General features: G+C 43.3%; 1 protein-coding gene across 1 annotated transcript; it reads left to right on the top strand.

Annotated features, from left to right (window-relative positions):
* The first annotated feature begins 29,011 nt into the window (after window positions 1-29,011).
* LOC139383552 (serine/threonine-protein kinase VRK1-like) lies at window positions 29,012-54,733 on the top strand. Its single transcript, XM_071128130.1, has 13 exons — window positions 29,012-29,237; window positions 30,091-30,250; window positions 30,453-30,508; window positions 30,844-30,913; window positions 31,571-31,658; window positions 33,113-33,221; window positions 38,020-38,112; window positions 39,404-39,536; window positions 45,539-45,659; window positions 45,767-45,825; window positions 52,399-52,580; window positions 54,095-54,194; window positions 54,283-54,733. Exons 2-13 carry the CDS (start codon window positions 30,091-30,093, stop codon window positions 54,450-54,452), a joined length of 1,341 nt encoding a protein of 446 aa, XP_070984231.1. The 5' UTR covers window positions 29,012-29,237; the 3' UTR covers window positions 54,453-54,733.
* Window positions 54,734-72,089: the final 17,356 nt, after the last annotated feature.

The following is a 72,089-nucleotide window of genomic DNA, read 5'->3' as shown; positions in this document are numbered from 1 at the left end:
ATGAAGAGAGATGAAGAGAGATGAGGAGAGATGAAAAGAGATGAGGAGAGATGAAAAGAGATGAGGAGATGAAGAGAGACGAGGAGAGGAGAGATGAAGACAGATGGGGAGAGATGAAGAGAGATGAGGAAAGATGAAAAGAGATGAGGAGAGATGAAGAGAGATGAGGAGAGATGAAGAGAGATGAAGAGAGATGAGGAGAGATGAAAAGAGATGAGGAGAGATGAAGAGAGATGAGGAGAGATGAAGAGAGATGAGGAGAGATGAGGAGAGATGAGGAGAGATTAAAAGAGATGAGGAGAGATGAAGAGAGATGAGGGGAGATGAAGAGAGATGAGGAGAGATGAAAAGAGATGAGGAGATGAAGAGAGACGAGAAGAGGAGAGATGAAGACAGATGGGGAGAGATGAAGAGAGATGAGGAGAGATGGGGAGAGATGAAGGGAGATGAGATGAGGAGAGGTGAAGAGAGATGAGGATAGATTAGATGAAGAGAGATGAAGAGAAATTAGGAGAGTGTAGATGAGGAGAGATGAAGAGAGATGAGGAAAGGAGCGATGAAGAGAAATGAGGAGAGATGAGGAAAGGAGAGATGAAGAGAAATGAGGAGAGATGAGGAGAGATGAAGAGAGATGAGGAGAAATGAGGAGAGGGGAGATGAAGATAAATTATGAGAGGTGAGGAGAGGAGAGATGAAGAGAGATGAGGAGAGGAGAGATGAAGAGAGATGAGGAGAGATGAGATGAGTAGAGATAAAGAAAGATAAGGAGAGGAGAGATGAGGAGAAATGAGGAGAGGAGAGATGGAGAGAAATGGGGAGAGATGAAAAGAGATGAGAAGAGGAGAGATTAATACAAATGGGGAGAGATGAAGAGAGATGTAGAGATGAAGAGAAATGAGGAGAGGTGAGATGAAGAGAGATGAAGAGAAATTAGGAGAGGTGAGATGAAGAGAAATGAGGAGAGATGAAGAGAGATGAAAAGAGATGAGGAGAGGTGAAGAGAGATGAGGAGAGATGAAGAGAGATGAGGAGAGATGAAGAGAGGTGAAGAGAGATGAAGAGAGAAGAAAAGAGATGAAGAGAGATGAGGAGAGATGAGTAGAGATGAAGAGAGATGAGGAGAGATGAGGAGAGATGAGGAGAGATGAAGAGAGATGAGGAGAGATGAGGAGAGATGAAGAAAGATGAGGAGAGGTGAAGAGAGATGAGGAGAGGAGAGATGAAGACAGATGGGGAGAGATGAAGAGAGATGAAGAGAGATGAAAAGAGATGAAGAGAGTTGAGGAGAGATGAGGAGAGGCGAGATGAAGAGAGATGAGGAGCGATGAAGAGAGATGAAAAGAGATGAAGAGAGATGAAAAGAGATGAGGAGAGATGAAAAGAGATGAAGAGAGATGAGGAGAGATGAAAAGAGATGAGGAGAGATGAAGAGAGATGAGGAGAGATGAAGAGAGATGAGGAGAGATGAAGAGAGATGAGGAGATGAAGAGAGACTAGAAGAGGAGAGATGAAGACAGATGGGGAGAGATGAAGAGAGATGAGGAGAGATGAAGAGAGATGGGGAGAGATGAAGAGAGATGAGGAGAGATGAAGAGAGATGAGGTGGGATGAAGAGAGATGAAGAGAGATGAAGAGAGATGAGTAGTAATGAAGAGAGATGAAGAGAGATGAGGAGAGATGAAAAGAGATGAGGAGAGATGAGGAGAGATGAAGAGAGATGAGGAGAAATGAAAAGAGATGAGGAGAGATGAAAAGAGATGAGGAGATGAAGAGAGACGAGGAGAGGAGAGATGAAGACAGATGGGGAGAGATGAAGAGAGATGAGGAAAGATGAAAAGAGATGAGGAGAGATGAAGAGAGATGAGGAGAGTAGCCATTAAAATGACAACAAGACAGATCAAGTGTGAGACATCAAAGGGCCAGGAAAGATCTGAAACGGAGCAACGCACCCCCTGCAACATACATACAGAGCAGGGGGGAACAAAGACGTACGGCACAAAGACGTACGGCACACAGTACATGGTCAACAGAGACCCTCAGAAGACTACAACTGTGTAACCTTCTTCCGTTCAGTTCTGGCCTGCTCCTGGGTCCCTCCCTACACGGCCCACTCACAAACACATAGTCCTCACACATGACTACACGTCCAATGATTACACAACGCCACCCCCCCCCCCCCCCCCCCTTAAAAAAATTTTAAAAAATAAAAAGCATACGCTCAGAGGGGCTAATTAAGGCTTTAATATGCAAATGAGAGCGGCAGTAAATTACACAGCTGGCAAATATGTCTGTTTTTCTTTGAAAATACATCAGGAGTGCAGCGAGCTACGAGTGTGTTGTTGTGTTGTGGTGTTTGAGAGACTCCCACTCTGAGGTATTAGAGTACTACTAAATGTCTCAAGCCTAATGGTAGTGGTTACAGTTGGAGTTTAGTAGTAGGTGTCGTTGTGATTATAGCAATGTCAGAGTAGTCTTCTGATAGATGTAGTAGTTCAGTAGAGTGGAGTAGAGAGAGAAGAGTAGAGTAGAGTAGAGTAGAGTAGAGTAGAGTAGAGTTCAGTACAGTAGAGAAGAGAAGAGAAGAGAAGAGAAGAGAAGAGACGAGAAGAGAAGAGAAGAGAACAGTAGAGTAGAGAGTAGAGTAGAGTACAGTACAGTAGAGTGGAGTGGAGAAGAGAACAGTAGAGTAGAGAGTAGAGTACAGTACAGTAGAGTGGAGAAGAGAACAGTAGAGTAGAGAGTAGAGTACAGTACAGCACAGTAGAGTGGAGAAGAGAACAGTAGAGTAGAGAGTAGAGTACAGTACAGTACAGTAGAGAAGACCACAGTAGAGTAGAGAGCAGAGTACAGTACAGTACAGTACAGTAGAGAAGAGAAGAGTAGAGTAGAGAGTATAGTAGAGTACAGTACCGTACAGAAGAGAAGAGAACAGTAGAGTAGAGAATAGAGTAGAGTACAGTGCAGTAGAGTGGAGAAGAGAACAGTAGAGAGTAGAGTACAGTACAGTACAGTAGAGAAGAGAACAGTAGAGTAGAGAGTAGAGTACAATACAGTACAGTAGAGAAGAGAACAGTAGAGTAGAATAGAGTAGAGTACAGTACAGTACAGTACAGTACAGTACAGTACAGTAGAGAAGGGTAGAATAGAGTAGAGTATAGTAGTTTAGTGTAGAGTAGAGTACAATAGTGCAGACTAGTGTAGAGTAGAATAGAGAGTAGAGTAGAGAGTTGTATAAACTAGTGTAGAGTAGAGTATAGTAGAACTGAGTAGAGTAAAGTTGAGTAGAGCAGAGAATGGTAGAATAGAATAGCATATAGTAGAATATAGTATAGTAGAACAGAGTGGAGTAAAATAGATTACAGAAGGGTAGAATAGAGTATAGAGTAGAGTAGAGTATAGTAGAATAGAGTGGAGTAAAATATTACGATGTTGTAGTACATTGTCCCTGTTCAAATAAATGTAAAAAATGCAAATAAAAAGAGAGCCTGAACTGAGTTCAGTTCTCTCTCTATAAGAGCGCCATCTCAGAGGCATCATCTCTGTGGTTCTGGGCGGGATGGTCTGTGACTGCATCCCAAATGGCACCATATTCCCGATATAGTGCACTACTTTTGACTAGGGCCCATAGTCTGCTGTGGTCTCTGGAGCACTGGGCTGGCTCTGCCTATGATGATGCAGCCCATCACCCCTCTGAGCCTGAACCTGAGTGCTGACTACGTACATGGCCAGGCTTTCCCATCTCTGCCGTCACACAGCCAGCCACCGAGACTGACCAAGCCAAAGGAAAAGGCCCACCCCCCAAAAAAACACCTAACCCAATAACTGGCTCTTCCTCGCTCCTTTCTCTTTGACTGCACTCCTACTGCACCCCTGTGACACAGAGGGGCCCCAAAACAGCTCCCCAGAGACCCCCTCCACATCCTCCCTTTCTAAAACCACCATCCCTTCCCCACACCCTTGACCTCTACCGCTGCTCCTATGCACAAAGCAACAAAATATAGATGTTAGATCCAAATTTGACAACTTTCTCATTGCAGGAAAATAATCCTGCAGCAACAGGAAACACTCTGAATGTTGCTTTTCACAAGGCTGATGGTAAATAATGAATAATTAACGCCAAACAGGTCAATGATCAAATGGAGCAGAGTGGCAACAGACATGAAAAATCAGACACTTGTAAACAGAGACGCAAGGACCCAGATTTCCTCCAATCCCGCCCAGGCCCTGGCCAGCTACCTTTCTCCCTTTTACATATGCACATCCACAATTGCACTACACACACATAGCCACACACTAACTTCTGTCATTAACTAACGTTTCATAAGAATGTTCCGTGATGTGCAAGGAATGTTTCCAATAGATCATTTATTTACCTTTATTTAACTAGGCAAGTCAGTTAAGAAAAAAAATCTTATTTTCAATGACGGCCTAGGAACAGTGGGTTAACTGCCTGTTCAGGGGCAGAACGACATATTGTGTACCTTGTCAGCTCGGGGATTTGAACGTGCAACCTTTCGGTTACTAGTCCAATGCTCTAACCACTAGGCTACCCTGACACCCCATCATTCCCTTAATGTCAAATAGAACTTACCCAGAACGTGGTTACCATGTTCTCAGAACACACACACACACACACCCGCACCCGCACGCACGCACGCACACACACACACACACACACACACACACACACACACACACACACACACACACACACACACACACACACACACAAATCCCCATTGTCATTTATTTTTCTTTGCAACCTGGGAAATACTGAGGGACAGAGTGAGGAATACATACTTGATCCCCCCCGCTGTTTTCTGATGGAAAGATTTGCTTTTTAATCCAATCGTCACTCCTCCCACATGCCGCTGTGGACTCCGAACCTGACGATGGAACAGAGATAAAATACTCCTCATGACTTAAACATCCCGGACTGAAACCACAGTAACGCTAATCTCCACAATACAAACGTTAATCATAAGGCTCTGTGTGTCTGACGCTAGGCATGACATGCTTTTTCGTAAACAGGGCATGTTTTTTCTGTCCCCATTAAAATGTATTCAGTACCTGGCCTGGTATACAGTAGATACACATTCACCATATTCATAATAGAGTACTTAACATATGATCATTTCAAAAATAAACCGGCATATATATCTATGCCTTCTGTTGCCAGGGAAGAAATGTAAAACAATTTGGAATGAAACAAATAAACATAAAGGAGACAAATAAAACCACTGCAAACACCAAACTAATAACAAGTTCAGAGCCCCATCCACACGAATAGCCGTTAGAGTTAATTTTCAAGAAACCATTCCTTTCCTTGGAGATTTAAATTAGCGCTTTAATATGCAGTTAGCAGAGATAAAATCATGACAAACAGACAGCAAGTGCGGGTAATTATTTAGTGAACCCAGCAGGGAGCCTGTAGTACAGCAAGGTAGTGGCAGCATCATTCTCCTCAGGCCTTCACAGACACACAGAGAGGAGAAGAAGGTACAGCAAAGTTGTGGCAACATCATTCTCCTCAGGCCTTCACAGACACAGAGAGGAGAAGAAGGTACAGCAAAGTAGTGGCAACATCATTCTCCTCAGGCTTTCACAGACACACAGAGAGGAGAAGAAAGTACAGCAAAGTAGTGGCAGCATCATTCTCCTCAGGCCTTCACAGACACACAGAGAGGAGAAGAAGGTACAGCAAGGTAGTGGCAGCATCATTCTCCTCAGGCCTTCACAGACACACAGAGAGGAGAAGAAGGTACAGCAAAGTAGTGGCAACATCATTCTCCCCAGGCCTTCACAGACACAGAGGGAGGAAGAAAAGGCAACAATGACTTAACAATGTCATAATCTGACTTCTCATTGTGAACTTTAACATGACCGACAAACTGCTGTGGGTTAAAGTATTCATATTGAAGTTGACGAGCATTGTACCTTCACAGGTGATGTGTGAAAGGAGAGTGTACCTTCACAGGTGATGTGTGTGTGTGTTCTAGGCCTAAGTGCATGCACTAAGTGGTTTATTTGGGACACAACCTCTCTCCTCTACCTGAGTAGAACATCCAACAGAGGAATACAATTGTGGCATTCTAATAAAACCACAACTAGTGAGACAGGGACAAGAAATATGCACATTCAACTAACTATATTTTCAGATATTTTGCAGCAAAGTTGTTGTTCATGGTGATTATGAATCTGTTCCAGGATGTTTCATCTCTTCTTGTAAGCCGCTCTACAGAAGTTCTCTGTTCTGTTTTGTTATGTCTCTCCAGAGAAGCATTAGCACTGAAGCTTGATTACCAGCCGTATAAACCTGGGGGTGTCCGGGGGGCCATGGGGGGTAGGGGGGAGCGACAGAGCGAGGAGCGACATGCTAGAACACCTCCTTGCCACCCCCGTTCCACTCCTTTGGTCACACGACTGAGGAGGAAAGGAATGAACGCGGGGGCGAAAAGAGGCTCGTTACCAGCAGACCTGAGGATGAGCGTCTTCAGAGTTAATTTGTATCGCAGTGTCTACAAATACACTCAAGAGCCCCTTGCTGTGTCAGTACTAATGCCATAATGCCAGCTCAGAGATGTACAGAGGGGAGAGGGATACACAGAGGCACGACACGTCCGTTGGACAACTGAAACCATTCCCAGGGAGAGGAGAGAGGCTTGAAGGGGAACACAGGGGATAATAGCGACCAATTAAAGACTTGACTGGGTGTTTGAGGGTTTGAGTCAAGCATGGATGAGGCCTGTCGCATGTTAACCACTGTGGTGTTGGAGAAGAGAGCTTAAGGGAAAACACGATACAGGGCTTCAGTTAAAACCAAAAATGAAAAGACAGATTTTTACATTTCAGATGTCAAAACAATATGGTATAAAACAGAGTGAAAACCAAGAACTATCATTAAGAAGTATAAGCTGAAAATATGTTCCCTGTCATAAACAAATATTTTGCAATACACTCCAGTAAAAACTGCTAAACGACCAAAAAGGCCTCAAAGAGGGACTACAACCGGAGTACCTAGACCAATAAGAAAGTTACTGTTCTCAGAATATACTGTATACTGTAGGGATATGTGTCACTATACTCAAACTGATAGTGTGTGATCTGGGTTACATTACAAACCGATTCCATTCTGTGACACCAGTGTTTCTATGTCTGACCCCAAAAAAACACTCTCACTGTGTTCTATTCCTCTTTCAGCAGACAGTCCAGAGGACAGCACAGAGGACAGCCCAGAGGACAGCCCAGAGGACAGCCCAGAGGACAGCCCAGAGGACAGTCCAGAGGACAGCACAGAGGACAGTCCAGAGGACAAACCAGAGGACAGCCCAGAGGATAGTCCAGAGGACAGCCCAGAGGACAGTCCAGGGGACAGCCCAGAGGACAGCCCAGAGGACAGTCCAGAGGACAGCCCAGAGGACAGCCCAGAGGACAGCCAAGAGGACAGCCCAGAGGAGAAAAGGAAAAGAGAAATAGAACAAATTAGAAAGGTTAATAACAGCTTTTCCTGTGTCATATTTGACACGACCAGCCATTGGCCTAATTATCGTCATTACAGTTTTCCAGGACTTCTACTTCTCTTTCTTAATGGCAGGCTGCCTGATAATCCCTCCTAAACACATACCGATTGCTTAATCAAACTGTTGGTGGTGGCAGAACAGGGAGAGAGAGAGGATAACTTATTTTTGGCCTATGTGAGTTCTCACTGAATATGCCAGAGGGCCAGGTGAGTTCTCTCTGAATATGCCAGAGGGCCAAGGCTTTAATTTATACCCTTTTGATTTCCAAATCGCCACTCAAATTACAGAAAGGTGCAGTTTATGTTGTCAAAGGGACAGGATCAATTTGAGTCAGAGGCTGGGGCTGAGGCTGGGGCTGAGCTAAATGGTGATCCAGGATCAACACAAATTAAAAGACACTCCAGGGTCCTCACCAGAGCCTTGGCTAGATGAACCGGCCAGTCCTTGGTGAGTGATCTGTTTGTTGCTGAGGCCCAGGGTAGAGATGGTGCTGTTTTATCTAATCAGGACTCCTAGCTGCATAGAGACTTGCTCGCTGTTCAGATCGTTGTTGGACAGGTACAGCTCCCACAGCGCTCTGTTGCTCTTCAGAGCACCCGCTATGGACAGAGAAACCAAACAAATATGACTTTTTAAATAAAGTTTAGTTTGATTTGATGGTAAAGAATCATGCTCGTCTAGACAATAACCTACTTCAGATTAGAAACGTTTGAGAGTCAACCATAGTATTTATAGTATTTCTACAGAGTCAGCAATAGCTCAAAACCCTCATTCCACTAAAAATATTTAAAAGCATAACATTATTGCACAATATCTCTCAGTAAATTGTACAGTAAATCTCATGTGTGTGTGTGTTGACACATGGCTCAGCCTTGGCGGATCGATGCAGTGGATTTGATCAGGCCCTTTGGGCTGCATGTGGAATGCCAACATTGTCATCAGGCACAGTGGGAACCAAATGGAGGGATCGCTGAATTGATTCGGACCACTCCACCACGCGCGGCCAGCCGAGCGCCACAATCAGTGCCCTTCCGATCGAAGACAATGATCCACAGCTGGGCCTCCCGTTGTGAAGTAGGGAGGGGGACGGGGGGACAGGGGGGTGGGTAGAGGCTGCAGGGTACAAGGGGGTGGATGCACAGCCCCAAAATATCAAAAGGATGCAGAGAGGGTCTCTGTGGTGAGGAAGACGAGCACACTGTGGAGTTATTGCTTTGTCTTAATTCTGAAGTTAAAATGAGCAATGTTTTGTGTTCTTTGTGTGAGATATTTTGTGTGGGATGTTTTGTGTGGGATGTTTTGTGTGGGATGTTTTGTGTGGGATGTTTTGTGTGGAATGTTAAGAAGAATGATGTGTGTCTCACCCTCACACTACATCCAATAGAAAATGAACATACCTTTCTCTATCTGTGTTCTGTCCTCTACTGGGTGTGTATGTTCTGTCCTCTACTGGGTGTGTGTGTTCTGTCCTCAACTGGGTGTGTGTGTTCTGTCCTCTACTGGGTGTGTGTGTTCTGTCCTCTACTGGGTGTGTGTGTTCTGTCCTCTACTGGGTGTGTGTGTTCTGTCCTCTACTGGGTGTGTATGTTCTGTCCTCACCTGGGTGTGTGTGTTCTGTCCTCTACTGGGTGTGTATGTTCTATGCTCATCTGGGTGTGTGTGTGTTCTGTCCTCTACTAGGTGTGTATGTTCTGTCCTCTACTTGGTGTGTGTTCTGTCCGCTATGGGTGTGTATGTTCTGTCCTCTACTGGGTGTGTATGTTCTGTCCTCTACTGGGTGTGTGTGTTCTGTCCTCTACTGGGTGTGTGTGTTCTGTGCTCTACTGGGTGGGTGTGTTCTGTCCTCTACTGGATGTGTATGTTCTGTCCTCTACTGGGTGTGTGTGTTCTGTCCTCTACTGGGTGTGTGTGTACCTTGTGTATACATACGGTGGATGCATGTACATGGCCAAAAGTATTTGGACACCTGCTCGTTGAACATCTCATTCCAAAATCATGGGCATTAATATGGAGTTGGACCCCCTTTTGCTGCCATAACAGCCTCCACTCTTCTGGGAAGTCTTTCCACTAGATGTTGGAACATTTGCTGCAAAGATTTGCTTCCATTTAACTACAACATCATTAGTGAGGTCAGGCACTGATGTTGGGGCTCTGTGCAGGCCAGTCAAGTTCTTCCACACCGATCTTGACAAACCTCGCTTTGTGCACAGGGGCATTGTCATGCTGAAACAGGAAAGGGCCTTCCCCATCGTCTAGAATGATAAGACTTCCCTGAAGTGGAACTAAGGGGAATAGCCCGAACCATGAAAAATAGCCCCAGACCATTATTCCTCCTCCACCAAACTTTTGAGTTGGCATTACGCATTGGGGCAGGTAGCATTCTTTTGGCATCCGCCAAACCCAGATTCGTCCGTCGGGCTGCCAGATGATGAAGCGTGATTAATCACTCCAGAGAACATGTTTCCACTGTGTTTCCACTGAGTCCAATGGCGGCGAGCTTTACACCACTTCAACTGACGCTTGGCATTAAACATGATGATCTTGTTTCCATGCCTGAGTAGTGTGCGGCTGCTCGGGCATGGAAACCCAATTCATGAAGCTCCATACAAACAGTTATTGTGCTGACGTTGCTTCCAGAGGCAGTTTGTAACTCGATAGTGAGTGTTGCAACCATGGACAGACAATTTTTAAACGCTATGTGCTTCAGCAGTTGGAGGTCCTGTTCTGTGAGCTTGTGTGGCCTACCACTTTGCCGTTGTTGCTTCTAGACGCTTCCACTTCACAATAACAGCATTTACAGTTGCCCGGGGCAACCCATACATTTGAAATGGACACTACAGCAGGGCCTGGATACTGACTTGTTAGAAGGGTGGCATCCTATGACGGTGTCACATTGAAAGTCAATGAGTGCTTCAGTAAGGCCATTCTACTGCCAATGTTTGTCTATGGAGATTGCATGGCTGTGTGTTCAATTTTATAGACCTGTCAGCAACGGGTGTGGCTGAAATAGAAGAATCCATAAATTTGAAGGGGTGTCCACATACTTGTGTATATATAGTGTAAGTCTGTACCATGTGTGTGTGTGTTTGTGTTGTCTCCTCTCTGATCACTAGAGTCCACCGGCCCGGACCCCCACTGCTCGCCGAGGAGGAAAACCTTCCTTGGTCGTCACAGTTATGTTCTGCTGTAGTATCCAGAACCTGCTGTAGTATCCAGGCTCTGCTGTAGTATCCAGAACCTGCAGTAGTATCCAGAACCTGCTGTAGTATCAGAAACTGCTGTAGTATCAGAACCTGCTGTAGTATCCAGAACCTGCTGTAATACCCAGAACCTGTCAAAAGCCCTCCTCAGCAGCAGACTTTTTTTTTACCTTTATTTAACCAGGAAGGGCTCATTGAGATTAAAATCTCTTTTTCAAGAGCGCCCTGGCCAAGATAGGCAGCACCAAGTCATTACAAAAAATAATAGACAGACAACATGAAAAACTACAAGTAATCTAGTAAAAATCATTGCATTCACAAGAGTATAATAATTAATAAAAAACAGCTAATTAAAAACATTGACAGGTCAGGGAATCAGCCTCAAAATCCTTTATCAGTGATTTAAAAACACCAATCGGGACAAGTTCTTCCAGTTTAAAATAATTTTGTAAGGTGTTCCAAGACGATGGCGCAGAGTACATAAAAGCCCTTTTACCAAATTCAGTTCGGACATTTGGAACAGTTAGCAGGATAAAGTCCAGCAAACAAAGAGAGTACCCACCACATTTCTGAACAATAAAAATGCCCAAATAAAAAGGTAGTAAACCCAAAATGGCTTTGTAAATAAAAGTATACCAGTGACTGAGCCTACGAGTGACTAGAGAAGGCCAGCCAACCATGGTATACAAAGTGCAGTGGTGCGTAAGGGTTTTGCAGTTTAAAATAAATCTCAAAGTGCCATGGTAAAGAGTGTCAATTGATCTCATACACTGAGCGGAAGCATTCATATATAATATATCCCCATAGTCTAGTAAAGGCATAAATGTAGCTGATACTAGCCTCCTTCTGGCTTCAAAAGAAATACAGGCCTTATTCCTAAAATAAAATCCCAATTTCAGCTTCAATATTTTTGTAAGTTGTTGAATATTCAATTTAAAAGAGAGGCCGTCATCAATTAAAATTCCAAGATATTTATATGAGGTTACAACCTCAATCTGACAGGTAGTAATAGGTGAAAGGTTCAGAGGTCTATTTCTTCCATTAGAAAACACCATTAGTTTTAGTTTTGTCAGTATTGAGGATAAGCTTCAATTGACACAAGGTATGTTGAACAGTATAAAAAGCAGTTTGCATGTCCTGGAACGCTTTTGTAAGAGACGATGCACAATAGTAATTAATAGTATCATCAGCATAAAAATGAAGTTGTGCATTTTGGACATTTTTGTCTAAATCATTTATTAAATTGTGAATAAGAGAGGACCAAGTACAGAGCCTTGGGGCACACCATTCAAGACAGACAATTTAACAGACTTAAAGTGCCGTGCCTCCAAAACCATCACCATGGAGACAGAGGGTGTGACATTGGTGAAACGTTTTAAACTGGACTGAAGGCTTAATGGGCAAACTCTAAATGACAGTCATATTTAACTGAAGTAATGGTATAATACCCCTCGACATTACATATTTGAGAGAATCTTACTGGTAGCTCTTGCCCCTGACAAACATAATATATTATGAGTGCCTATAAGGAAAAGCCCAGTCTCTTTAGTGGAAGTCCAATGCTGAGTGCTGGGGAGCAGTGGTACAGAGACAGTGTCGCACCTCTGGTCAAAGACTTGTGCCTGGCTAAAGAACTGTTCTGAGGCCTGGTTACTGGTCTCATGCCTGTCTTTCAGTGTGTCCTGGGTAGAAGGGATGTGTCTCTGGCTCAGTGGCAGTGTGGATCTGTGTAGCAGTGTGTAAAGTGACAAGCTGAAGACAGTCACACTGTGAGGGTCAGAGGGCCAAAATCTGCTCCAACTCTCCTTGTCCTCCATCGTATGTTCCTCCTGGCCAATGGTCGAGATCGGACAATACCGAGCAAACACTCAAACACACACACACACACACACACACACACACACACACGCACACACAGAGTTACATGCAGTCACGCAGACATGAACACACACACGCATGAGCACACACACACACACGGGAGGTAGAACTGAGCCCTATCAGGCCATAATATGTGTGTGTGTGTGTGTGTGTGTGTGTGTGTGTGTGTGTGTGTGTGTGTGTGTGTGTGTGTGTGTGTGTGTGTGTGTGTGTGTGTGTGCGTGCGTGCGTGCGTGCGTGCGTGCGTGCGTGCGTGTGTGTGTGTGCGCGCGTGCACGACATACCGAGTGTGAAGAGGGTGAAGAGGGGTCTGCCGCTGAGAAAGGTGCTTTGGAGACACAGCACTCTAAGTCTGCTGCTGAGGAAGGCTTTTGACAGAGCCGGGATACTACAGCAGGTTCTGGATACTACAACAGAGCCTGGATACTACAGCAGAGCCTGGATACTACAACAGAGCCTGGATACTACAGCAGGTTCTGATACTACAGCAGAGCCGGGATACTACAGCAGAGCCTGGATACTACAACAGGTTCTGATACTACAGCAGGTTCTGGATACTACAGCAGGTTCTGATACTACAACAGGTTCTGATACTACAACAGGTTCTGATACTACAGCAGGTTCTGGATACTACAGCAGAGCCGGGATACTACAGCAGAGCCTGGATACTACAGCAGGTTCTGGATACTACAGCAGAGCCTGGATACTACAATAGGTTCTGGATACTACAGCAGAGCCTGGATACTACAGCAGAGCCGGGATACTACAGCAGAGCCTGGATACTACAGCAGGTTCTGGATACTACAGCAGAGCCTGGATACTACAATAGGTTCTGGATACTACAGCAGAGCCTGGATACTACAGCAGAGCCTGGATACTACAGCAGAGCCTGGATACTACAGCAGGTTCTGGATACTACAGCAGAGCCTGGATACTACAGCAGAGCCGGGATACTACAGCAGAGCCTGGATACTACAGCAGGTTCTGATACTACAGCAGGTTCTGGATACTACAGCAGAGCCGGGATACTACAGCAGAGCCTGGATACTACAACAGGTTCTGATACTACAGCAGGTTCTGGATACTACAATAGGTTCTGGATACTACAGCAGGTTCTGATACTACAGCAGAGCCTGGATACTACAGCAGGTTCTGATACTACAGCAGAGCCTGGATACTACAACAGGTTCTGATACTACAGCAGGTTCTGGATACTACAGCAGGTTCTGGATACTACAGCAGGTTCTGGATACTACAGCAGAGCCTGGATACTACAGCAGGTTCTGATACTACAGCAGGTTCTGATACTACAGCAGGTTCTGGATACTACAGCAGAGCCTGGATACTACAGCAGGTTCTGATACTACAGCAGGTTCTGATACTACAGCAGGTTCTGATACTACAGCAGGTTCTGGATACTACAGCAGGTTCTGGATACTACAGCAGGGCCTAGATTATACAGCAGGTTCTGATACTACAGCAGGTTCTGATACTACAGCAGGTTCTGGATACTACAGCAGGTTCTGGATACTACAGCAGGTTCTGGATACTACAGCAGGGCCTAGATTATACAGCAGGTTCTGATACTACAGCAGGTTCTGGATACTACAGCAGGTTTTGGATACTACAGCAGGTTCTAGATACTACAGCAGGTTCTGGATACTACAGCAGAGCCTGGATACTACAGCAGGTTCTGATACTACAGCAGAGCCTGGATACTACAGCAGGTTCTGATACTACAGCAGAGCCTGGATACTACAGCAGGTTCTGGCCTGGATACTACAGCAGGGCCTGGCCTGGATACTACAGCAGGGCCTGGATATTACAGCAGGGCCTGGCCTGGATACTACAGCAGGGCCTGGATACTACAGCAGGGCCTGGATGCTACAGCAGAGCCTGGCCTGGATACTACAGCAGAGCCTGGCCTGGATACTACAGCAGAGCCTGGCCTGGATACTACAGCAGGGCCTTGCCTGGATACTACAGCAGGGCCTGGATACTACAGCAGGGCCTGGCCTGGATACTACCACAGGGCCTGGCCTGGATACTACAGCAGGGCCTGGCCTGGATACTACAGCAGGGCCTGGCCTGGATACTACAGCAGGGCCTGGATTCTACAGCAGAGCCTGGCCTGGATACTACAGCATGGCCTGGCCTGGATACTACAGCAGAGCCTGGCCTGGATACTACAGCAGAGCCTGGCCTGGATACTACAGCAGGGCCTGGTCTGGATGCTACAGCAGAGCCTGGCCTGGATACTACAGCAGGGCCTGGAATCTACAGCAGAGCCTGGCCTGGATACTACAGCAGGGCCTGGATACTACAGCAGAGCCACGTTGCACACATCCAGCCTCACCAGACACACACTTTAGAGAGACGGACACACATCTCATCAGAGAGAGGGGTAGAGAAAGTGAGAGAAAGAAAGAGAGAGAGAGAGTTGGAGGGGGGAAGGAGAGAGAGATAGAGGGCGGAGGGGAGAGAAAGAGCAAGATATGGACAATTGATAGAGGAAGAGAAAGACAGATAAACTTTGAGGGGATGGAGAACAGAGATGCATGGAAGGACAGGGTATGACAGTGGCAGAGAGAGAGACAGAGCTAAGATGCTGCTATCGACTGGCCTTGGTCCTCACTTCTGATCAAACACTTCCAGAACCTGTCAGAAAAAGGAGAGATGGAAAGATGAGGAAGGGAGGGAGTGAGGAAGAGAGAAAGGCCTAGCTCACCTTCAAACACAAGAGGAGCAAGAGAGGAGAAATGCCAATAATGCAAAACAACACTGACGGACAGAAACAGAGAGGTGGAGACAGATGGAGGGAGAGATGGATGGATGGAGAGAGAGATGGAGGGAGGGAGAGGGGGATGGAAAGAGAGATGGAGGGAGAGAGGGGTATGTAGAGAGGGGGAGGGAAAGAGAGGGGATGGAAAGAGAGAAGAGGGTGAGAGAAGGGGATGGAGAGAGAGATGGAGGGAGAGAGAGATGGAGGGAGAGAGAGCGATGGAGGGAGAGGGGGTGGAAAGAGATGGAGGGAGAGAGAGATGAATGGAGAGAGAGAGGGGGGGATGAAATAGAGATGGAGGAGAGAGAGATGAGGAAGAGAGAGGGGGATGGAGAGAGATGGATGGAGAGAGAGAGAGATGGAGGGAGAGAGAGGGGGATGTAGAGAGGGGGAGGGAGAGAGATGGAGGGAGAGTGAGGGGGATGGAGAGATAGATGGAGGGCGAGAGAGGGGGATGGAGAGAGAGATGGAGAGAGATGGATGGATGAAGAGAGAGAGAAGGGGATGGAGAGAGATGGATGAGAGAGAGATGGATGGAGAGAGAGATTGATGGAGAGAGGGGGATGGAGACAGAGATGGATGAGAGATGGATGAGAGATGGATGGAGAGAGAGATGGATGAGAGAGAGATGGATGGAGAGAGAGATGGATGGATGAGAGAGATGGATGGAGAGAGAGACAGATGGATGAGAGAGAGATGGATGGAGAGAGAGACAGATGGATGGAGATAGAGATGGATTAGAGGGAGATGTATGGATGGATGGAGAGAGAGACGGATGAGAGAGAGAGACTGATGGAGAGAGAGATTGATGGAGAGAGGGGGGTGGAGAGAGAGATGGATGAGAGATGGATGGAGAGAGAGATGGATGAGAGAGAGATGGATGGAGAGAGAGATGGATGGATGAGAGAGAGATGGATGGAGAGAGAGACAGATGGATGGAGATAGAGATGGATTAGAGGGAGATGTATGGATGGATGGAGAGAGAGACGGATGAGAGAGAGAGTGGAGTGTGAAAGGAAAATAGGAAAACATTCCTGAGTGATGCAAGGAGAGTGACAGGTCTGGGGGCCATTGTTAGTCTCCTTTCCTTACTCCATCCCTCCCTCCGTCCGGTCTTCACATCAAAGGTGTCCAGATTTTTTCTTTGCTGCCTTCTCCATCTCTTGCTCTAAACCGAGGTGATTTGGATTGATCTTGTGTAATATTGCATAAGAGCTGACTTTTGGTCTCATCCTTGAAGTCCATTTCACCATGATGTAAAACCTCACTTCTCTTTCATCTAAGAACTACCACTAATTGAACAAACGTTGGAGTGAATTTACACTCTATCCAGATCTAGCACTCTGAAACTAAGGAAAGGTGAAGGTTGTGATCTGGGCTTATTTTGTCTATTAGACCCAGTCCGTCAGCTATCCCCTCTCCTCAACCTCAGCCCTGGTAGGTAGGTAAGATGCCTGGAAAGGTTTTCCCAGCCTACCATGCATCCTGCTTGGGCCCTGAGAGGTTCTCACCCAAAAGGACCAATCAGGCATGCATTGCAACAGGCAGACAGTCTGGGAGACAGACATAAATGACATCTGGGATCTGCAGGATCATTTCTCCTGGCTAAATAGAGGACCATAATAATGAAGTCTGAGGCATTATGGACTTTATGTTGACCTCAACGCTCACTGGTCTTACTCATTATGTCTAGAATACACTCCCTCTCTTCCTGAGACCAGCATATTGTATATTTGTTCACTCTCTTACCCCTGGCCTAAATCCACACAGATTATACTGAACCACATGTACCAGCTTTATGAAATGATAGAGGGGCTTCCAACCATGCTGGTGTTGTCAGTGATGTCAAGATGAGTTATAGATTCATAATACAAATTCTTATCCAGCAATGAGGATGTTCCCTGGAAGAAATGAGGATGTCCCCTGGAAGAAAGGAGGATGCTCCCTGGAAGAAATGAGGATGTCCCCTGGAAGAAATGAGGATGTCCCCTGGAAGAAATGAGGATGCTCCCTGGAAGAAATGAGGATGCTCCCTGGAAGAAATGAGGATGCTCCCTGGAAGAAATGAGGATGTTCCCTGGAAGAAATGAGGATGTCCCCTGGAAGAAAGGAGGATGCTCCCTGGAAGAAATGAGGATGTCCCCTGGAAGAAATGAGGATGTCCCCTGGAAGAAATGAGGATGCTCCCTGGAAGAAATGAGGATGCTCCCTGGAAGAAATGAGGATGTTCCCTGGAAGAAAGGAGGATGCTCCCTGGAAGAAAGGAGGATGCTCCCTGGAAGAAATGAGGATGTCCCCTGGAAGAAAGGAGGATGCTCCCTGGAAGAAAGGAGGATGCTCCCTGGAAGAAATGAGGATGTCCCCTGGAAGAAAGGAGGATGCTCCCTGGAAGAAAGGAGGATGCTCCCTGGAAGAAAGGAGGATGTCCCCTGGAAGAAAGGAGGATGCTCCCTAGAAGAAATTAGGATGTCCCCTGGAAGAAAGGAGGATGCTCCCTGGAAGAAATGAGGATGTTCCCTGGAAGAAATGAGGATGCTCCCTGGAAGAAAGGAGGATGCTCCCTGGAAGAAGTGAGGATGCTCCCTGGAAGAAAGGAGGATGCTCCCTGGAAGAAAGGAGGATGCTCCCTGGAAGAAAGGAGGATGTCCCCTGGAAGAAAGGAGGATGCTCCCTAGAAGAAATTAGGATGTTCCCTGTAAGAAAGAAAGAAGAGAGGGAGCAAGGTTTACATTCAACAGAAACATAATAATGGAGTTTCCAGTTCCTCTGATGAGAGGAAAATCCAATGCACAGGCGACTGCTGAATACAAAACCCAAATGGAAAGTAAAAACGAAAACATTTTTGCACATAAAACTATTTTTCCTGTAGCTCTGTAGGCGGAAGATTAATGAAATCAAAGCTCGGTGCTTTCAGTATGACTTCCAGAGCCTTGCAGGAGCTGTGGTCTAATTGCTCACCTAAGTAGAGAAAGCAATCAAACAGAAGATAATTGAGACTGTTTGCTAACAGTCAGATTGCCATGTTCACAGTTCCCATTCAGGAATCAATGTTATTTTGTGATTGGAAATGCAGGAAACTAGAGGCTAGAGCATACAAAACAACGTTCCCTTACCCCTACCCCCCTTTAGAAAAATTACATATTTTTATCCTTAAAATTTTTTAGTTTCTGAAATAAAGTTCTAAGTTCTGAGAGGAATAAAAAATATGATGTGACTGGTAGTTAGTGTGCACACAGTGTGATGTGACTGGTAGTTAGTGTGCACACAATGTGATGTGACTGGTAGTTAGTGTGCACACAGTGTGATGTGACTGGTAGTTAGTGTGCACACAGTGTGATGTGACTGGTAGTTAGTGTGCACACAGTGTGATGTGACTGGTAGTTAGTGTGCACACAGTGTGATGTGACTGGTAGTTAGTGTGCACACAATGTGATGTGACTGGTAGTTAGTGTGCACACAGTGTGATGTGACTGGTAGTTAGTGTGCACACAGTGTGATGTGACTGGTAGTTAGTGTGCACACAGTGTGATGTGACTGGTAGTTAGTGTGCACACAGTGTGATGTGACTGGTAGTTAGTGTGCACACAGTGTGATGTGACTGGTAGTTAGTGTGCACACAGTGTGATGTGACAACTAAGTTAAAAGACGAAGGACATTCTCAAAGGGTGTCTGATTATTCAAGATCAGATTACTTTTAAATCAAGTCTAGAGAAACATTTTGATGGCCACAGCATCAGTCTTTCTCTATTTGTTTTTACAATAATCACTAAACTGTACCACAGGAACAGGGGGAACCAAAGGAAGGGGGAGTTAAAATCTCTTCTATATTGGGGAAGATAACTAACGCAGGGTGTCATCACCCCAGTGTGATGTTATCATGTTATCGGTGTGTGACAACAAAGCGACGGGAGAGAGAGAGAGATGACCCTATGTTGGAATCACATAGCTTTCCTGTTTCATTCGTGGAAGGGGGCAGGGGTTCACCCCAAACAGAAGCTTCTCAGCATCAGAGCTGAACTCTCAATTTTAAATTCAGTTCTACTGCTGTTGTAGATTAATGTAATAGCAAACCAATGGCCACTTAGAAATTATATTGATCACTTACTGCAACGTGATGTCTGTAGGGATACAAACTCTAGTGTTGTAATATTCTAATATTCTATTATTGCACTGTTTTCACGTAGTTTACGAAAGTTCAATCAGTAAGCCTGAATAGCTCGTCACTTCTACATTTATCTAGTAAGCACAATATAATTCTCATCGCGTCCTATCTCACAGGCATAGCAGGTATTCATATGGTAGCGTTTATAATTATACCTCATTAGCATAGCGGTTATTTATAGGGTAGCGTTTATAATTCAACCTCATTAGAATAGCAGGTATTTATAGGGTTGTGTTTATAATTCTACCTCATTAGAATAGCAGATATGGTACTGTTAGCAAGCGTGCGGAACTTGAGCCTATGAGCATGGCACAGTAAGGTAATTCCACCACGCTTCCTGAATAACCTATTGGTTCATTCGTGTACTAATCACTTTCCAATCTTTCAACCAATTGGCGTAGATCTAGGGGAGTATTTATTTTTTTATTAGAATGTCTTTATTATTGTCTTTTAACAGAGGTTACATAGACAACCAAACAAAATGAACCACACACAGACTCAATAAAAGGAATAAGGATAAAGCAAAACATTATACAAAATGGAGGGAAAAATACATGTGTATATATAAACGTCGCAATTATAACATGGGGCATTTCTGGGAGGTGTTCTACATAGGACCACAATGGAGACCAGAATTACCTAAATGTATCAGATGTCTGGTGTAAACCAAAGGTAAGTTTCTCTAGGGGTAGAATAGCAGAAGCTTGAGAAAGCCCCATTCTCGTAGACGGTACATCAGGTGTGGATCAAAATAACAATATGCATTTTTGGCTAAGTATACAAGGGTACATCTCTCCATGGCTCTCTGCCTTGTTTATTCAAGGGTACATCTCTCCATGGCTCTCTGCCTTGTTTATACAAGGGTACATCTCTCCATGGCTCTCTGCCTTGTTTATACAAGGGTACATCTCTCCATGGCTCTCTGCCTTGTTTATTCAAGGGTACATCTCTCCATGGCTCTCTGCCTTGTTTATTCAAAGTTCTCAGCTCCAGCTTCCGTCACCACCACCATGACATGACAGCAACATGAGAGTATGAATTATGGATTTCACACAGTTTACTGTTGATGGCAACACCATGTCCTAATTAACCAGTGTATATTAATTAGTAACAGCTGGTCATCTGTTGAGGCGTTCATTTGCTAAGCCACTGTTCCACATATATCTAATTTGAATACATCAATCTCCAAAGGTGACAAAATTGCGTGGTTAGTCAAAACGGTGATCTTTTCTTCTCCTGACAACCAGAACAGAACATTCAAGGAATGAATGAACGAGAATCCCTTCTTCCATGCAAATAAAAAAAGCAATACCATTACATCTCAATCTCTCTCTCTCACACTTTCTCTCTCTGTCTGTGTTGGGGACTCTCGCTCTCTGTCTGTCTGTGTCGGGGAAGGAAGGAATGCAATCATGTCAACTGTTTCTCTCTCACATCAAGTGGAGCAACCAAACGCACGTCGTCTTCGTTTTGCCAAATCCCACTGTGGGAGGATGCCACCGGCTTATTTTACATACTGTCCGTTGTCTTTCATCCTTAAAAATGATTCATTGTTCAAAGGACATGCGAGTACAAAAGGACTTATCCTGTCTAGGACTTGAAGAACAGACAATAGACCCACAAAAATTATTTCAGTCAGAACATAAATTACACATTCTGTAAATACAAAATATCCTGGCGTGTAACTATTGAATTTCATTGGTAATTATCTGTGTACAGAGACACACCAAAACAAAACACATCATGACTGACGTGGGTGACTGACTCCCTTATGCTATGAAGAAATTACATGGAACACACACACACGCTCGCTCGCACGCACACACACACACACACACACACACACACACACACACACACACAGACACACACACACACACACACACACACACACACACACACACACACACACACACACACACACACTGTGTGTAGTCTAATAGGTTAGTGCATGGCATTAACATAATCAAAATTATAGCAGTATGAGTTGTGACATTGTTCTACTTTATAATATCTCTTCTGAGCACTTGGCAGAGTAACCTGGAAGGTAGGATTTTATTATATTGATTAGTATGAGACAAATACTACTCTACGGTGGTGGTTGATTAATATATCCAATCTGTTTGCGTATAGTATAGTACAGCGATGTGGCAACTCTCTGTACAAACAATTTGAGGCAGTGTAACCCCAACCCACCACACCGATTACACACACAAGCAGACAAGCGCACACACACACACCGATCCCCCCCCTCACACACCGATCCCTCCTCACACACACACACACACAAATCCAGTAGTTGCTGTTTTTCATCTTAATGAATTTCTGAACTTGTGAGCCTCCTTTCTTTTCCCAATGCTGTGCTGCTGAGATGGGCTGCGTAGCGTAGAGGGGAAAACGAAGGGACCGGCTGCCAAATCTTTTGATGTGTCAGGAGGGAGAGGGACAAAATGGAGGGATAAAATGAAAAGCTTTCCCTCTCTAGGCAGTGAGGGATATGGTTTATAAACTTGACTTCTACAGAAGTTATCTCTGGTGCATTTGCCAATCTTCACACCGTCTTGATCCAGGACTCCCAGTCCCAATCTCTGCCACTGTTCTGTCTCTCTGGGTGGCTTTGTATTCTTTTCCTTTTTTTGTATTAACTCTGAATGTTTTTTTTCCCCTTACTCATTTAATATATATATATATTTTGTGCACTTTTCTACAGTTAAAGCTCTTAATGGTTAAAATCACCCGCACATTTTCCTTTCAGCATCTATTTTGTAATAAATGATAAATGATTTAAAATAACACAACCTTTTATCTCACACCCTTTGAAGGCAGCAAATTAAAAATGTAAATTGGGAGCTAATTAATATGCAAATGTATTCATTCCCAGTTAACAATTAGCAATTAAACCTGCAGTGTCTAGAAAGAGCATAGAAAAGATGTGTAACTTAACTTATTATAAAAATTACGCACACAAAATTCTAATTGACTTCATAAATATTTCCCACTGTCTTTCTTTGTTTATGTGTAATGATTTTGAAATAATGATGCATTTTATCTGCGTAAAATACATTTTATCCCTAAATGCTAATGTTTATATTCACCCCTGCCTCTGAATGCTTCCGTGTGTGGACTGTGTGTGTGTCCAGAGTTGATACACATGAACATTTAAAAGTCTGCATGGGAAGTTATTTAGACTGGATGGTGTTTAGATATTAATACGTCTGTATGGTATCGCTGGGCAGACAGACAGTTATTGCATATCAGAGACACTGGTTTTCTGATGGATGTTGAGGTACAGGGCTCAGAGAGAGAGAGAGATGAGGAAAGGAGACGGAGGGGAGAGATACCTTTGCCTGATCTGTCGGAGATTATCAAGATGGCGCTGCTGCAACAGCAATATTACAACTACAATCACTAATAATACTGCTACTGCTGTTATTATACAAAAAAGGACCAACACCACATGCAAAACATTTTGTGTTACTCATACAATTTTATTCAACCTAAACCAACATGAACCATAGTAGGTCTGCTCTCAAAATAACATGTATATTAATTAAGAGGTAAATTAAATTAAGAGATCGTTTCACTTCTAAATGAAGGGTGTTTAGTGACCGTTTGTCTGCAGATTTACCAAATGACAATCTAGCCTGGCCTCCAACTAAGCTAAGGAAAGGAAGCCCACTTCTCTTCAGGCTCTCACACTCCTCTATTCAGATAGCTGTGGTTATGGCATTTCAAATGCCCCAGTAATCATCGCCTGTTATCGCTGTCTGTGTTGTAATGAGCGAGGAGACATATGTCCGATTCCCCTGCTGTTTTTTTATAAGCCTGCATTCAGTCCCAAACATTCAAATCTCTCTCCTCTCTCAGCTTGTATTTGCATCTGAAGCACTAACAGCCTAGGAAATAGTGCAGCACTTACTTAGTGACATTTCTCTCTCGTCCGCCTATTCCGTACGCCCAGGGAGACACAATAACAATCAGCATGCATTTAATTTAAAAAATGTGTTCCCTTTAGAATTCCAACGTGGCGAAAAAGAGAGAGAGACATCTCAGTGTGCTGTGAAAGGCAGCCGAGTATCATGATGTAACACTACCGTACCGTAGGTAGGTAGGCTACCGCTACAGCAGTGCAATATTAATGCTAATCAAAAGACAGAAAAACCAGCAGGGTTAGCATATAAAACACAAATATTTTCTTCTGTCTTTTCATTTCTTAGCAGGGATTTTTTCTTGGAGGGGATTTAGCCACACACACAAAAACGTTTCTGTGAATTTAATTGAACGAACCTTCTGAATTTAAGAACAGTAAAATGTCACGTTGGCAGCTTTGCACTGGGAGGGATAATTCACCCTTCAATAAATAGGGAAGTTGTCGAGGTAATTGATTTCTACTCAGTCCACTCAACTGAAAAATCTCCAAGAGGAATAACCAATATCTATCTATTCATTAAACTATTCAACAACAAGCAACTAATTCCTAGCTTAGGCTACTCCACCTGGTGCCTACAAGAATACCACCTCCTATTTAGGTCAATGTGATTAGAGTCTTACAGTATTTTGGAATCATAAAACATTTCTGAATTTCACCCTTGTCAGTGAGAGCTCCAAAATGAATGCAGAGCACTTAAATCAAATTGGAAGTGCTTTTGAAATGAATGAATTTAAAAAGTAAACAAATTGTCTAAAAAAACAACACATACTTAGTAGCACATACTTTAAATGACAATAGTCATTCAAATAACCCTCCAAAACATGCCAACTGTGCTTCATGTCAAAGTCAAGTGTCTCAGTTTGAATCTGAATGATTGCAGCAGTTTGAGAAGTTAAAGGTCCAATGCAGCCATTTTTATCTGAATATCAAATCATTTCTGGGTAACAAATTAAGTTCCTTACTGTGATTGTTTTCATTTTAAAATGGTCAAAAATAAACATAATAGCTTCTTAGCAAAGAGCAATTGCTCAAGCAAGAATTTGTCTTGGAATGTCTGGGAGTGGTCCGAGTGACGAGGGTAAAACTGAAAGCTAGTTGCTATTGGCCTAGAGGTTTGGAACTCTCTTATTGGTCTATTAACTAATTTACCACCTGGGGATGTCACCAAGCAGGCCAAAATTCCATCCCACCAAAGCTCTTAAACTAAAAGGACATTATCATAATTTTCACAATTTCACAGTATTATTCCAAATTCATAGTGGCGAAATACAGTATATACAAAATACAGGAAATCACATTTTTGACTGCACTGGGCCTTTAACCTCTCCCGTTTCCTATTTGGGCCTAATTATTTTGAAAGGACTTATCAGAATTATGTACCTAAGCACGGGATCTAACCCAGAAAATAAAGCTTCATGAAATTACAGACTTCAGAGGGAAATGAAATGAAGGAATAAGAGAATATGGCAACCCTGGGCCCTGAGCTGAAACTCATTACTGTTTACCTCTCTTATGAAGACATAACCAAAAGCAATGTTTTATCCACTTTAAACATTTCAAAGAAACAGCGAAAGCCTGTGGGTACAATAACAGCTTTAAATAGTCTTCAACGCCCATCCTCAGGGGATTACCCTGCCTGAAAATACTTAATTTAATAAATATGCTCTTTAACCTCACACTTTCATTTCGCATACTGTTATTATGAATTCATACTCTCTCTTTCTCCCTCTCTGCTAAATATTTATCCTGTTAGCTACTCCTTAACCATACATATTTTACTATTTTAGGAGGACCACCTACATTCGTTTTCGAATGCATTTTGGTTCATTAGTACCTCCAAGATAATACAGTGTGTGTGTGTGTGTGTGTGTGTGTGTGTGTTTATTGTAAGCACTGCTAAGTCTCTAATCTTCCACAAATAATTATCCTTGATCTAATCATACATTTATGCAGGAGAGAAACTGATGTTCTTAACATGGCTGGTCCCAGTAAAATAAGTTAGTGCATCAACTAAATTATACATGGCGGAATGTGTATAGTTTGTGTGTGTGTGCGTGTGTATGTACACACCCGCACTAGCCCATGTTTATTTGTTTTTGTTCACAGCTGTGTTATTATTTACGAAGTCACTAACTTAAATCCAATGTAGTAGTTAACCTGCTCTTAGCCTCTTGTTTGCACTAGAGATGCTGTTCTCATTTTCTTGTGCAGTAAGCCTGATGGAGGCTGATTAAACGAACTGATTAAAATTACCCTTGGAATTTTTATATGTGCAGTCTCACAGCGTGAGTCTCCGCTGCGGGTGTCTGCTATAAAGCTGAGGAACCACAGTATTTCTGCCTATCTGTAGTCAAATCTTGTTGGATTAAGGTAAAAAATGTCTCCTGTCACCACAAATAAGTATAGTCAGAGATGATTCATATCACTGGGTAGTGAACTGATATGAACTGATGAGATGTGTCTTTCTTCGTGAGCTGTGAGCCGTCTGATCAAACCTCCTCTCATCTACCGTAGTGCAACATGTACTGCATACCTGGGCAGAAAATAGTTCCATGTTGTACTTTATTTGAAAATAACAACTTTCCAAATACTTGAGGTAGTTAAATATAATTGATATAGAGTTTCAACTAAAAGGCAACTCTTTTCTTTGATATTCAAAAACAGGTCTCAGAAAAAACAAATCATATCTGAAGGTATTTTGAACACCTCTCAGAAAACCAAATCATATCTGAAGGTATTTGAAAACATAAAAATATGTATCTGATGGCGGCCAAATATCTGACAAAGAACCAAGAACCAAAACAGTTCATTTAATTTGTGTAAATATATTATCATAAGCACATGGTATGAATCTTAAAATATAGCCTATACCAGGTGTAGTCAACCCTACGAGGTCCAAAGCCTGCTGGTTTCCTATTCTACCTGATTATTAATTTCACACACTTGGTATTCCAGGTCTAAATCAGTCCCTGATTAGATGGGAACAATGAAAAAATGCAGTGGAACTGGCTTCAAGGTCCAGAGTTGAGTTTGAGGGGCCTATAGCCTAGAATGAAATACATGAGGCACATGGAAGCCCCTAAAAATTAAACTAGAACACTTTTGCAGCTTCAAAATGACAAAAAAATATATTTTCATAATGAGGTAACACAGTAACACTTCACATCAAGTTCATATACATGTCTAGTAACTTTGTGATTATTACAATAGCAACGTTGATACTTAGGACTTTGGAAATTGCTTTATAACTGCATAATAATGGAGTTATTACATAAGTGGAATAAGGAACAGTCACTATTCCCCGTGTACAGTAGTTAACTCTCAGCTCATTGCAATGCAATTAAAATGCAAATACCGAAGTATTATCAAACAACATGCTAATAAAATGTTGCTCAAAAAGTAATTCTAATTGTATTACACAGGAACAAGAACCATTTAATTTCAAGTGTTACTGAGAATGCTAATAGTAACAAAATATGTCTGTTAAGTGTCAAAGTGAAACTACATATACCAAACCTGCTTTCGGTGGGAAAATCATGTTAGTTTGTATTCTGAGTAAACTACTCCTTGATTGATGGTATCGTGCGTTTGAAACCATAACACCTACCCTCAGATGGTCAAAGAGATTCAAAGTTATTTTTGCTAAGAATCCAACTTGGTGTTTGCAATGTTTGCAAATGGTTTTGAATTACTCTGCAGTATTTTCAGATATCATAAAATGAAATGCAGCTTTCGACTTTTTCAGTGGCATGTTGAAAGCACAGGAGGGCTGTGGCACCTTAATTGGAGAGTACAGGCTCGTAGAACAAGTGGAATGGTATCAAATACATCAAACACATGGGTTCCATTTGGAATGCAGTCTGTACCCATCTGATTGACTGGCTGTGGGGAAGGGAGAAGATGGAAGTCATTCGGGAGTGGGGCAGGTAGCGAGGATAAGTGTCTGCCTTATAAATCAAACAATCAAGTGATCAAATTCATCACAGATGCCTTTCTTATGGAGTGAGTCTAACAGATGTAGCTAGGCCTATAGGACTTGCAGATGGGAACACTTGACTCACTGACTGTCTCAAACTTGATACAACTTTAGTGTGGCACAAATGATGTATTGCATATAAACAATGTATTTCACAGCATTCATCACAACAACAAAAAAACATAACATGACAATGGCCTCCATAGTCATTTCAATGGTTATGTAAACATACTGAAGGTCGGTCTATCCAGAGAACAACAGCTCCCTCTAAACCAATAACAACACTTATCTGGAATGTGATAAGAAAGGTGTGTGTGTGTGTGTGTGTGTGTGTGTGTGTGTGTGTGTGTGTGTGTGTGTGTGTGTGTGTGTGTGTGTGTGTGTGTGTGTGTGTGTGTCTGTGCCTCAGGGTGTGTCAATCCTGGCCATTAATTAAATGTCATCTACAGTAATTAATTAATTTACTTCAAAACATTTAGGTCACTAGGAGATACTGCTGTGATTCTGTGTTGGTTACAATGTTTATGCAAATCACTGATAAATAAATGAGGGAGGGGATAACAGGGAGGGAAAGCTAGAAGGGCAAGAATACAAATTAGGAGTCAGATGAATGAAAATAATGTAAAATGTCCAACTTTTCAATGAGCAGAGTGTGAAACTTTTCAGTGCTAGGCCTACCTGTCACCAGCCCTCCACAGAACAACAATATGCCCACAGGCCTATACAACAACTAGTCTAATAGGCTTGACAATTTGGGAACAATACCCTATGAGGGAGCCTATATTACTCCCTAAAAGTTCTCTCAAAAATGAATTCCTTCCTCAGAGTGATCAAGGGTGAGAAGACAAAGAGGACATCAGCTCTCCCATTGCTCAAGTCCTTTCGCTCAGCCAAGCCTCAAACTATCTCCTCATCCGGGAAGGAAACACACATGCTTTTCACCTTTATATTTCTTCAGGCACCGGGACGGAGACAGGGACGAAGTATCTCCTTCATTATTGCCGTCACTGTGTCAAGTGATCGTTCGTTCCGCTTCTCAACGTGCACCATGAATCTCCTGTTTGGGGAGGATATTTTGGGGGATAGAAGTGCACATTGAGTAGAGTCACCAGAGCACTCCGTGTTTTATCCGTTGGACATCTCAAGGGCCACACTTGTTTTACACAGGCATAACTCACATTTTTTTCAAACTCTCCCATAGTTTAGGTCCCAGTGCAACATCTCTGGAGGGAGGCTCAGGCTAGAAACAAGATAGGGCCACTCAGGGACTCATATCTTATTCATGAGCCATGTGTCTGGTGATGCAAGTGGACCCCAATGGTTTCCAAGGTTATCAAATTGCCAGCAACAGGTACAATGAGAATTAAGTTAAATGTGTATAAAATAGGCTACAAAATAACAGATGGGTTGGATCATTAATAATGGCAACTTCTTCTATAATAATCAAGTTCTTATATGTATCTTCCAACTGCCTGCATCCATAGACCTATCCGATTACATATCACAACATGTTTGTTTAAAAAAATCTTACTTTGAAATATTTGCATAGAGGTCTATCCTCCACCTCTCTCCTTCCTCAGCACAAGCAGCACATTCGATTTAGAACTCTCACAGCACCCCTGAAAATATGCAAATGACCCTGAAAATAGGCAAATGAGAAAAACATGTTTCTGACCAATAGGGTTAGGCAGTGTTGCAGTATGTGCGAATCTATTTCCGGTTGGCGTTAGTGCGGGAATTTTTGAGGCGCATCGAGGATAACTTGGAAATAACAACAAAGACAACGAGGTTTGCATTAGACGATAAAAACCTGTGAAATTCAATGTTTTTGTTTAGATGCATTGACATAATGTGTTTAAGAACAAGATTATCACGGAAACGCGGTGTTTTGCTTATCGTCCAAGGCTTCATCGGAATGAAGGCCATTTCTAGCATGCCATCAGCTAACACGTTAATGTTAGTTAGTAATGTTGTTAGCTAGCTAGTTAAGAGTATATCGTTGGAGGAATTGTTTAGCTATCAGTCCGCTGGCTTTTGCAATTGTCTGCAAATCATGGATGCACGCGTGTTACCTATTGGCATTAAGTTCGCTTAAATTAGCTAGCAACTAACAAGTAGTAGCCGTTAACTAGCTAGGTAACGTTAGCTAGCTAAATGTAGGAAATGCCTTAACGTTACTAGATTCGATGCAATTTACATTGTGCTGGACTAGCACAATGCAAAAACTATATTGGTTGCATCGAAGTTATGAAAATCTCTCTCGCCCCAATTTGTTGTAAAAGTCTAACTCTGGCTAGATTGGTGATTGTAAACTCTGTAGCTAGTTAGTTCGCCGAGCCAGCGTGAACCTGACAATCGAAACAGCTACCCACGGTAGTGGTTACCAGATCGATTTAAAAACTCACGTGATCCTATCATGTGATATGGTGTTTACACGTCATATTCAAACTTCACTGAGACGTTAAGAAACAGCTTTTGCAGATATATTGTTGACGGTCAAATAATGTCATTGCTATGATATATGATCTAGGAGTATGCAGTATACCGTATTGGCTGGTAGTCACAATATAGTTGTGTTGAATGAACTAAAATGTGGTAGCTGTATAGATTATATAGACGGTCATGTATACGATCCCTTCAGATGCCCCCAAAAGCCCAGGCAGCAGGGAAGGGCAGAGGACCAGCCAAGAGGAAGCTTGCTGAGGAGTTCCCCCTTGGAGAAGTACTGACTGATACCAGCAAGAAGTCCTGGAAACTGGGAGCCCCTATCGGACAGGGCGGCTTTGGACTACTCTATCTGGGTAAGAGAAGCATGGCTACATGGGTGATAAAACACATATTCTAGTCATTGATTGTTCATTCGTTTATTATTGATCAGAAATATTACGGCATGTCTTGCACATGTATATATAGCCCTTCACCTAATAGGCTAACTGATGTATGCTATTTCAATTTTATATATATATATATATATTTTTATTTTTATTTTATTTTTTATTACAGCCAATGATAATTCATCTAAAACAGTTGCAGCTGATGCCCCATATGTCATCAAAGTGGTAAGACAACTCTGGCTTCATAATACATGCCTTGTATATGATTGCACGATTGGCCTCTGTTCCATCTCATGCCTATACAAGAAAGACAAAGGAGACATTTAAAATCCTTAGTATGCTTGTACAGTTAATGACAATATACTAAACATGTTCAGTTCAATCTGATAGCCCTGCATGACTCCAGGCCTACCTATGCTGCATGTATAGTGTTTCCAGAGAATAACTGTTCTCCTTATAATGTAATCTAAACTATAATGGGATAATAATGGGATGAATAAAGCTTTACTGTTTGGTCAACTGTCCTCCACTGTCCTCTTTTTTTTGTTGTTAAAATCTAGGAGCCCAGTGACAACGGACCACTGTTCTCAGAGCTCAAGTTCTACATGCGAGCTGCCAAGCCAGATCTAAGTATGCATACCAGACACCACTCCCTCCCTCATGAACACACACACACACAGTCTCTCAACACTGGAACAAACAAATACGCATAAAGAAATGAGAAACTTTCTTAATTAAGGAAGTGTAGTTGTAGCTCTATTTAGTGGGGGCCTCTGTTTACAACACGGTGCCTTTGGTGGCTCCTGTGTTTGCCCGAAGGCCACAACTTTGCATTTTATATCATAATAATCCAAATGTCAATCTCCCCTGACAATTAACTGTTATATTGCTAAGGAATGAACACTCATATTTTATTCATTGGAATATGGCGTTGTCTGTTGGTAAATATTTGTCCCAGTAGGAGATTACTTTATGGCCGGCACTGGCTTTGCCCACACGGAATTACGCTGCTCTTATTACTTTGAACACCACTATCACCAAGTTTTATTAAGTGTGTTTTGAATCATTTCAATAATTTACCTTGTTTTTACTTTTAAATTGCAGTCATCTCAGTTTAACCCTTTAAAAGTGAACTGCCTTTTAGCGTGTTGTATCGTGAATGATGTTTAGGCAAGTATTTAGAATTTTTTTCATATCTAGTATTGTTTAAATAGTTGTGCTACTCATGATTCCATAAAGATTATTGTTTTATATTGATACAACTGTTGCCATTTTTTTGTATTTTAGTTCAGAGTTGGATGACGTCTCACAAGATGAAGTATTTGGGAGTTCCGAAGTACTGGGGGTCTGGACTACATGAGAAAGGAGGAAAAAGGTATTGGGTAGTTACAAATCTCATAGCCTCTCATGTATTATTTCTTATCATGGCTTTGACATGGTCATAGTCATGAGGTGAAGCCGATTGGCGTAGACCACCACAGCCATCAGAAAAATTTCATAACACATGGCCTCTCATGTATTGTTGCTTTTATACAACGGTTACCAGCATTAAAAAGCCAGATGAATTCCCAAATCATCAATTTTTGGAACTCCATCACTTTTTATCTCCACAAAAGACGTTGGTATCTGGTTGCTAAGCAACCCTTTTTTGTTTGTCCAGACGAAACCAGTTTATCAAAAGTTGCTGGCTTATGACCAAATTATCAAACAAAACGCATACTGCAATTGGCAATGTTTGTTGTCTAGTATATCATGGGCAGGATCTAAGGCAGAAGATACACAAACTTTCATGCAATTTTAGTGGCAGGTTACAAGTGATATAATCTGAAGCAATTTTGCTGTTACATGAAGCAACTAGAAACACAATTAAAATTGCATGCAACAGCCAATCAAATTGAAGCTGCTTTGTCATATTGTTTGAGGATTCTAAACTCACCCCATGTCATCTGCTGCTTTACATGTGGTCTTACAAATGATTTGTTTATCCAACCGTTTGGTTATTGTAACAACATGGATATAGACTGTCTGTAAAAATTTTGCCAGCTAGCCAAATCTCATTACAAAGCTAGCTAGCAACGAAATAACCAAGCCAGCGACGACTTAAGATAGCCAGCACAGCGAATGCTTCACTTTGAAAATTTAATTTCTTGACTGCCAAACAATGTCTATAACAATCTCCCGTTCTGCTGTCTTTCTTCAGCCTTGATCACTGGTTACACAGCACTGACAGCTGTATTATTGACATGACATCTGGGTCAGAATGGATTATGTGACAAAGTATTAGTTTCGATTGTGCGACTAGTGTCAAGCTACAGCCAAAGATGAAAAGTTACAACTGGATGCAACCAAGTTTCAGATGAGTTGCTTATTAGTTGGGGGGGGGGTTCACGAAGCAATCAAGAAACAACTCGGTTGCAAGCAACGAAAGTTTTGTAAAAGTTAATTTGTCTAACTCCAGCCTAACAATGTGAATTCCAAACCACCTGTTGTGTAATGCCTCTTTTAAATCTGGTTCTTCCAGTATCTTGACAGCAATCTGTTATGATATGTCAGCCATATAAATACCTGTGGACCAGTTTGGTATATTTGACACACCCATAAAGTTAAGCGGTTGTGCATGTCAAGCCACCGCCTTACTCCAGCTACAAGCAATTTTGATTGATTAACATAGACAGTATGTTATCGAGGTGTGTCAAATGGCACCCTATTCCCTTTATAGTGCACTACTGTTGACTGGATGCCATATGGCTCTGGTAAAAAGTTGTGCACTCTATAGGGAATAGGGTGTCATTTGGTATGCACGCTGAATCTCTGGTTCCTTCCTTCCAGGTACAGGTTCATGGTGATGGACCGGTTTGGGACGGACCTTCAGAAGAAGTTTGAGGAGACTGGAAGGAGGTTCCCCCGGAAACTGGTCCTGCAGCTCGGGCTGAGACTTGTGAGTTTTGTCGTCATATACAGTGCCTTGCGAAAGTATTCGGCCCCCTTGAACTTTGCGACCTTTTGCCACATTTCAGGCTTCAAACATAAAGAAATAAAACTGTATTTTTTTGTGAAGAATCAACAACAAGTGGGACACAATCATGAAGTGGAACGACATTTATTGGATATATCAAACTTTTTTAACAAATCAAAAACTGAAAAATTGGGCGTGCAAAATTATTCAGCCCCTTTACTTTCAGTGCAGCAAACTCTCTCCAGAAGTTCAGTGAGGATCTCTGAATGATCCAATGTTGACCTAAATGACTAATGATGATAAATACAATCCACCTGTGTGTAATCAAGTCTCCGTATAAATGCACCTGCACTGTGATAGTCTCAGAGGTCCGTTAAAAGCGCAGAGAGCATCATGAAGAACAAGGAACACACCAGGCAGGTCCGAGATACTGTTGTGAAGATGTTTAAAGCCGGATTTGGATACAAAAAGATTTCCCAAGCTTTAAACATCTCAAGGAGCACTGTGCAAGCGATAATATTGAAATGGAAGGAGTATCAGACCACTGCAAATCTACCAAGACCTGGCCGTCCCTCTAAACTTTCAGCTCATACAAGGAGAAGACTGATCAGAGATGCAGCCAAGAGGCCCATGATCACTCTGGATGAATTGCAGAGATCTACAGCTGAGGTGGGAGACTCTGTCCATAGGACAACAATCAGTCGTATATTGCACAAATCTGGCCTTTATGGAAGAGTGGCAAGAAGAAAGCCATTTCTTAAAGATATCCATAAAAAGTGTTGTTTAAAGTTTGCCACAAGCCACCTGGGAGACACACCAAACATGTGGAAGAAGGTGCTCTGGTCAGATGAAACCAAAATTGAACTTTTTGGCAACAATGCAAAACGTTATGTTTGGCGTAAAAGCAACACAGCTGAACATACCATCCCCACTGTCAAACATGGTGGTGGCAGCATCATGGTTTGGGCCTGCTTTTCTTCAGCAGGGACAGGGAAGATGGTTAAAATTGATGGGAAGATGGATGGAGCCAAATACAGGACCATTCTGGAAGAAAACCTGATGGAGTCTGCAAAAGACCTGAGACTGGGACGGAGATTTGTCTTCCAACAAGACAATGATCCAAAACATAAAGCAAAATCTACAATGGAATGGTTCAATAATAAACATATCCAGGTGTTAGAATGGCCAAGTCAAAGTCCAGACCTGAATCCAATCGAGAATCTGTGGAATGAACTGAAAACTGCTGTTCACAAATGCTCTCCATTCTAACCTCACTGAGCTCGCGCTGTTTTGCAAGGAGGAATGGGAAAAAATGTCAGTCTCTCGATGTGCAAAACTGATAGAGACATACCCCAAGCGACTTACAGCTGTAATCGCAGCAAAAGGTGGCGCTACAAAGTATTAACTTAAGGGGGCTGAATAATTTTGCACGCCCAATTTTTCAGTTTTTGATTTGTTAAAAACGTTTGAAATATCCAATAAATGTCGTTCCACTTCATGATTGTGTCCCACTTGTTGTTGATTCTTCACAAAAAAAATACAGTTTTATATCTTTGTTTGAAGCCTGAAATGTGGCAAAAGGTCGCAAAGTTCAAGGGGGCCGAATAATTTCGCAAGGCACTGTAACTGCCAATAGTAGAGCCAAGAAAAACAACTAACTAAAGCGTGGATATGTTTTATTCACTTTATGAAACATCTTGGCTGTTTATTTAATTTACTATCTTTACATTTGTTATTTATCCAGAGTGGATTAGTTCAATCATCTGAAGATAGCTAGGTGGGACTAGGGCGGTTACGGTGACCGTATTACCGCCACACCAGCAGTTATGAGTCATGTCAGCAGTCAAATTCCACGTGACCTTTTAGTCACTGTAATTGGGCTTCTCCAAGCTCTTATGCTGCTGCTGGTCATTAGTAGCCTACCAAACTTGATAACTGTCTGGTACTCAGCACTCTATTGTCCCTCTAATCACTCTGACATCGATGCAAATGTATAATGATCAATTCTAAATCAAAGTAAATTGAACTCTTATGATTTAGTATATGTAAAGAAAAGATTAAATCAAGAACAGTGTGATGACAATATTAGCCGATCACTTTTTTTGCGCCTTTTTCAAATCATAGTCGCACACCTCATGTAGCCTAGCCCATATGCCTATTTGTTTTGATTAGGTTTTTTGTATCACAACTAAAGTGGCCGCATAACTTCTTAAAATGAAGAACATTAATCGGCATACAACAGGCGTAAAGCCCAACTGGCAAACATACGCAGTGTGTGACTTTCAGGTTTGGGGAAGATCATGTTTACCATAAAAATGCACCTTAATAATAACAGCATTACAAGCCTAATTGCATTTGTGGTCACTTTTGATAATGGTGTTTTCCGCTAATGGAATATTTGCACTACTGCCGTGTGCGCATCGCTGGCTTATATTGTGAAGAAATAGACTAATAGTTTATCAACATTTTAAGCTAAACATTCTCACTTGCGTCATTCTCATTGCTTAAACTGTTTTTTTTATGCTAGTGGTTGTATTAATTTGGGATCTATTGCATCCCACAACAGTCCCTGAGTATGGAATATTTATTTCTCGTACAGAATAGAATTTGTCAACTTTTGTACTATGGGGATAGTATATTTACATAGGCTATTGCTTTTGCTGTTCGTTAGGCCTACTCATCTTGTTGGCTGAGGAAAAGTAAATGTGGACAGTTCTTCCAATATCTTCAATATGCGCCTCGCAATTGGATAAGGACGCATGCGGTTGCGTCCTTGATGTGTCTGTCTTCACTTGTAGCCTGTGAGAAAGACCCGATCACATGACTGAGAGCAATGTTAGTGGAGAGGTGCTTCGGCACGCAGCCGGGAGAAGGGAATACTAATTATTATTTTCAGCCTAAGGTCACAACAACCACTGGCCGCAAAAGGCATTGCTTTTTTAGTGGGCATTACGGTCACATAAAGGGGGATGTAGCTGGGAAATTCGAGGCATTTTCAAGTGCTTGTCAAATTGGGAATGAGAGACTGATGAAGAATGTACAACCTGTGCCACAAAACAAGGCAGAGCTCAAACCTTTCATGCAACATTTTTCAAATCATCAATTATATTATTCATCAATTATATTAATTTGGTGACGGGTCGAAAAGCATTAAACATTTAAGGCAATTTAGCTAGCTAGCTTGCAGTTGCTAGCTAATTTGTCCTATTTAGCTAGCTTGCTGTTGCTAGCTAATTTGTCCTGGGATATAAACTTTGTTGTTATTTTACCTGAAATGCACAAGGTCCTCTACTCCGACAATTAAACCACACACAAAACGGTCAACCAAATAATTTCTAGTCATCTATCCTTCTTTCAGGCTTTTTCTTCTTTGGACTTTTTTTGGCGATTAGCATCTAACTTTCTTAAAGGTGTATTACCACGACCGACCGACCTCAGTTCATCTTTCATTCACCGACGTGGGTATAACCAATGAGGAGATGGCACGTGGTATCTGCTTCTATAAACCAATGAGGAGATGGGAGAGGCAGGATTTGCACCACGTTCAGCGTCAGAAATAGAACTGACTTCTATTTTAGCACTTGGCAACGCAGACGCTCGTTGGCGCGTGTGAGCAGTGTGGGTGCAATGATTTATTTAGCAACGGAAGTGGTGTGGTCAGCATGTTAGAGTGTATTAAAAATCCAAACATATAGCCCAACATTTGTATCACAACTAAAGTTACATAAATAACTCTAAATTAAGCATTAACAGGAGTACCTGTTTTTTTCTCATCTGCTCAACACAGAATAGCCGGATGTGTGATCTCCCTTAAATCGTCAGCTATGTTCAATTTTATTCTTCATAATATAAAATAACGTCACGGAATTCTAAGCAAATCTCATCTGCTAAATGAACTAGTGTAGCCCACAGCCATATGGCATAGCCACATCAGGGCCTAACACAAGGACAACTCAAAGTATACTATTCTGTTTTTTTTTAAATGGACTACATTTTCTTCATATCCTGTTTCTTTAGACCTGTCTAAAATAAATAATGGATTTATTGTAATGGTGTAGGCTATAATACATGGATTTATTAGACTTTTTAATGTAAATGTAGATGGCTTGTAGGCTACTGATGTGGAATCCTGGAGATGCTACATTTGTTTACATTAATTACCAGTCAATTAACGTGAGACCAGCAGTTATTTGCTTGACAATCACCGGCTGACGACCTTTCATGACCGATACAGCCCTCGGTGGGACAACCACAAAGCTCAGTCATAGTAAGTACATTTTTCCTTAATAAAGTAGCTATCTGCAAAGTCAGTGCTAGTAAGGTGGAAAAGTCAAGTGTTAGCTCACGAAAGGCAATATGCATCTCCAGACGGGATATGAAAAGTGCCTGGATTAGGACCTGCGCCACTTCCGGTGTGAGGAAAGATCGTACTCTACAGGTGTTGTAGAGCATGAACCTGCAAGAGCTTGTCACTGCTTTGATGTGTGCAGAGAACGACCGGGGGGCTGTCCATGTTCACGCCAAGTTTATTTGCACTCTGGGAGGGGGACACTTTGGAGTTGTCAACCATGATGGAGAGGTCTTGGAGCGTGCAGGCCTTCCCCGGGAGGAAGAGAGCAGCTCCCCCTTGTTGAGCTTGAGGTGGTGGGCCGACATCCAAGCTGATATATCTGCCAGGCATGCAGATATCTTTCGTGTTCAAAATGTTGTTTGCCTATGTATTATTATCTCTGTAAATAACGTTTGATATTTGCCTCTTCTTCTCCCCCCACTTGTGTAGCTTGACATTCTGGAGTACATCCATGAGCATGAGTATGTCCACGCTGACATCAAAGCCTCCAACCTCCTCCTCAGCCACAACAACCCCAATCAGGTCAGTGGCTGTCTTTTCCAAAGATATTGGCCTTGAGCTGTTGTATTATCTAGGGTCCTACCTGTCTGTCATTCACACTAGTCCAGCACTTACACACCCGATTCAGCTGATTCTTAAGCCAGAGCTTGGTAAGTTTATTTGAGTCTGTTGAGTTACAACCCCAGGAATGGATTGAGAAACACATATGTAGTGGAGCTTTTTGTCCTGATATGGCTAGCATCAATGCTATGCTAATCCTGTTCGATCTTACCATGTCAGGGCTGTATAGCTTGCTAGCAATGTGCCTTGTGTGTAGCAGTGGAGGTTGCTGAGGGGAGGACGGCTCATAATAATGGCCAGAATGGAGTGAATGGAATAGTATCAAACACAGGGCTTTCATATGTTTGATACAATTCCATTCACTCCATTTCAGCCATCACATTACACTCCAGCCATTATTATGAGCCATCCTCCCCTCAGCAGCCTCCACTGGTGTGTAGTGACTAGCAACGTTACCGTACCTGTAGACTTCCAGTCAATGCTAATTAGCATTGGCTCACAAAACTACCGCTAAGTTCCTTTATACTGCATGCAGAGACATGCCAGAATCTAGCTGTAGCCCTCTAAAATGGAGAGGCCTATTTCTCAGTCTGGGTAGGATTTAAAATGGTTGTCTCTACCTCTTGAAGTGAAGTAATGCCTTTGACCTGATATGTAAATTGAACAAACATTGGATATATTTATTTATTTGATTATGCTGCTGCCACTGGTTCATTGGATTCAATTCGACATTAGAGACATAAAAGAGGGGAGGAGGGGTTCTTTATTCTTCTCTAAACAGGGGAGAGATTAGATGGTGGCTAAGAGCTCTTTCAAGCAAACAAGGTGGGGGCAGGGGCAAATATGTAATTTAGAGATTAATAATGTTTCCGTGGTGTGTTATTAAAGTGCTATTTTTAAATTACAATTTAGAAAGCAACCCCTTGGGAGTCTCAGGGTTAGCTCTCTTTCTGCCTGCTCCCTGCCTGCAGTTATTGGAAACATTTGTTTGACTTTCTGGGAGCTGAGGATTTGAGCAGGCAGGGAGGGAGCTATAGTTTACTGTAACTATGCTTTGTAATGTACACGTTATTGTTATAGTCCAGGCGATATGTGGAAACGCATGTTTTCGTAAATGCATGAAACTTAGTACACATGTACAGTGTTATTAGTAGTAATTTAGTTACAAGCCACATCATGTTAAGTATACTCACTCATTTGGTTGGCTGTGTGTGCATGCATGAATTTATCTGTTTTGTTTGCAAACCTCTAGGTTTACTTAGTAGATTATGGACTGGCCTATAGGTACGCTCCAGAAGGAGTGCTGAAGGAGTACAAGGAAGACCCTAAGAGGTGCCATGACGGGACCATCGAGTTTACCTCCATCGACGCACACAAAGGAGTCTGTAAGTACAGCACACCTCACTGAGCCAAGCCAGGGATAGGTACGTTCAGTTGGGAGTAAATGGAAGAAATCATTGTTTTTCAAAATAAAAAGGTAACCTGATTAGGGTGTTCACCCACGGTGCTCAGAATGACAGAAATCACATTTACATAATGGTAAATGTTCTTAACAGAGCATGGAAGTCGAGGATGCAATGATGCGTATCCTTACAATGATGCAACGATGCGTGTCCTTACAATGATGCAACGATGTGTATCCTTACAATGATGCAACGACGTGTGTCCTTACAATGATGCAACGATGTGTGTCCTTACAATGATGCAACGATGCGTGTCCTTACAATGATGCAACGATGCGTGTCCTTACAATGATGCAACGATGTGTGTCCTTACAATGATGCAACGATGTGTATCCTTACAATGATGCAACGACGTGTGTCCTTACAATGATGCAACGATGTGTGTCCTTACAATGATGCAACGATGCGTGTCCTTACAATGATGCAACGATGCGTGTCCTTACAATGATGCTACGATGTGTGTCCTTACAATGATGCTACGATGTGTGTCCTTACAATGATGCTACGATGTGTTTCCTTACAATGATGCAACGATGCGTGTCCTTACAATGATGCTACGATGTGTGTCCTTACAATGATGCTACGATGTGTGTCCTTACAATGATGCTACGATGCGTGTCCTTACAATGATGCAACGATGCGTGTCCTTATAATGATGCAACGATGTGTGTCCTTACAATGATGCTACGATGCGTGTCCTTACAATGATGCAACGATGTGTTTCCTTATAATGACGTGCGTATAGTGTAGAGGCCTGGGCTATATTATATGTGTTTCTTCTTTCTTTGCACGGGGAAAACACATGTCATACAATTCTACTACACTTGATATGATTGTAGACATTAGTACAATCCTTTTTTAATAGGACCATTTACAGGGTAGCCTACTCTGCTGACACTGACAAACAGATCAATAACAACCATGTGATCCATATAATAGACCTACGAGAACGGGAGACATCTAAATTCTGATAAATAATGAATATGGGCAGTGCACACTCACCGGGGATGTGGCTGGTGCTGTCCGCTGGAGCCAATAAGATAGGCTATAGCCTGCTGTGGTTCGTTAAGTTGAGAATTTTTAAAGACAGTCTTTTCATTGTCTTCTCTTTACAGCATTAGCCATTTGCTTTCCAAACTTGTCCTGTGATTTAAAAAAATATATATATATATATATATATATCTGGCTGTACATCTAATTTTCACTAACAGTTCAACAACAATCATCTATTTGGTACCTGCTTCCCAAATTGTGTGTGCTGCCTTTCCTTCTGACCGTAGGCAATGCCATTTAAAAAACTCCACAACTTATTTTTTAAGACTAGGGGAAGCTAATGATCCTAGTGGCCAAATCATGCTTTAGTACACTATTCTGAATGTTATTTATTTATGCATAGACAGGAGTAGGATAATTTGGCTATATCATTTTGGCAATTTCATTCAATTTACTTAGGGAAAGCTTCCCCAGCTTTATGGACGCTCAGCCAATGAGCCTATGTCTTATCTACTATCCCCCATAGTAGAACATTTTACCTATTCTATTAGTCAGCTTGTTGAGAGATAAATAGCCCAAACAGACTCTGGGACAGTTGTGGGATGATAAATCCCAAATTCAAACAACCAGTAGGCCTAGGCTACATAAAAAATGTATATATACAGTTGAAGTCAGAGGTTTACATACACTTAGATTGGAGTCATTAAAACTTGTTTTTCAACCACTCCACAAATGTCTTGTTAACAAACTATAGTTTTGGCAAGTCGGTTAGGACATCTACTTTGTGCATCACACAAGTAATTTTTCCAACAGTTGTTTACAGACAAATTATTTCACTTATAATTCACTGTATCACAATTCCAGTGGGTCAGAAGTTTACATACACAAAGTTGACTGTGCCTTTAAACAGCTTGGGAAATTCCAGAAAATGATGTCATGGCTTTAGAAACTTCTGATAGGCTAATTGACATAATTTGAGTCAATTGGAGGTGTACCTGTGGATGTATTTTATTTTATTTCCATTTTTTTCATTTTACCTTTTTTAACCAGGTAGGCTAGTTGAGAACAAGTTCTCATTTTCAACTGCGACCTGGCCAAGATAAAGCGTAACAATTCGAGACATACAACAACACAGAGTTACACATGGATTAAATAAAACATGCAGTCAATAATACAGTAGAAAAAAAGAAAACAAAGTCTATATACAGTGAGTGCAAATTAGGTAAGATGAGGGAGTTAAGGCAATAAATAGGCCATGGTGGCGAAGTAATTACAATATAGATACTGGGGTGCAAAGGAGCAAGATAAATAAATAAATATAGTATGGGGATGAGGTAGATAGATGGGCTGTTTGCAGATGGGCTATGTACAGGTGCAGTGATCTGTGAGCTGCTCTGACAGCTGGTGCTTAAAGGGTCAGGTGGTGCTTAGTGGGAGATATGAGATATGGGAGATATGAGTCTCCAGCTTCAGTGATTTTTGCAGTTTGTTCCAGTCAAGAGCGTACAGGTCGCAACGAGAGCGCACAGGTCGCAGTGGTGGGTAGTGTATGGGGCTTTGATAGACTGCATCCAATTTGTTGAGAAGTGTTGGAGGCTATTTTATAGATGACATCGTCGAGGATCGGTAGGATGGTCAGTTTTACAATGGTATTATTTTTTACATTTATTTTACCTTTATTTAGCTAGGCAAGTCAGTTAAGAACAAATTCTTATTTTCAATGACGGCCTAGGAACAGTGGGCAGAACGACAGATTTGTACCTTGTCATCTCGGGGGTTTGAACTTGCAACCTTCCGGTTACTAGTCCAACGCTCTAACCACTAGGCTACCCTGTTGCCCCATGAAGAATGCTTTGTTGTGATATAAAAAGCCAATTCTAGATTTAATTTTGGATTGGAGATGCTTAATGTGAGTCTGGAAGGAGAGTTTACAGTCTAATCAGGCACTTAGGTATTTGTAGTTTTCCACGTATTCTAAGTCAGTGGTTCAGAGTAGTGATGCTGGACGGGTGGGCAGGTGCGGGCAGTGATCAGTTGAATAGCATGCATTTAGTTTTACTTGCGTTTAAGAGAAGTTGGAGGCCACGGAAGGAGAGTTGTATGGCATTGAAGCTCGTCTGGAGGTTAGTTAACAGTGTCAAAAGAGGGGCCAGAAGTATACAGAATGGTGTCGTCTGCGTAGAGGTGGATCAGAGAATCACCAGCAGCAAGAACGACATCATTGATGTAAACAGAGAAGAGAGTCGGCCCGAGAATTGAACCCTGTGGCACCCCCATAGAGACGGCCAGAGGTCCGGACAACAGGCCCTCCGATTTGACACACTGAACTCTACTAGAGAAGTAGTTGGTAAAGCAGGTGAGGCAATCATTTGAGAAACCAAAGCTGTCGAGTCTGCCAATAAGAATGTGGTGATTGACAGAGTCAAAATTCTTGGCCAGGTCGATGAATATGGCTGCACCATAATGTCTCTTATCGCCGGTTATGATGTTGTTTAGGACCTTAAGCGTGGCTGAGGTACACCAGCTCTGAAACCGGATTGCATAGCGGAGAAGGTACGATGGGATTCGAAATGGTCGGTAATCTGTTTGTAACTTGGCTTTCGAAGACCTTAGAAAGACAGGGTAGGATAGATCTAGGTCTGTTGCAGTTTGGGTCTAGAGTGTCACCCCCTTTGAAGAGGGGGATGACCGCGGCAGCTTTCCACTCTTTGGGAATCTCAGACGATATGAAAGAGATATTGAACAGGCTAGTAATAGGGGTTGCAACAATTTCAGCAAATAATTTTAGAAAGAGAGAGTCCAGATTGTCTAGCCTGGCTGATTTGTAGGGGTCCAGTTTTTTGGGAGCAATTTCCAAACTCCTGAAGGTTCCACGTTCATCTGCACAAACAATAGTACGCAGGTATAAACACCATGGAACCATGCAGCTGTCATACCGCTCAGGAAGGTGACGTGTTCTGTCTCCTAGAGATGAACGTACTTTGGTGCGAAAAGTGCAAATCAATCCCAGAACAACAGCAAAGGACCGTGTGAAGATCCTGGACGAAACATGTATAAATCGGTATCTATATCCACAGTAAAACGAGTCCTATATCGACACAACCTGAAAGGCCGCTCAGCAAGGAAGAAGCCACTGCTCCAAAACTGCCATTAAAAAAAGCCAGACTACGGTTTGCAACAGCACATGGGGACAAAGGTTGTGCTTTTTGGAGAAATGTCCTCTGGTCTAATGAAACAAAAATAGAACTGTTTGGCCATAATGTCCATTGTTATGTTTGGAGGAAAAGGGGGAGGCTGGCAACCCGAAGAACACCCTCCTAACCGTGATGCACTGGGGTGGCAGCATAATGTTGTGGGGGTGCTTTGCTGCAGGAGGGACTGGTTGACTTCACAAAATAGATGGCATCATGAAGTAGGAATAATATACGGAAATGCCTGACCTAGATCCTAATGAAAATCTTGGGGCAGAACTGAAAAAACGTGTGCGAGCAAGGAGGCCTACAAACCTGACTCAGTTACACCAGTTCTGTATGGAGGAATGGGCCAAAATTCACCCAACTTATTGTGGGAAGCTTGTGGAAGGGTACCTGAATAATTTGACCCAAGTTAAACAATTTAAAGGCAATACACTCAATTAGTATTTGATAGCATGTAAACTTCTGACCCACTGGGAATGTGATGAAAGAAATTAAAGCTGAAATAAATCATTCTCTCCACTATTATTCTGACATTTTACATTCTTAAAATACAGTGGTGATCCTAACTGACTTAAGACAGGGAATTTTGACTAGGATTAAATGTCAGGAATTGTGAAAAACTTCCGACTTCAACTGTATATGTAAAAGCAATGAATCAATACATAACGTTTAGCTTAAAGTGTTGATAAACTATTTCTTAACATTAGGCTATTAGCACAGCAATGCGCACAAGGTAGTAGGCTACGTGCAAATGTTCATTTGGCTATCGGACAATGAAAAAGTTGAAAACCAAAAGAACATGAGAGAAATATGCTACTGATTTCAATGGTGTATGGAGGTCTTTCTAAAATAGTTGCCTCCATGGATATGGTTGGATTTTGCCTCGGCTACTTTGAAGCAAGACAAACATGCCTCATAATATGTGGTAAAACATTCGGGTTTCAAACAATTAAGTAACTATGTGTTTTCAAAATGCATACTGCCTCCAGCTCTTTGGAAAGTGGTGTGTGACGTACTAATGAAGCCTGCCTTCCTTTGCCTATGCATTTGAATGGCAAATGGGAAGCATGCTTCAATTACCAGTTGAGAAATGCAATTCTAAAAACTAATATTTGTATCTAGAATTGTTGTGCAAAGATTGGGCTTATAAAAGCTCTGTCTGATAGATTTCCCGCTCAAAGGCTCTCTGTCTGTATGCTGTGCGTGTGAGGATAAATACGATTCATAAAGAATATACACACACCAATGTAATTCCACAAAACTGTGCAAATTAACCCATACACTGATAAGCATGACCAGTCAAATGTATTTACATCAATGAATAGGCTAAAAAGTATTATTTTCGCAATGGGATTTTTTTTGTTCTCCTGGACAATTGGCCAGCGACGATTTTATTTATTTATCAGCAAATAAAATTACAGCCAAAAGCCAGCTATTATCAGCTAACAGATATCCTGCCACCAATGTATCAGTAGGACCTCTAAAGGTATCTGTTGATCAGTTCAGTTGTGAAAATAATGGTATGAAAAAGGAAAATATAAGAACAGAACTCACCGTGGCAACGAACTGTTAAAAGCAGCGGGTAGCCATCTTACTGCCTCTGACCACACCATTTGCTGTCATTTTACATGTTAAACGATTCTACATGTTTAATGGACACTGTTGGTCGACACCCAGCAGGTGAGCGCTGCTTTAAACCCTTCAGACTGACCTAGTGGAGTTGTATGTCTGCAGCTCCCTGTAGAAGGAGTGATCTGGAGATCCTGGGGTACTGTATGGTCCAGTGGCTCTGCAGTAAACTGCCCTGGGAAGACAAGCTGCAGGACCCCCTCTATGTCAGAGACGTAAAACTACAGTAAGATGTCACAAACACACACCTGTGTACATACACACACACACACACACACACACACACACACAGGTTGGTAAGTTGAGATCCTAACTTGTTTTTGTTGTTCACAGATGCAGGGATAACGTGTCAGAGTTCATGTCCAAGTGTTTCTCCTCACAAGACAAGCCAGGTGAGAGAGAGACAAATGCTACATTTCTTAGAACTAAGTTTTCTACTTTGTATGTTGAGCACACATCTGTTGGTCTTCGTGTGGATGAGGATGTCAATATTGTAGTTGAAATTAGTTTGACTTATCAAACTTTAACATGAGTAGCTGTTAGGCCAGTGGCGTTATAGTTACACCATTATCACTAGCTGCTGCTTCACGAACAGGGGCCCTGTTGATCTCCTCATATTGCGTGCTAATTCATTAGCTCCACTGCTAATTCTCTGACCGCAACAAAACTTCCCACTTTAACTTTCTTGTGAATTACAGTGTGATGAGTGCATTCGTGTGAAGCATAGGTTGGAGGCAATACCAAGGAGGGCAAGAGTGTTGGCTGAAGTTTGCCTTTTGGGGTGACATCACTTCAGATATGTTGTAGACATACAGTACAAGTCAAAAGTTTGGACACCTACTCCTTCCAGGCTTTTCCCTTTGTTTGTACTATTCTGCATTGTAGAATAATAGTGAAGGCATCAAAACTATGAAATAACACATGAAATCATGTAGTAACCAAATAAATGATATGGTAATATTTTTGAGATTCTTCAAAGTAGCCACTTTTTGCCTTGATGACAGCTTTGCACACTCTTTGCATTCTCTAAACCAGCTTCATGATGTAGTCACCTGGTGTGCATTTCAATTAATTGCCTTGTTAATTTGTGGAGTTTCTTCTTAATGCGTTTGAGCCAATCAGTTGTGTTGTGACAAGGTAGGGATGGTACACAGAAGATAGCCCTATTTGGTAAAATACCAAGTCCATATTATGGCAAGAACAGCTCAAATGAGCAAAGAGAAACGACAGTCCATCATTACTTTAAGACATGAAGGTCAGTCAATCCGGAAAATGTCAAAAACCTTGAAAGTTGCAGTCACAAATAACGCTATGATGAAGCGCTATGATGAAACTGGCTCTCGTGAGGACCGCCACGGGAAAGGAATGCCCAGAGTTACCTCTGCTGCAGAGGATGAGTTAATTAGACTAAACTGCACCTCAGATTGCAGCCCAAATAAATGTTTCATGGAGTTCAAGTAATCGACACATCTCAACATCAACTATTCAGAGGAGACTATGTGAATCAGGCCTTCACGGTCAAATTACTGCAAAGAAACCACTACTAAAGGATACCAATAAGAAGAAGAGACTTGCTTTGTCCAAGAAACACAATCAATGCACATTAGACCGGTGGAAATCTCTCCTTTGGTCTGAAGAGTCCAAATGTGAGATTTTTGGTTCGAACCACCATGTCTTTGTGAGATGTACAGTTGTGGCCAAAAGTTTTGAGAATGACACAAATGTTAATTTTCACAAAGTTTGCTGCCTCAGTTTGTATGATGGCAATTTGCATATACTCCAGAATGTTATGAAGAGTGATCAGATGAGTTGCAATTAATTGCAAAGTCCCTCTTTGCCGTGTAAATGAACTGAATCCCCCAAAAAACATTTCCACTGCATTTCAGCCCTACCGCAAAAGGACCAGCTGCCATCATGTCAGTGATTCTCTCGTTAACACAGGTGTGATTGTTGACGAGGACAAGGCTGGAGATCACTCTGTCATGCTGATTGAGTTCGAATAACAGACTGGAAGCTTCAAAAGGAGGGTGGTGCTTGGAATCATTGGTCTTCCTCTGTCAATCATGGTTGCCTGCAAGGAAACACATTTGCCGTCATAATTGCTTTGCACAAAAAGGGCTTCACAGGCAAGGATATTGCTGCCAGTAAGATTGCACCTAAATCAACCACTTATCGGATCATTAAGAACTTCAAGGAGAGCGGTTAATTGTTGTGACGAAGGCTTCAGGGCGCCCAAGAAAGTCCAGCAAGTGCCAGGACCGTCTCCTAAAGTTGATTCAGCTGCGGGATCGGGGCACCACCAAAACAGAGCTTGCTCAGGAATGGCAGCAGGCAGGTGTGAGTGCATCTGCACGCACAGTAAGGCAAAGACTTTAGGAGGATGGCCTGATGTCAAGAAGGGCAGCAAAGAAGCCACTTCTCTCCAGGAAAAACATCAGGGACAGACTGATATTCTGCAAAAGGTACAGGGATTGGACTGCTGATGGACTGGGGTAAAGTAATTTCTCTGATTAATCCCCTTTCCGATTGTTTGGGGCATCCGGATAAAAGCTTGTCCAGAGAAGACAAGGTGAGCGCTACAATCAGTCCTGTGTCATGCCAACAGTAAAGCATGCTGAGACCATTCATGTGTGGGGTTGCTTCTCAGCCAAGGGAGTGGGCTCACTCACAATTTTGCCTAAGAACTCAGCCATGAATAAAGAATGGTACCAACACATCCTCCGAGAGCAACTTCTGCCAACCATCCAGGAACAGTTTGGTGACGAACAATTCCTTTTCCAGCATGATGGAGCACCTTGCCATAACACAAAAGTGATAACTAAGTGGCTCTGGGAACAAAACATCAATATTTTGGGTCCGTAGCCAGGAAACTCCCCAGACCTTAATCCCATTGAGAACTTGTGGTCAATCCTCAAGAGGTGGGTGGACAAACATCAACCCACAAATTCTGACAAACTCCAAGCATTGATTATGCAAGAATGGGCTGCCATCAGTCAGAATGTGGCCCAGAAGTTAATTTACAGCATGCCAGGTGGGATTGCAGAGGTCTTGAAAAAGAAGGGTCAACACTGCAATTATTGACTCTTTGCATCAACTTCATGTAATTGTCAATAAAAGCCTTTGACACTTGTGAAATGCTTGTAATTCTACTTCAGTATTCCACAATAACATCTGACAAAAATATATAAAGACACTGAATCAGCAACTTTGTGAAAATTAATATTTGTGTCATTCTCAAAACTTTTGGCAACGACTGTAGAGTAAGTGAACGGATGATTTCCGCATGTGTGGTTCCCACCGTGAAGCATGGAGGAGGGGGTGTGGGTGTGCTTTGCTGGTGACACTGTCTGTGATTTATTTAGAATTCAAGGCACACTTATTAACCATCATGGCTACCACAGCGTTCTGCAGCGATAAGCCATCCTTCTGGTTTGCGCTGATGGATTCTGGGTTCTAACTCCTAATTTTGGGATTGGGTTAATTATCAGGTATCCTATTGAAATATTGAGTGCTTAGGTTTAGAGGGTCTACACCAGAAGTTAATGTTCATCTGTAGGAGGAAGGTGGGTGCTATTTAAGCTTGGAATGTGCTGTGTGCAGGGAACACGATCACATGTGGCAGCACTAAGGGGAGAGAGCTGTGGATTAGCGATGAACGGGGTCCAGGTCAGGTCACTTTAAGGGAGAAGGAACATTTTATTGCCCGCGTCACTTAATTTCCTGCCTTGCAACAGAGATGTAGTGTTTGGGGAGAAGGAGATTCCACCCCAAATTTGGGTACATATACCACCGCTATTGTAAACATGTTTTTGTCGGTTCAGCTGTTCGATCTTTTGGGAAGAATACACTTTGTTTGAGCTTTCGAGTTCTTACTCTGATAATTAGAATCTAACAGCGCTTAGAGGGACTGTCCTGTTGAAAAACAAATTATAATGACGCAAAACACACCTCCAGGCTGTGTCAGGGCTATTTGACCAAGGAGAGTGATGGAGTGCTGCATGACCCGGCCTCCACAATCACCCGACCTCATCCCAATTGAGATGATGTGGGATGAGTTAGACTGCAGAGTGAACGAAAAGCAGCCAACAAGTGCACATCATATGTGGGAACTCCTTCAAGATTGTTGGAAAAGCATTCCAGGTGAAGCCTGGTTGAGAGAATGCCAAGAGTGTTTAAAGCTGCCATCATTGCAAAGGGTGGCTACTTAGAGGAATCTAAAATGTAAAATATATTTGTATTTGTTTAACACTTTTTTGGTTATTACATGATTCCATATATGTTATTTCATATTTTTGATGTCTTCACTATGATTCTACAATGTAGAAAATAAAAACCCTTGAATGAGTAGGTGTGTCCAAACGTTTGACTGGTTTATGAACTCTTAGTTTTTTGTTGTTAAAAGATTTGTGGGTGATTCATATGGTATTTAGGCCTGCAGATTTGACTTCACTCAACATAACATTAACTTTACATTATGGACTAGGGGGCGTTCAATCTGAAGGAGGAAAAAACTTGACTTTTAACAACGTTTAACAAGCCATTTAATTCAAGGCCTGAACCCAGGGCCTTCCTCTCCTATCCTCCCCATCTCGACCTACGCTCATTCTCTTCTGTCTCCTCCTCTTCACTGATCCTTCTGTGGCAGCACCCGCTCTGGCCGCCGTGTGACAGAAGGAGAGATTTCTCTGCGGGCTGTTGTGTTGTGGTACAGCCGCACACAACACATCTCACCAGCCCAGAGATGGAGGTGATGGGAGTCGAGCCGCCGTGGTTCTGTTGTGTCCATCATCACTAATTATGTTTGTTGTGACTAGGGTTGCACGTTTTAGGGAATATTCAGAGGTGGAAACTTTCCCGTCAGAATTAATGGGAATATATGGGAATTAACGGAAATATATTCAAATGAATATTAATACCATTTAAATGTAATGTTTTTTGCATTGGATATATTTATCATATGGAGACAAAACATAAACCTTTTACCTGATCATACGTAGACATAATTGCAAATTATTCAAACCTTCCAATATAATAAAAAACTATTATTTAGTTACAAATTGAACTTTTTAATTAAATGAGTTGACTCTTAACATGATGATTTCACTGAACAACAAAAGAAAGGGAATATTGAATGATCCTCAATGACCCATCGCATCTCCCAAAAACTTTTTCAACATACAACGTAAAATGATAGTCTAGAAACTATAAAGCTTTGGTTGTCTTCCTCAGGCTTCCATGTCTTCTCCCTGGACCTCCTCAAAGTCCACCTCTTGAATATCAGTCTCTGAGGTCTCATTTTCACTGTCACTTTCCAACCTTGTTGAGGATGGCTCGTTGTCAGGCTCAAAAAGGTTCAAATATGCCTGGATGGACACCAATTTTTCAACCCTTGTATTGGTCAGCCTTTTGCTTGCTTTGGTGTGTGTCTTCCCAAACAAGGACCAGTTGCGCTCTGAGGCAGCTGATGTTGGTGGGATTTGGAGGATGATAGAGGCAACAAGAGAAAGAGCCTCAGATCCACCAAGTCCCTTCCACCAGGTGGCTGATGAGATTTGTTGGCACGACTGCCATATTGCATCTCCATTCCAAAGCCCTTGCTTGGAAGTATACTTCGCCAGACTGCCAATAACCTTTCTCTCACTCAGGCTAAGGTGGCGAGACACGTTAGTGATGACACCATAGGCCTTGTTGATCTCTGCACCAGACAGGATGCTTTTGCCTGCATACTTGGGGTCCAACATGTACGCTGCGGTGTGTATGGGCTTCAGGCAGAAGTCTTCATGCTTTTTGATTTATTTCAGAACTGCAGTTTCCTCTGCTTGGAGCAACCGTGGGCAGGGCAGTACGGATTTCTTCTCTTACATCAGTCTGAACATCAGACAGGATGGCATTGTCTCCCTCAATCCTTGCAATTGCTACTACTGCTATAGGTTTCAGGCTGCTTACCACTCTCCCAAAATACATCATCCAGTAGGATCCTCTTGATGGGGCTTGTCCATATTGGCAGGCTGTGATATGGCCATTTCTTGGAGAGACACCTTCCCCTCCAGGAGACTGTCAAACATGATGACAACACCACCCCAACGGGTGTTGCTGGGCAGCTTCAATGTGGTGCTCTTATTCTTCTCACTTTGCTTGGTGAGGTAGATTGCTGCTATAACTTGATGACCCTTCACATGCCTAACCATTTCATTGGCTCTCTTGTAGACTGTATCCATTGTTTTCAGTGCCATGATATCCTCGAGGAGCAGATTCAATGCATGAGCAGCACAGCCAATGTGTGTGATGTGAGGGTAGGACTCCTCCACTTTAGACCAATCAGTCTTCATGTTCGCAGCATTGTCGGTCACCAGTGCAAGTACCTTCTGTGGTCCAAGGTCATTGATGACTACCTTCAGCTCACCTGCAATATAGCGACTGGTGTGTCTGTTGTTTCTTGTGTCTGTGAAAAATGATTGAGGGGTGGATATCAGCTAGATAACAAACATTCTAATCCGTGTTGTAGTTTATGGTCAGTGAGGGTGGGAATCTTCAAGTTGAATTGATTTAGTTTCTCTGTTTTTTTTGTATTGGATGTTTGTGTTTTTATCACAATGTTGTTGGAGTAGATGGGGGAACAGGTTGAAATGCATAGGGATGCTCATTGCCTCATACTACTACTATATTGAACAGGAGAATCTCAACCACTCTTCAGCTAGCTAGCTACCTTTTTAATTGTGAATAGGGCTAAATTGAAAATTACGCTTAAATTTTAAAACACTTAAAAAATATATATAAATAAAGAAAAATGTTACTTACTTTTTACTCTTTTTTTAAACTTCTATTTATGTGTCATGACCACTGAGGAGAGTGTCAGGTAAAGTGTTCCCTTTTTTGGGTAAGCACCACGGCTCATATACAACTTGCTGGGACTCATTTTAAAATATAAATCCACTCTTTTATTTGATTTCTTTGTCATATTTTAGATGAACTTCAGAAGTTCATGGAGGAGGTGAAGACCCTAAGCTACACAGACAAACCGGCCTATCAGAAGCTACGGTCCATTCTGGAGGCGGGGCTTAAGTCAATCGGCACCAAAGATGACGACAAGCTGGAGTTCTCCTCAGTGGTCAGCAGCAACGGAGCTGGGCCATCGTCCTCTGCCAAGGTCAGTGCACAGACACACGTTGCACGCAAAGACAGACATACACACACATATACAAATGTGTTGCTGTGAGATCATAGTAGCCTTGGCGTTTAAAACCTGGCACGCTCCAGACCTTTTTGAAGCCCGGCCTTTCAAACGGAGCCCATTTCAACCACCTCTAATGTGTTTACCTGTTGAAAGCCATTTCATTTGAAATGTAAAAATGCCCAAGCACGATCCGAGACTAATTGGGCAGGGTCGTGTGAATGACTGCCAAGTGCATTGATTTTCAAATACAATTAAGGTGTGATGCTTTTAAAAGATATGCCTTGACCGCGGCTTATTGACGTTTTTACCCCCAAAACACAGTCACACACACTGGTCAAAGCGTTGTCTATGGCACGCTGGCTAACACACAGGGGTTTTCTCCAACAGCAAAAGCCTTTTTCCTTTCCTCTCTCAATTTCCTCCCCTCTCCTGTCCTCTCTTCTCCATCTTACCTATCTCTTTCCTCCTCTCCCCTTCCAGTTTCTCTTCTCGTTGTCCTCCCTTTTCTCCCCTCTTCCCTCTCTCCTCCTCCTTATCCTCTTTACTGTCCTCCTCACCGACAGGTCTAAGTACCTGTGTTTATCCCTCAGTAATGTATCACAAATTTGATGACACGGTAACCTTGGAGTTGGTGCTGCCTGGCAATCAGTGGGCCACTCTCACGGCAGAGGGAGGGGTCTCCCCTTCCCCTTCCTTCCCCCTCCTCACGCTAACCACAATACGTTTGCATAAGGACGGTGCCACCGGAGAGCTGGCTTGTGCCAGTTGAGGGTTACCTGCCCACTGCCGTTATTGTATGTGATTATCTAGCCAATCTGTTCAGCTCAGCAGGGTCTGCTGATAATCATAAGGTAGCAATTGGCAAAATGAAAGGCAAGACGAGAGAGGGGAAAAAAGGAGGGAGGGGCGCGCGTTCATTATACAGTTTAAGAGAGAATGAGGAAAAGGAGGGATGGCAGAAGGAAGAAGAGATGGAAGAGTTGATTGCTGTCGGTAAGTGCATCTTTCTCATCAACGTGTTCTGGGCTGGTATGATTTCATGGACACAATTATTTGCTAGTTTTAGTCTTGAATGTGTAGAACAGGGAGAAAAAGTTAAGTCATAGTTGATGAAAATTGTACCAAAGGGCTCACCTCAAATCTCAACTTTGACACTGAAGACAGTTCCAGATGACTTAAACAATTACCCCAGAAACAAAATTAGCCCTGTCCATTGTTGTTATTTAGATGGGTCAAGGAAGCAGAATTCATTGTGTACTTTGAGTGGATTATTCCTGTCGAAGGTTTTCTTCCTCTGTGAGAGTCATAATTGCATTTGCTCAGATGTCACACAGACGTTCACAAGGCTCCGGGCAGACATAAGCGTTCGGTCGTCGTGTGCCAAAGCAGAGTTCCTAATTTCATGTTTGATTTCTGCCCCCTCCAAGGTTGCTGCAGGCGGACTGTGAGATTTGACCACATTTCTCTCTTTTTTTCTCTCCTCACAGAAGACTTCCAAAAGAAAGAAAGTGGTAGATTATAGAGAGGAGTCTGATGATGAGGTCGATGGCTCTCCCGCCAAGAAAAGAAAATCTCCAAAGAAGAAGGGTAAGAATCTTCTTTTCCTCCTCTCCTACGCTCCTGTCCTCTTCTCAGGTTAAACCACACAGAATACGTTTTGATCTTCTCCCGACAGGGGTGAAGGAAAGTAAAACTGCCAGCCCTAAAAAGAAAGCTGCCACGCCTAAAAATACTGCTGCCAGACCCAAGAAGGCACTGGTGGAGATGGGTACTCAGACCACACCTGGCCTGAAGAGAGGCAGAGGTAGACCCAAGAAAAAGGCAGAACCAGTAGATTCAGAATGAGTTCTACTTCTGCCGTCTTATTCGAAGTTCCAGCCAGCCTTCCTCTCCGCTCACCTTCCTCTCACTGTCCGCTTTTAAGAGATACTCCGTTTTAACAGGTTGTAGAGTATGTCTGTTCTGTTTCATTTTGTTAACACGCAAGGCCTTCTGTAAGTCCGATAATAAAATAATAATGTTGATGTGAGATTCAGTGGTATACTTTTTGTACACTTAAGTCATTGAAAACCTGTGTATCATGCTTATGTACTTAAAAATAAAGCCAGTCTTCACATTTTCAAACAGTACATGTATTTTTTTCCAACGTGGCTATACATTTGGGTGAGTTTTTTTCTCTCTCGTCTGAGTAGCCTCATTTCACTACCAAAAGTTAAACCATCTAGTGTTCAGCGAAGTAACAACACAATGTCAAATACAGGTAGCCTAGTCAAATTAACATCCAATCACATTAACCATTACTGTCTCACGGTGAACCTTCACTCTTGCGCAGACATTTAGAAACGAAACATGACACTTTGAAAAATAAGTTACGGGAGTTTTTTGAGTGAGAATAAAGATGACTTTTGAGTAATAAGAAATATAAAAGCAAAAGATACCATTTAATAAGAAGGGTCTAGAAGTGTCCTATATGGTGAGCTACAGAGTGGCTAGGACAGGCAAGCCCCATACTATTGTGAAGGACTTAATTCTTCCTGCTGCCGTGGATATGGCTGGGGGAAAGAAGCCCAAAAAACGATACAGACAATGCCTTCATCAAACAACACTGTTTCATGACACATCAGTGACATGGCAGGAGTTGTTTTGAAACAATTACTGCTTCGCATACAAGCCAGTGAATTACAGTGGGGCAAAAAAGTATTTAGTCAGCCACCAATTGTGCAAGTTCTCCCACTTAAAAATATGAGAGAGGCCTGTAATTTTCATCATGGGTACACTTCAACTATGACAGACACAATTAGAAAAAAAATCCAGAAAATCACATTGTAGGATTTTTAATGAATTTATTTTCTAATTATGGTGTAAAATAAGTATTTTCTGTCTGCATTAACAAGGATAACACACAGGTCTTTCCATCATTGTATGATTTTTTTGTGTGCAAATAAACTCAAGCTTACGGACAATGTCAAATGTGATATAGTGAAGCTCCTGAGTGAGCTGGGTGAGCAATTACGCAGGTACTTTCCCGAAACGAATGACACAAACAACTGGATTCGTTATCCCTTTCATACCCTGCCTCCAGTCTAGTTATCGATATCTGAACAAGAGCCTCATCGAAATTGCAACTAGCGGTTCTGTGAAAATTAAATTGAATCAGAAGCCACTGGCAGATTTCTGGATAGGGCTGCGCTCAGAGTATACTACCGTGGCACATCATGTTGTTGAAACACTGATGCTCTTTGCAACCACATACCTATGTGAGAGTGGATTCTCTTCCCTCACTACCATGAAACTAAATACAGACACATACTGTTTGGAAAATTATTTAAGACTGAAACTCTCTCCAATACAATATTGCAGAGTTATGTGCATCCTTTTAAGAACACCCTTCTCATTAACCTGTGGTTAGTTATTCACCATTTTGATGAACAAATGAAGTTTTATATGTAAGATGGCTAAATAAAGAGCAAAATGGTTGATTATTATATTACTATTTGTGCCCTGGTCCTATAAGAGCTCTTTGTCACTTCCCACGAGCCGGGTTGTGACAAAAACACACTTATTGTAATGTTTAATAAATGTATATGATAGTTTGTGTGTGTGGCAGGCTTACAATGATGGCCAAAAATACAATTTGAAAGTGCGCTAGAGGGGGTACGCAGCTGGAGGTTGAATGTTTGAAGGGGTACAGGACTATAACACGTTTGGGAACCTCTGCACTAGAGGAAAAGTTAATCTATGCCACTGTCATCCCACACATACAGTACACTTGGTTTCCTAAATAGTTTGCCCTGCATAGTTTCCATATTCAACACAAGAATAAATGAAAACTGGTCGTCTTCCTCCTCTCCGTGCCCTGTAATGGAGAAGAATCTGTTATGTCATCCAGCTGTTAAGGCTGATGTGATTGTGAAGCATCGGCCTCCAGTTTGGCCGTGTGTCTGACATGGTCATGTACAAGGGGCTGACGTCTCGTGCCCCATCTCTCCTCTCTCCTCCCATCTCTCCTCCCATCCCTCCTCCTCCCATCTCTCCTCCCATCCCTCCTCCTCCCATCCCTCCTCTCTCCTCCCATCTCTCCTCTCTCCTCCCATCCCTCCTCTCTCCTCTTCCCATCTCTCCTCCCATCCCTCCTCTCTCCTCCCATCTCTCCTCTCTCCTCTCTCCTCCCATCCCTCCTCTCTCCTCCCATCTCTCCTCTCTCCTCCCATCTCTCCTCTCTCCTCCCATCCCTCCTCTCATCTTTCCTCTCTCCTCCCATCTCTCCTCTCTCCTCCCATCCCTCCTCTCTCCTCTTCCCATCCCCTCTCTCTCCTCCCATCCCTCCCCCTCACTCTCCTCTTCTGTCCTAGCTTCACCCATTCCCTCCTGTAGTCTCCCCCTTTTTTTTATCCACTCCTCTTTCTCCCCCTCTCCTCCCCCGGTGGGTTGGACCCCAGGCCAGGTGGCCACAGCTTCATAGTGAACTAATTATGGCTGATGTGCAGGACTGCAAATTAAGTGACATGATTTGCGGAAACTGTCCCAAAAGGGGCCGACTGTGTTTAACTTTTGTAACTGGAAACTAGGGCGAACAGTACTCTGGGTCAAGAGACTAATGTGAGGAGATTAGAGATTAACGGTCATTCTGTTCACATTTGGTGAAAAGAGATGGTCAGACATGGATTAGTCATTAGTGCCTCTGTATTACTGATAAAGTTAACTATTTTACTGTTGTATTCGGTGTTTTCCAAAGGCTACTTTTCTGCCCAATGTTTCAAGAGACGAGTCCGTGTGGAATAATACCTGTATTACTGATCAAAAATACCCTCTTCTTTTTTGGTTTGATGTGGTCACACTTTGGACCAAACCTTAGGAACACCTGCTCTTTCCATGACAGGCTGACCAGGTGAATCCAGGTGTAAGCTAAAATCCCTTATTGATGTCACTTGTTAAATCCACTTCAATCAGTGTAGATGAAGGGGAAGAGACCAGTTAAAGAAGGATTTTTTAATCCTTGAAACAATTCAGACATGGATTGTGTTTGCCAGTCAGAGGGTGAATAGGCAAGACAAAAGATTGAAGTGCCTTTGAACAGGGTATGGTAGTAGGTGCCATGTGCACCAGTTTGATTGTCGAGAACTGCAACGCTGCTGAGGTTTTCACCCTCAACAGTTTCCTGTGTGTATCAAGAATGGTCCACCACTCAAAGGACATCCAGCCAACTGCAGGCCAGTGGTCGAAAATTGTTAATTGATTAATGGGGACAAAGGAGGCTGACACGATTTGTGCGGAGCAACAGACGGGCTACAGTTAGTCAACTGACATTTCAGTACAACATTGGTGCCCAAAGACCCATAAAATATTGCACAACTCGTCGTACCTTGACAAGAATGGGGTATGGCAATCGACGACCTTAGAGTCGAACGTCTTTCAGGAAAAAAAACAAGAAACTGCTGTTGTATTGGGCTAAGGAACAATACTGGAGATTTGGAAAAATATTGCCTGGGCTGATGAATCCCACTTACTGCTGTTTCATGCTGATGAGAGGACCAGAGTATGGAGTACATGCATCCATCATGCTGCGTGTCAAAATTGCAGGCTGGTTGTGGTGTGGGGTGTGTTTTCATGGCACACATTGGACCCCTTGATAAAAGTGGAGCAACATTTGAATGCCACAGGATATCTGAACGTCATTGCCAATCAGGTGCATCCCTTTGTTGCAGCAGTCTATCCACCTGGAAATACCTTTTTTTCCCCAGCAAGATAATGCCCCATGCCACAAGGCTAGGATTGGCCAGGAATGAATCCACAAACATGACATTGAATTCAATTTACCGCAGTGGCTTGACCAGTAACCAGATCTCATTCCAATTGAGCATCTGTGCGATGATATGGAATGAGCTATTCAGAGTAAAGATCCACTACCAGCCAACTTGACACAACTGTGGGAAGCATTCGTGTCAACATGGGCCAGAATCCATGTGAAACGCTTTCGACACCTTGTAGAGTCCATGCCCCAACATTGAGGCTGTTCTGGGGGCAAATGAGGGTACAATGCAATATTAGGTGTTCTTAATGTACACTTGGCGTATGATTTATGATTGATTAAATCACCTCACCTGATAATAATAGTTCAGTGTACTACCATCTTCTTACTTTGAAAGTGCAACCTCTGCTTATTTCCAAAAACGTCAAAACTTTTGTCACCTGAACTGTATTTGTTTATATAAATTGTCCACCTCACCATGTCTCCTCTGCTCAGCCCGTACAGACCTCACCATGTCTCCTCCGCTCAGCCCGTACAGACCTCACTATGTCTCCTCCGCTCAGCCCGCACAGACCTCACCATGTCTCCTCCGCTCAGCCCGTACAGACCTCACCATGTCTCCTCCGCTCAGCCCGTACAGACCTCACCATGTCTCCTCCGCACAGATCTCACCATGTCTCCTCCGCTCAGCCCGTACAGACCTCACCATGTCTCCTCCGCTCAGCCCGCACAGATCTCACCATGTCTCCTCCGCTCAGCCCGTACAGACCTCACCATGTCTCCTCCGCTCATCCCGTACAGACCTCACCATGTCTCTTCCGCTCAGCCCGTACAGACCTCGCCATGTCTCCTCCGCTCATCCCGTACAGACCTCGCCATGTCTCCTCCGCTCATCCCGTACAGACCTCGCCATGTCTCCTCCGCACATCCCTTACAGACTTCACCATGTCTCCTCCGCTCATCCCGTACAGACCTCACCATGTCTCCTCCGCTCATCCCGTACAGACCTCACCATGTCTCCTCCGCTCATCCCGTACAGACCTCACCATGTCTCCTCCGCTCATCCCGTACAGACCTCACCATGTCTCCTCCGCTCATCCCGTACAGACCTCACCATGTCTCCTCCGCTCATCCCGTACAGACCTCACCATGTCTCCTCCGCTCATCCCGTACAGACCTCACCATGTCTCCTCCGCTCATCCCGTACAGACCTCACTGTCTCCTCCGCTCAGCCCGTACAGACCTCACCATGTCTCCTCCGATCAGCTCGTACAGACCTCTCCTCACCCTCCTCCACACAGCCCATACAGACCTCTCCCTCCTCCACATAGCCCGTACAGACCTCTCATCTCCTCTCCCTCCGCTCCTCTCATCTCCTCTCCCTCCGCTCAGCCCGTACAGACCTCTCATCTCCTCTCCCTCCACTCAGCCCGTACATTATTTTGTAGCAGACACTCTTATCCAGAGCAACCTACAATAAGTGCATTCATCTTAAGATAGCTGGGTGAGACAACCACACATCAGTCATAAAGTAAGTACATTTTTCCTCAGAGTTGTCGTCAGTAAAGTCAGTGCTAGCAGGAGTTTTATAAACACATACACAACTCAGCACCAGGTGTTTCTGTTGAGGGGTTACTGCAGTCCTTCTCTATTTATCTCCCGTTAACTTTCCTTAGACCCCTGCTTTCCTCTCTCCGTCCATCAAACACACACATACAAACTGTGACACACACACCGAGGAAGATGTCTCTGTAATGTTTGTTTTGTGGGCCTGCGGGGGCTCATGGTTACATGGTGGTGGGATCGATCCTCTCAACCCAGTCCGGGCGCTCTGAGGGAGGGAGTAAGTGCTCCCCTGCCTACCTTCTCCCTTCCCAGAACCTGGGTGTGTCCCAATGAGCTCTCATTCCTGCTGAAGTGTGCACTTGTTTACTACACACAAATGTAAAAGCATTGGATTGGTGTAGGTATAGTCTAGAGGGAGTTTCCATATATCAGTAATTTCCTTACAAATCCATGAAGGGAAGTGAACAAGTGCACACTTCGGGAGAAAGGAAGGATATATGATTGCGACATAACCGTGACCTTGTGGTGCGCACAGCCATCGCTCCTCAGTAGGGGGCAGTAGCACATAATGATGGCACAGAGAGAGGGCCTGGAGAGCAAGGGGAGGGGTGGAGGGGACGAGACTTAACCATAACACAACCACCTGTTCCCTCCCTAAAGCTCACGGCCAGGCACAGGGCACGTCCCAAATGGCAACCTATTCCATACGGTGCACTACGTAGGGAATAGGGTGTATTTGGGACAAGTCTTAGTAGTGTGGGGGGGAGAGGATGGGCACAATGTTTTGCTGTGCTGACTGCAGACATTGATTGACTGTTTTTATCCAGTGCCTGACTGCAGGTGGGTGTCTACCTGCTCTCTGGGCTGAGGCTGAGGACACACACGATGGATACATGTTGAAGCACGACTAGCTCCCAGCAGTAGTATAACCACCTCTTGTCCCTCCTGAAGCACCAGGCCATAATCTGATGTAATACAGATTTAGACGGACAGAGTCTTATAAAACTCAATAACACTTTATCTCTCTAGGATCCCAGCTTTCAGACAATTTACACTATTTAAAAAAAAAAATAAACCAAAGTGTTGTAACTTTGAGGCAATGTCAGGTTGCAATTTATAAGATGAAATAAACAATTCAACCCTACTAGGAGAAGACCTGGGTGAATTAGAATATTTTTCATAAGAGTCTGAAGGTTTATTATTTCAATGGAACACAGCCTGACTAAACATAGTAAACGTAAATCCGGGGCACTCCAATTAGTATGAAATATTAGGTTTGTTATGGTTACATAAGACAAGGTTACTTAATAAAGTGAAAACCCTTTAACCTAACTCCTAACCGTAACCCCTAGCGTTAGCCACCTAGCGAACATTAGCAACAACAAATTGGATTTTGTAACATATCATACGTTTTGCAAATTTGTAACATATTGTACGAATTGCAATTCCTAACATCATACAATATGGATGATGGACATCCACAAATTAATACATACCACACGAAACGTAACAAACTACCTGACCAAAAGTATGTGGACACCTGCTTGTCGAACAACATTCCAATATCATGGGCATTAATATGGAGTTGGTCCCTCCTTTGTTGCTATAACACCCTGCACTCTTATGGAAAGGCTTTCCACTAAATGTTGGAACGTTGCTGCGGGGACATGCTTTCATCCAGCCATGAGCATTCGTAAGGTCGGGCACTGATGTTGGGCATTCCACAATTCTTCCCAAAGGTGTTCTTTGGGGTTCAGGTTAGGGCTCTGTGCAGGCCAGTAAAGTTCTTCCACACCGATCTAAACAGACCATTTCTGTATTGACCTTGCTTTGTGCATGGGGGCATTGTTATGCTGAAACAGGAAAGGGCGTTCCCCAAACTGTTGCCACAAAGTTAGAAGCAAAGAATCGTCAAGATTGTCATTGTATTCTATATCATTAAGATGTATTTTTACTGGACCTAAGGGGCCAAGCCGGAACCATGAAAAACATCCCCAGACCATTTTTCCTCCTCCACCAAACTTTACAGTTGGCATTATGCATTCGGTCAGGTGGGGTTCTAGCATCCACCAAACAAAGATTTGTCCGTCGGACTGCCAGATGGTGAAGCGTGATACATCACTCCAGAGAACGCGTTTCCACTGCTCAATGCCTTTACACCACTCGAGCCGATGCTTGGCATTGTGCATGTTGATCTTAGGCTTGTGTGAGGCTGCTTGGCCATGGAAACTCATTGCTTCCAGAGGAAGTTTGGAACTCGGTAGTGAGTGTTGCAACTGAGGACAGATGATTTTTACACGCTACGCGCTTCAGCACTCGGTGGTCCAGTTCTGTGTCCTTGTGTGGCTTGCCACCTCGCGTCCAAGCCGCTGTTGCTCCTAGACGTTTCCACTTCACAATAACAGCACTTACAGTTGACTGGGCAGTTCTAGCAGGGCAAAAATTTGACAAAGTGATTTTATCCTATCCTATGATGGTGCCACATTGAAAGTCACTGAGCTCTTCAGTAAGGACATTTTACTGCCAATGTTTGTCTGGAGATTGCATGGCTGTGTGCTCCATTTTATACACCTGTCAGCAATTAGTGTGGTTGAAATTGCCGAATCCGCTAATTTCAAGGGGCATCTCTGTCTCTCTCTCTGTCTCTCTGTCTCTCTCTCTGTCTCTCTCTCTGTCTCTTTCTGTCTCTCTCTCTGTCTGTCTCTCTGTCTCTCTCGCTGTCTCTCTCTCTGTCTCTCTCTCTCTCTCTCTCTGTATTGAACATGTATAGTAGATACTGTATGTATACATTTGGGCAAAAGTTAAGTTTATCTTTGTTGTAGATATGAAAGCTGATTTGATTGTGTGTGTCAGTGACTCCGGTGAGCTCAACACCTATTCAGCAACTCATACAGCCAAGTCTCTACAGCAGGGGTAGGCAAACTATATTGAACAACAATATAAACGCAACATGTAAAGTGTTGGTCCCATGTTTCATGAGCTGAAATTAAATATCCTACAAATGAAAAACTTATTTCTCTCAAATGTTGTGCACAAATTTGTTTACATCCCTTTAAGTTTTGAGGGAGCGTGCAACTGGCACGCTGACTGCAGGACTGTCCACCAGAGCCTCCAATGTCATTTTAGAGGATTTGGCAGTACGTCCAACCGGCCTCACAACCGCAGACCACGTGTAACCATGCCAGCCCAGGACCTCCACATCCGGCTTATTTACCTGCAGGATCGTCTGAGACCAGCCACCTGGACAGCCTCCTGAGTGGCGCAGCAGTCTAAGGCACTGCATCGCAGTGCTTGAGGTGTAACTACAGACCTGGGTTTGATCCCAGGCTGTGTCACAGCCGGCCGTGACCGGGAGACCCATGAGGCGGCGCATAATTTGCCCAGTGTCATCCGGGTTATGGGAGGGTAAGGCCGGCTGGGATTTCGTTGTCTCATTGCACTCTAGTGACTCTTTGTGGCGGGCCGGGCACCTGCAAGCTGACTCTGGTCACCAGCTGGATAGTGTTTCCTCCGAGACATTGGTGTCGCTGGCTTCCGGGTTAAGCGAGCAGTGTGTCAAGAAGCAGTGCAGTTTGGCAGGGTTGTGTTTCGGATGGACGCATGGCTCTCGACCTTCATCTCTCCCGAGTCTGTAGGGAAGTTGCAGCAATGGGACAAGACTGTAACTGCCAATTGGATACCCAAAAAAATGATACCATGAAAAACAGTTTTGCACAACCAAAGATTTTCTGCACTATCAGAAACCTTTTCAGGGAAGGTCATCTGCGTGCTCGTCGTCCCTGCCAGGGTCTTGACCGGACTGCAGTTTGGCGTTGTAACTGACTTCACTGGGCAAGCGATCACCTCCGATGGCCGCTGGCACGCTGAAGAAGTGTGCTCTTCACGGATTAATCCCGATTTCAACTGTACCAGTCAGATGGCACGTAGTGTAGCCAAGCGGTTTGCTGATGTCAGCATTGTGAACAGAGAGCCCCATGGTGGTGGTGGGGTTATGGTATGGGCAGGCATAAGCTACGAATAACGAACACAGTTGCATTTTATCGATGCCAATTTGAATGCACAGAGATAACGTCAGAGCGGATGGTCGGGGGACCAGAACAACATAATTATCATTTGTCCACTGCAAATTGACCACAACTAAACTCAAACAGAGATTATTTTCAAATAGAGTGGGGCAAAAAAGTATTTAGTCAGCCACCAATTGTGCACCTTGTGAAGACTTACAGAAAACATTTGACCTCTTTCATTGCCAACAAAGGGTATATAACAAAATATTGAGATAAACTTTTGTTGTTGACCAAATACTTATTTTCCACCATCATTTGCAAATAAATTCATTAAAAATCCTACAATGTGATTTTCTGGATTTTTTTTTCTAATTTTGTCTGTGAAAGTTGAAGTGTACCTATGATGAAAATTACAGGCCTCTCATCTTTTTAAGTGGGAGAACTTGCACAATTGGTGGCTGACTAAATACTTTTTTGCCCCACTGTACAATCATTTCATACATTGATTTTGTTGAGACACTATCACGTCCATTTTATATTCATGGGAATACATGGGAACAGATTTCCTAAATGAAACACATTTTTAGCTGACTTCCTGGTGATTACTTGCTGACCCCTGCCCTACGGTCACTATCTGCATTGTATCGCTCAAAATAAATACCTCGATTAAAGCTTCACTGCCGCAATTGTCCACACCTATATCTCTCCACCAGTATTTCTGATGAAAAGAAACAGACATTTCACTATTTATGTGTTCTGATTTACCTTCATCTGTCCCACTCCCCCTCCCCTCCCACCCCTCCTTCCCTTCCACAAAAACAACCCATCTTCCAAAAGACAAAACACCAAAACTATACCCCTGATTTGAGGTGGGTGGGATGGCTCTTTCAATGCATGTAAGGTACATTTGCGATTCTAGTTGTGTGTAAGTATTCTAAAACATTTGGAGAATCCAGGCTTGGCATTGGGGGCTAAGACATGCATCCTTATCGGTATTGTGTTCACACTACAGCATCCTCCTGCTGTTTCTAATCTGCCGCTGCTGCTGTGAGCAAAACTGGACAGGCATTTATTGTCTCAGCAGGGGGACGCTTGACAAGAGAATGTTAAACACTCCACTAGGCGATACCAGACGATAAAATGTAGACACGCTTCATTTCTGTTTTGGGTGAAACGGCGGCAGAGAGAAAGCAACTTCAAGCGGAAGATAAATATTTTTTTGGAAAGGGTGTGTTATACTTTTTCTTATTTTCTTTATTTTGTTGTCTTTTAGAGCTGTGTTAGTCTGTTTTCTGTTTGTTTTGGGTTTCAGCATTGGCTGCAGAAGTTCAGGGGACGGCATAAAGAAAAGTGTGGTCTCCTCTCCTCTGTAGCCTGTGATCCCCAAGGGGTAAAAGGAATGAGGACTCCAAGAGGAAAGTGCCAACAAGGAGTCTTCCGTCCAAACTGAAAGGCATTAAAGGTAGACTCAGCGATATGACGTAGGCGCTCAACGTAAACCGCATAGTGAATAAAATTCTGCAACAACTAAGAGTTTAGCACGAGGCTAAACTCCCCCACTGTTCTGGTTCTGTATCTACCACTCTAACAGCGTGAAGCAAACCCATACTCATGTGCAGATACTGTGTGTGACTGTGGGAGTGAAGTCCTGCATCTCACTCATAGCAATATCGGCGTTGCTGCTCAACGTTATTTAGCTGACTCTACCTTTCATTTGATTTAACCCTGGCAGCAGCTTGGAGTGGGCTTAGCGTTCATCAAAAAGACATGTTCATCAGCATGTGGCAGGCTGCCTGACTGGAGCTGTCTGTGCTTCAAGTCCCCTCCACCCCCTCCCTCTTTATTCCTGCCTCCTCCCCTACTTGCTCACCCAACCCCCACACCAGGGTTGGGCTCAATTCAGAATTGATTTGAGAATGCCTCATTAAATTCAATAATTGAATTTGAGTTGAATTAGTAAACAGGATGCAGAATTGGAATTTGAATTGGAAAGAAAGGAAGTGTAACTGAGTTCGGTGAAATTAAATTGCCTCTTCTATTCTATAAAAGGTGTAATGTATATTTGTATAGATCTTGTACATAAAGCATCAAACATGTTGTTATATGCATGTATATAAAATATTGTTGAAACAAATGATTTTCAGGACAAACAGTTCAAAAATGAATGATCAAAGAAAGAAAAACCTGTATGCGAATATTCTTAAGTTATTATATTTCAATGAAATCACTTAAATGTTGTTAAATATGGGGAAAATACTGAATTTCCTTGAATACATTTAACCCTCAAGTTGACCCAAGTTGACCCTAAAGCCTTCAAAAACAAGCCAAACAAATTAAATGATTGCTGGAAATACACACATTCTTGATACACACAGGAAACTGTTGTGTGTGAAAAACCCAGCAGCGTTGCAGTTCTTGACACAAACCAGTGTGCCTGGCACCTACTACCATTCCCCGTTCAAAGGCACTTAAATATTTTGTCTTTCCCATTCACCCACTGAATGGCACACATACATAAGCAATGTCTCAAGGCTTAAAAATCCTTCTTCAACCTGTCTCCTCCCCTTCATCTACATTGATTCGAAGTGGATTTAACAAGGGACATTAATAGAAGATCACATCTTTCATGTGGAATCACCTGGTCAGTCTGTCATGGAAAGATATTTTGTACACTCAGTGTAATCGACAATTCTAAGCACTAAGTTTTAAACAGTATATGAACATTGTTTCCAGAGAAAAGTTATATATTTGGTATCTGAAAGTGTGACCTGTCAGATTCAATGACACTCTCAGGTTCTATGACTGAGTGGAATTTCTTTGAATTGCACTTAATTAAATTCTAGTTCCTGTCACTCAAACTCAAATTCTACATACTGTGGGGTGTGGCCAATTCAAATTGAAACTTCAACCCTGCACTACACACCTTCTTACTCCCTCATTGCATACCACCACACTCACCTCCTTTCCCACCCACCCCCCACTCATCACTTCCTTCCCCACTAACCCCTCTAACTCCCCACTCATCACCTCCCTTCCTCCCCCACCCATCACCTCCCTCCCCACTCATCACCTCCCTTTCTCCCCACCCATCACCTCCCTCCCCACCCATCACCTCCTTCCCCACCACCCTCCCCCCACCCCCTCTATCACCTCCTTCCCCACCACCCTCCCCCCCACTCATCACCTCCCTTTCTCCCCACCCATCACCTCCCTCCCCACCCATCACCTCCTTCCCCACCACCCTTCTTCCCCACTCATCACCGCCCTTCCTCCCCACCTATCATCTATCATCTCCTTCCCCACCACCCTCCCCACTCATTACCTCCCTTCCTCCCCACCCACCATCTCCTTCCCCACCACCCTCCCCACCCATCACCTCCCTCCCCACTCATCACCTCCCTTCCCCCCCACCCATCACCTCCTTCCCCACCACCCGCCCCACTCATTACCTCCCTTCCCCCCCACCCATCACCTCCTTCCCCACCACCCGCCCCACTCATTACCTCCCTTCCCCCTCCCTTCCCCCCCACCCATCATCTCCTTCCCCACCACCCTCCCCACTCATTACCCCTCTTCCCCCCCACCCATCATCTCCTTCCCCACCTTCCTCCCCACTCATCACCGCCCTTCCTCCCCACCCATCACATCCATTCCTACCCATCACCTCTGTCCCCACCCACCATCACCTCCAGTAGTGTAAAATACTTTACTACTTAGGTAGCTTTTTGGGGTATCTGTACTTTATTATTCATACTTTTACTTCACTACATTCCTAAAGAGAATCATGTACATTTTACTCCATACAATTTGCTTGACACCCAAAGTACTCGTTACATTTTGAATGCTTAGCAAGACAGGAAAATTGTCCAATTCACACACTTATCAAAATCCAGACTGTATCACATCCGGCTGTGATTTGATGTCCCTTAGGGTGGCGCACAATTAGCCCAGCGTCGTCCAGGTTTGACCGTGGTAGGCCGTCATTGTAAATAAGAATTTGTTTTTAACTGACTTGCCTTGTTAAATAAAGGTTAAATATAAAATAAAAAATCAAGAGAACATCTCTGGTCATCCCTACTGCGTCTGATCTGACGAACTCACTAAACACATGCTTGGTTTGTAAATTATGTCAGAGTGTTGGAGTATGAGCCTGGCAATCCGTACATAAAATAACAACAACAAGATAATGGTGCCGTCTGCTTTGCTTAATATCAGGAATTTGAAAGGATTTATACTTTTACTTTTGATACTCAAGTATATTTTGACAATTACATTTACAAGTATATTTAAAATCAAATACTTTTAGACTTTTACTCAAATCGTTTTTTTACTGGGTGACTTTCACATCTACTTGAGTCATTTTCTATTAATGTATCTTTACTTTTACTGAAGTATGACAGTTGGGTACTTTTTCCACTACTGATCACATTCCCCCCTCACCATCTCCTCCCTCCCCACCCATCACCTCCTTCCTCACTCACCTCCCTCCCTCCCCACCCATCACCTCCCTCCCAAACCATCACCTTACTCAGCTTTCAAACATCCCCCCTACTTCCTCCCACGCCTCCCTCCCAACCACTCTGCCACTTAGACAAGTGATGACTGTCAGCCGCGGCCATGGTAGGGAAGTGGGTAAATGTTGGTGACACTGCAGCGTCAACCACGGCAGCAGCCACGGCAGTTGTTAATTTCTCTGACACAGACACGTATCACACACACTAAGAGAGAAAGGGAGAGAGAGGGAGACAGAGATGTCTTAATTATGAAGTGTTGGCTGGAGCTTCTAATGAATTCTGAAGGGGTCCTAAAGAGGATGTTCAAACTTACATTATGCCCACCTCCTTCATTGTCATTCAGTGGCGACAGAGGTAGGAGCAGCGTGAAGAAGAGGCAAGGAGAGGCGGTGGGGATAGAATGCGTCCAAAATAGACCCTATTCCCTGTTTAGTGCCCTACTTTTAATCATGCCCCAGCTAGTGCACTACATAGGTAATAGGGTGCTCTTTGTGATGCTGCCACAAAGCCCTGATGATGCTAACGTAATGTGTGAGCAATGACTCTTAAATTAGGTCACAGTGTCTAATGGCCAACATGCTGGGACCACCATTAAGGGGAAATAAACCTATGTGAACATATTCATTAACTTATTTACATGTTGGATGTGGAGCACCTATTAGTTGATAATCAGGGAGTTGGGGTTGTTGACTCCTATGTGTTACAGTAGACGGGGCCTCATATGCCTCATGAATTTACATGATGCTGATTAGCATTTTTTGCCAATCGATGTCATTTTTTCCGAAATGATGCCCTTAGCTGACTTCTCAAGCCTCCATACATCCTCTTGCCCTCTCTGGTCCCCCACCCCCCCAGCTGCTCCTTCCTCCCTACCTCTTGCCCTCTCTGGTCCCCCACCCCCCCAGCTGCTCCTTCCTCCCTACCTCTTGCCCTCTCTGGTCCCCCACCCCCCCAGCTGCTCCTTCCTCCCTACCTCTTGCCCTCTCTGGTCCCCCACCCCCCCAGCTGCTCCTTCCTCCCTACCTCTTGCCCTCTCTGGTCCCCCACCCCCCCAGCTGCTCCTTCCTCCCTACCTCTTGCCCTCTCTGGTCCCCCACCCCCCCAGCTGCTCCGTCCTCCCTACCTCTTGCCCTCTCTGGTCCCCCACCCCCCCAGCTGCTCCTTCCTCCCTACCTCTTGCCCTCTCTGGTCCCCCACCCCCCCAGCTGCTCCTTCCTCCCTACCTCTTGCCCAGTCTTGCCCTAGCTACCTCATCCCTACAGTGCCTTGCAAAAGTATTCATCCCCCTTGGCGGTTTTCCTTTTTTGTTGCATTACAACCTGTCATTTAAATATTTTTTTAATTGGTGAAATGGAAAAAGTACTTGTTTAAAAAATGTTTTAAAAATGAATAAGGGAAAAGTGGTGTGTGCATATGTATTCACCCTCTTTGCTATGAATCCCCTAAATAAGGTCTGGTGCAACCAATTACCTTCAGAAGTCACATAATTAGTTAGATTGCACACAGGTGGGCTTTATTTAAGTGTCACATGATCTGTCACATGATCTCAGTATATATACATACACCTGTTCTGAAAGGCCAAGAGTCTGCAACACCACTAAGCAAGGGGCACCACCAAGCAAGTGGCACCATGATGACCAAGGAGCTCTCCAAACAGGTCAGGGACAAAGTTGTGGAGAAGTACAGATCAGGGTTGGGTTGGGTTGGGTTGAACGTCCCATAGAGCACCATTAAATCCATTATAAAAAAATGGAAAGAATATGGCACCACAACAAACCTGCCAAGAGAGGGCCGCCCACCAAACTCACAGACCAGGCAAGGAGGACTTTAATCAGAGAGGCAACAAAGAGACCAAAGATAACACTGAAGGAGCTGAAAATCTCCACAGCGGAGATTGTAGTATCTGTCCATAGGACCACTTTAAGCCATACACTCCACAGAGCTGGGCTTTATGGAAGAGTGGCCAGAAATAAAGCCATTGCTTAAAGAAAGAAATAAGCAAACACGTTTGGTGTTTGCCAAAACGCATGTGTGAGACTCTGGTCAGATGAGACAAAAATGTAGCTTTTTGGACATCAAGGAAACGCTATGTCTGGTACAAACCCAACACCTCTCATCACCCCGAGAACAACAACATCCCCACAGTGAAGCATGGTGGTGGCAGCATCATGCTGTGGGGATGTTTTTCAACGGCAGGGACTGGGAAACTGGTCAAACATTTAAATGTATTGGAATGGCCAAGTCAAAGCCCAGACCTCAATCCAATTGAGAATCTGTGGTATGACTTAAAGTTTGCTGTACACCAGTGGAACCCATCCAACTTGAAGGAGCTGGAGCAGTTTTGCCTTGAAGAATTGGCAAACATCCCAGTGTCTAGATGTGCCAAGCTTATAGAGACATACCCCAAGAGGCTTGCAGTTGTAATTGCTGCAAAAGGTGTCTCTACAAAGTATTGCATTTGGGAGGGGGGGTGGGGGGGTGAATAGTTATGCATGCTCAAGTTTTCAGTTTTTTTTGTTCTTATTTCTTGTTTGTTTCTCAATAAAAAATATTTTGCGTCCTCAAAGTGGTAGGCATGTTGTGTAAATAATTATACAAACACCCAATATATCCATTTTAATTCCAGGTTGTAAGGCAACAAAATAGGAAAATGCCAAGGGGGGTGAATACTTTCGCAAGCCACTGTGTGTTGAGTCCGGAGAGAGCTGGCTGCTGTTTTATTTTCCTGGATGTCTGGGAGGGGCGACAGGGTCCGGCTGGTAGACTGGCCCCAGGCCATTGTCCCTCTGACTGGGGAGTGAGTGCTGTGGGTGATGGTGTTGGAGGGTGTGGAAGACATGGTCCATTGGGGCACTTGTTCTCGTTGACTGAACAGAGGCCTGGTGGGTTGCCCAGGGCAATGTCCCCACACATGGGCCACAGAACATTGTTGCAGTATCCTGTAGGCTGTTCAGGGTCTGGGACAACCAGTCTGTGGTCTGAGGAGGAACATCTGTCTACCTGTAAGCCATTGGCTTTCCTGGTGAAATATCCCTTTATGTTGAAGTAGTAAACTGTATCTGGCTGTGGATTGGTTGGGGAAGAGAGTAGATGGCAAATATGACTTTTTCATCAGCCTCACCGAGTAAATTTAATTGACACATGATATGTCTCACTGGTAAACCACAACTTTAAAAAAAAACAAGCTACAAACAAAGCCTTACAATGTATCCATGACACCATTAGTGTTGATGTATTCATTGTCTGCCTCAGTGCAAGTGTTTGATTTGTCCCACTTTCCATTTAAACTGGGAGATACAACATTTTGATGTTCCTGATAGATTGTAATTACAATTATTTTCTCTCTGGTTCCTGTCCTGTAAAGCTACTCTCCTGGGTCTGATAGTAACTCAGCGCTACTGAATCCACACTCAACTCTCTGTCTAAATGGAAAAGACCTTGGTGTGCAGAGAGACTCTGGGGTTGTGTGATGTACACCTCTTAACAGTTTTTGCTCTATACTGTAGGCCCTGATTTTTGTCCTCTTCCACTTTGTCTGTTATTCATACTGTAATATTTCAATGTAAAATGTTCTTAAATATGGTAGAATAATCCAAATGTCTTCACTACAATAAATAAAATGAATATGTTCTCTCTCCCTCTCCCT

This window comes from Oncorhynchus clarkii, chromosome 25 (assembly GCF_045791955.1).
Source record: "Oncorhynchus clarkii lewisi isolate Uvic-CL-2024 chromosome 25, UVic_Ocla_1.0, whole genome shotgun sequence".
Taxonomy (NCBI): Eukaryota; Metazoa; Chordata; class Actinopteri; order Salmoniformes; family Salmonidae; genus Oncorhynchus; species Oncorhynchus clarkii.
This window is presented reverse-complemented; position numbering and strand designations above follow the sequence as displayed.

Coding starts and splice junctions, on each gene's coding strand:
- LOC139383552 (XM_071128130.1), top strand. CDS start 30,091: ATGCCCCCAAAAGCCCAGGCAGCAGGGAAGGGCAGAGGACCAGCCAAG. Junction 33,222..38,019: donor TGCAGCTCGGGCTGAGACTT/GTGAGTTTTGTC, acceptor CCACTTGTGTAG/CTTGACATTCTGGAGTACAT. Junction 45,826..52,398: donor CTCCTCACAAGACAAGCCAG/GTGAGAGAGAGA, acceptor GTCATATTTTAG/ATGAACTTCAGAAGTTCATG.